The 72089-nt window shown below is 40.4% G+C and overlaps 1 protein-coding gene and 1 long non-coding RNA gene across 3 annotated transcripts; one reads left to right on the forward strand and one right to left on the reverse strand.

Annotated features, from left to right (window-relative positions):
- Positions 1-12077: 12077 nt before the first annotated feature.
- On the forward strand, positions 12078-30897 carry LOC122893686. Of its 2 annotated transcripts, none has more exons than XR_006381672.1 (3): positions 12078-12365; positions 13483-13621; positions 30522-30897. It is a non-coding gene; the product is annotated as an uncharacterized LOC122893686 (long non-coding RNA). The 2 variants fall into 2 exon arrangements; XR_006381671.1 differs by lacking the exon at positions 30522-30897 and adding an exon at positions 20141-20241.
- A 3119-nt stretch (positions 30898-34016) lies between these two features.
- Positions 34017-48564, reverse strand: PTGER2 (prostaglandin E receptor 2). The gene is made up of 2 exons (XM_044230883.1): positions 47707-48564; positions 34017-36139 (listed from the first exon to the last, which is right to left on the reverse strand). Exons 1-2 carry the CDS (start codon positions 48547-48549, stop codon positions 35918-35920), a joined length of 1065 nt encoding a protein of 354 aa, XP_044086818.1. The 5' UTR covers positions 48550-48564; the 3' UTR covers positions 34017-35917.
- Positions 48565-72089: the final 23525 nt, after the last annotated feature.

The following is a 72089-nucleotide window of genomic DNA, read 5'->3' on the forward strand; positions in this document are numbered from 1 at the left end:
GTGGGTCCCTAGGGAGACTGGGCCTTTGGCCACTGTTCACACCTGACTCAACTCTGGACCCATCTGGAAGCTGACTCCAGCCCCTAATCTTTAAGTCCTTTCTTGCTGCCAATAATTTAGCCAGTGCTGTTCATGAATTCTTAAGATTCTATTACACTTGGGAAAAATACATTTGTCTTGTATTTGGCTTAACTACCACTTCCTCAGATGAGGCCAGATCTCCTGATGTTAGATGCTCTGCTCATAGCCTGGACTTGTTTGAGGTCTCATCCCAGCTTCAGTTAAGTAATTAATTTCATAATTAGTTTAATGTTTGCTTCCTTTGCTGTAATATCAGCTCCATGAAAGCTTGGATTATGTTCCCATTGAGATAAGCAGTACCAGTCACAGAATAAATATATTGATTAATGAAAGCATGAGTGGAAGTAAACTTTCCCATATACAGAAAATTGTATATATATATTTTAAGAATAAAAATGGAATGTATAAAAATTTTAGTTCTTACATGTTGTTCCTTTTTAATTTTTTGAAAAATTTCAAACATATATTCAGAAGAAAAATTATTTTAATGAACTCTTTTTTAAAAGATTGATTTATTTATTTGAGACAGAGAGTATGTGCTAGGAAGGGGCAGAGGGAGAGGGAGAGAGAGAATCTTCAACAGTCTTTCGGGGGAGTGTGGAACCCAATGTGGGGCTCGATCGATCCCATAACCCTGAGATCACGATCTGAGCTGAAATCAAGAGTTGGACACTTAACCAACTAAGCTACCTGGACATCCCAATTATAAACTCTTAATGTGAGTACCTCTTTAGGAGGATTAACAGTGATTAACAATTTGTCATATTTCATCTTTTTTAATCTATTTTTTATCTTTGCTGAAGTATTCAAACCAAATTCTAAATGCCAGGACATTTCACTTCTAAATACTCCACTATACAGTTCTACACACACACACACACACACACACACACACAGAGCTCATTTTCCTAATGGCACCTAAAAATTTACAATAATGCGTCCTCTTGACATACAATCTATTTGTAGTTTTCCTGATTGCCTCTTTATAATTGCAAAAAAAAAAAAAATCTTTCCGCAGTTGATTACTTTCAGGATCAACATTTTTGGTGAGACTACATTGTAAGTGACACCATGTCCTCCAGACTGCATCACCCAAGGAGTGTCGTAGCTAGTTATCTCACTGTTAGTATCGACATGATTCATTAGCGTGGTCAAGGCAACAGCTTGTTCTCTCCAATAGAAGGTTTTTTATATAATAGAAGGTTGTTTATAACCAACAAGTAATCAGTGCTTGACACCCTGTAAATATGTATTTCCCATTGGCCTTTCTTCTAGAATTTTGTCATCTCTTGATGGCCATAGCCCAAATCAATTATTTCATTAAGGATCACAAAACAGGTGTTTTTGGAGTCTATCACTTTTTCTACACGTATCAGCTGGAAGTATTCTATAAAGCAGTACTTTTTGACATTACTTAGAACTACTTGGATACTTCTAAATATAAAATATTCTTGTCTGGGACGCCTGGGTGGCTCAGTGGGTTAAGCCTCTGCCTTCGGCTCAGGTCATGGTCTCAGGGTCCTGGGATCGAGCCCCGCATCGGGCTCTCTGCTCGGCAGTGAGCCTGCTCCTCCTTCTCTCTGCCTGCCTCTCTGCTTACTTGTGATCTCTCTCTCTCTGTGTCAAATAAATAAATAAAAATTCTTAAAAAAAAATTCTTCTCCAGGACAGGCACAATAAATGTTTATCTTCTCCCTTTAATTACCATCGTAGAAATAGTTTATGCACAAGCTATTTGCAGTGGGCACAGATTATTTTTTGAGGAGTTTCTCTTTATTTATTTGTGTCCTTTTGATGGGCATTGTGTTTGCTGTTATAATTATGTTGTGCTGAAAATTCCTAGACATACATATGCAAACATTTCTGCAGAGTAAGTTCCTAAAAGAAGAATTTCTGGGCCAAAGTGTGTGCACACACTCAAAGTTTTGATAGATCCTGCCAAATTGTCTTCAAGGAATTATATCATTTCCACCTGCAACAAAGCTTCAATGAGAATGCCAGTTTTCTCATACACTCCCCAGTACTGTATGGAATCAATGTTTATAATCTTTATTATCTGATACTATAATGACATTGGCACCAGCCTTCCTTGGCTTGCTTCTCTGGGCCCCCACTGAGCCTTTTTGCAAAATGATTGCACAGAAGCACACTGGAATTGCTCTGCCTACAGGTATGTTTGATAGTATTACATGCATTTGTCATGGCACCTAGGGACCAAACAGAAGTGAGGAAATTAGAATATTTTTCTACCAGTTCCCATCTATCTTCCCATCTTTCTACCAGTATCCATCTATCGATGGATTGAGCACTTCCTTCAAGGTCTCTGAGACTTCTAGCTCAGCCTGTGAGCTTGCTCCCTGTCCAGGAAGAAAGCCTCATGTGGAGAGTGATGAGTGTTCTCAGTCATCAGTGAGGTGAAAGCTGAGAGAATATGGATGGGGCACCAACTATGTTGGCTATAGATCTCTGTCAGGGAACCACACTTCATGCCCAAAGAAGCAAAATACAATATTTTTGACATTGCCACAGAAGGCAAAACATAGTTGAGAAACAGATGGAAGACAGAGAGCTCTTGAGAGCTCAGAGATATAAAGTTTTACAGGATTGGCAAACACTGTATGGGAGGGGATGAGAGGGGCCGAAAGAAAGAAACCATTTACTAAGTTTATCTTTGGTAGGCACTTTGCAAACCTTGTTGTAACCCATGATAATGTTTTGGTACATAAAGTCAACTTTGGACAATTCCAAATCATTTTGGGCCAAGGAGACCATGAGGTAAGGGAATTTGGGAGAGAGAACAGGGAGAGGGACTTTTGGAGTGGACAAGAAGAAAAATGATTCTCTTAACCCCCCCTGGAGAAGGTTTTCATCAACTTCTTAGAGAGGAGAAACTGGAAGTTTATGTAAGAAACTCACTTTATAAAAACTCACTATATAAAAACTATACATTTTTATATAGCTTATGGGATATTTTAAGTTAACTCCAGTCATTCTCAACTAATTCTCCTATGATGCTCATATAAAGTCCCGAGTTAAAGAATGCTTGTAGGCACAGTTAACATTTATTCATATGCTTAATTAATTAATTATATTCTCTCATTCCAATAGGTAAATACTACTGCTCAAAAGACAGTGAAGGGATCTGGAGTCACACCACTTGCATTTGAACCCCATCTCTACTAGCCACTAGACTGTGTGAACTTGAGCACTTTTCTCAACTTCTCTGAGCTTCTGTTTCTCATCTGTGAGATTAGGAACCTACCCCCCAGTAATGTGGTGAAGATTAATTGAGCCTCTCTAAACGCCGGGCATAGTATGAGTACACCATAAATGTCAGGTATTTTGTAAGAATAGCAATTCTCAGAAGCCACAGTTTTAGAAGTCAAGGTTCAGGGGCTCTGAATAACTGGCCGAACAGCTGTCCTCACAGAAGCTCACTTCATCCCGCCTTCCTGCCATCTGCGCATGCCCACACCCGAAAGGGAGTCCATGCTATGGGGTCCCGGCCCTGGCTTCCAGGCCTATGGACAAGCTCAAAGTCACTCATTTTGAAAGAAAAGAATCGAGGGCTGTGAGTCTTTATTGGTATAATAAAGAGAAGAGACTTGTGCTGAGGAAAGTGCCCCTAGAGAGGCCCAGAGGAAGCACACCTTGTGGGAATTGGCTGACGTTGTTCTTGACTCTGGTAATAACAGCTACGGCCACTTTGTCCCAGGCTGGGAGGTCATGTCCCATGCACGCAAGAATGACCGTGGTGAAGAGAACAGGGCTGCCTCGTCGCATCAGAGCACAGCACTATCTGGCGTATTTAAGACCTTTCAAAAACAAAACAAAAACCAACCAACCAACCCCAAAGAATCGAGAATATACTTCTTTGGCATTACTAGTGTCTGAGTTCAGATCAGAAGGAATGAGATCGGTTTTCCTGAATGTATCATGCTATCTATGAGACAGGCTAACCAAGAATGTGGGCTCCTCGGAGGTGGAAGCCAGTGTGGAGTGGAGGATTTCATGTCCTTTCATGATAAAGAAATTTGATGAAAGCTTTGGGACACAGATCCATTTCTTCTTGCGCCAACTTCTGTTCAATGCAATCTTCTCTCCCTTATTTCATCCCTGAGTAACATGACTCTTAGGGCCAAGAGAAGTTATGAAAGTATCATAATTTAGTGGAAATATATTGAAGGCTCTTGCTGAGATAATAAAAGTCGTATCAATGTCAGGCTCTTTTCTATTCCCCTCCCGTTAAGAGACACTTCAGTAAATGCATAGAAAATTCTCTAATGGAAAATAGTTAAAAATGTTAATGTCAGGGATGCCTGCCTGGCTCAGATGGTTAAGTGTCTACTTTTGGCTCAGGTCATGATCCCAGGATCCTGCGATTGAGCCCCTCATAGAGCCAATCATAGGGCTCTCAGGTCAGCAGGGAAGTCTGCATCTCCCTCTCCATCTGCCTCTCCTTCAGCTCAGGCTCTCTCTCTTGTGCGTGCTCTCTCTCAAATAAATAAATAAATAAATCCTTAAAAAATGTTAATGTCACAAACCATTGAAGAAAAAAAAAAATCTTATTCAAAAATACCGTGTTTGGGGGACCTGGCTCATTCAGTTCATGAAGCTTGCAGCTCTTGATTCCAGATTTATGAGTCCAAGCCCCATTTTGGGTGTAGAGATTACTTAAAAAAAAATACTGTGTTTAAACACTGACAATATTATTTTTTTAAAATAATATTTTATTTATTTATTTGACAGACAGAGATCATAAGTAGGCAGAGAGAGAGAGGGAAGCAGGCTCCCTGCTGAGCAGAGAGCCTGATGCAGGGCTTGATTCCAGGACCCTGAGATCATGACCTCAGTCGAAGGCAGAGGGTTAACCCACTAAGCCACCCAGGTGCCCTGACAATCTTACTCTTTATTCATACACACTTTGTGGATGATAATTCTGAAGATCAGATGATGTGAATACCTGGTTGGAGTTGCCCATCAGAATTTAAGGGCAGGGGTGGAATGCTTAAGGAGAGAGACAGTCAGCATGGGGAAATCTTGGTCTTGGGAAGGGATTAGGTTTGGAGCAAGTCTGAGGATCAGGACTTTGTAATTTTGTAGAAAGACCATCCTCCTTGAAGTGCCTGCGTGGCTCAGTCTGTTAGTTGTCTGACTCTGTGTTTCAATTCAGGTCATGAGCTCAGGGTCATGAGATGGAGCCCCACCTCAATCTTCATGCTCAGGTTGGAGTCTGCTTGAGATTCTCTCTCTCCTTCTTTCTCTGCCCCTCCCCCTCCTCTCTCTCTCTCTCTCTCAATAAATAAATAATTTTTTTAAAAAAAGACCATTCACCTTAAGACTTTATGCTCAATGGAAAGACACATCATATTATCTCACTGGTATGAGGAATTTGAGAAACAAAACAGAAGATCATAGGGGAAGGGAGGGAAAAATGAAACAAGATGTAACCAGAGAGGGAGACAAACCGTAAGAGACTCTTAATTTCAGGAAACAAACTGAAGGTTGCTGGAGGGGTGGGAGGGATGGGGTGGCTGGGAGATGGACATTGGGGAGGGTATGTGCTATGGTCAGTGCTGTAAAATATGTAAGACTGATGAATCACAGACCTGTACCCCTGAAACAAATAATACATTATATGGTTAACAAAAAAGATAAAAGAAAAAAGAAAAAGATTACACTCAATACATGTCTCTCTTTGGAAGTATGACAGCAAGGAGAAGAAAATGGAATAAAGAACCTATCTGAAAAAATGAAAACTCATCAATCTTTGTTTTCTGCTATGTTCACTGGAATATTAAGAGTTAATTAGTTTATAAGAAACTATCACTCTTAAAAAAAAAAAAAAGAAAGAAAGGAACTACCACTCTTGAACTATAGTTTTTCTACAAAAAGCAGAGATATAGAACCTGTTCTAGTTACTGAGTTTGTTGCTATTTTTTTTGTTTGTTTGTTTGGAATCTTTTCCCCAGTTTATGTTTCAGATATGAATAAAAGTCCACAAATGGAATTTGGTAGCATTCCACATTGAGACATAAACAACATGTAGTCAAATCCCAGTTCTCCCTGAGCTGTTAGCCTGGAGTTTCATTTCCTAATGCCCCCATTCTCCCCCCTTCGCTGCTGAAATGGTCAGTCCTCTGGCTCTTTTCTTTTCAAGTGTCTCCTGTCATGTCATTTGTTCCTGAAGTTTTGAGGGGCTTTGCCCTTCACATACTCAGCTGATGTGAATGCCTTAATTCATAAGACATGGGCACCCTGAGCTTTCCTGACTTCCATGCCTTCCAAGGCCAGGGGTCTGAAGCTAGCCATGGTATTGTGGGCATGCAACGGCCATTGTCCAGTCCAGAGAGAACACACAGCTGGTTTTTTGTTTGGTGAAATGTCAGAATCATTGCCTCCTACAAAAGTGGGCAGGGACAGTAAATTGGGCTAGAAAGAGATGGACAATTCATTATTCTAATCATCATGTCTTTATAAATCATTTGTGTCCCTCAGATGGGAAACCAGGTATAAGTGGAAAATCTGGGGGGGTCAAAGAAATTTAAAGAAAGGAAATAAAAGGAAAAGGTCATATTCGGTGTCTAAGGTAAGTCATTTTAGATTAGTTCTCATAGGAAGAAAGAAAGAAACAAAAGGAAAGAGGGAGGGAGGGAAAGAAAGAAAAGGAAAGGAAAGGAAAGAGAAGAAAAGAAAGAAATGAACAAACAAGGATAGTTGCATGGATGCCACACAACGATAGTTTCAAACGAAGACAGAACTAACACAAGACGGGGGGCGTGGGTGGCTCAGCTGGTAAAGCAGCTGCCTTCAGCTCAGGTCATGATCCTGGAGTCCTGGGATTGAGTCCCGAATTGGGCTCCCTGCTCAGTGGGGAGTCTGCTTCTCTCTCTGACCCTCTCCCCTTTCATGTTCTCTCTCTCACTCTTTCTCTCTCTCTCAAGTAAATAAATAAAATCTTAAAAAAAATTTTTAAAAAGGACTAATACAAGAGCTGTGTTAGGTTATAAGAAATCAAAGGGGTGCAATAACCACATAGAATGTACAGTCCTGCCTTAGGTCAAACAACTGAGTGAATAAGAATATGGACCGCATATGAGATGAAGTTATGGAATTTCTACTACTTTTGTTAAGTGTGGCCATGTCATGTTCGACCGTGTATGAAGAGTGTGTTAATATTAGAACACAAGATGAAATGTAGGATGTATGATGTTTGTAATTCACATTAAATATTCATCAGCATTTAAAAATAAATACCAAGAATATGATAGCAGATAGTCTATAGGATGAGAATGGAAAGTAAAACCTTAACTTTATCTGTTGGGAATTCATTCAGTCAAGATGATCTGCGGATGATTTCTTACTTTTCTGAAAGTTCTTCTGATTTTAAATAAAAGGAAGGGTTTGGGGGCCTCTGGGAGTAATCATATTATAGGGAGCCCAAAGGGAGTATCAGAGATGATTGAAAAGTTCCCATAAGCCACATAAATTCCCTCTACTCATTACCCCAAGCAGATGTGTAGAGTAGTTTGAGCAGTTAATATCTCTGTTTGCTGGGACTATATTGGTCTTAGCACTGAAAATCCCACACCTCAAGAAACCCCTCAGGTAGCCAATAAACTCCAAGAGGCAGGGGAAAAAAGAAAAAAAAAAAGATTATTTCTTATAGGTACAGTTTCCGAGACTTCTTTGCAATTGTGGGACATGCAGGGAACTAGAGGTGGAAGCTGGACAAGGTGTCTACAAAGTTCTACTGGTGCTTCAGGGCTAAAGGCAGGTTATTTTAGGATCAGAAATATGTACTTTGGAAATGTGCCTATTTTCTGCATTGGATTTTCCATAATTATTTCTCATGTTCTCCCTTATTTAGTCAAGTATTTTTTTTAATATCAGTGATAAACTGCAACAAAATTGAGAGTAACACGAGTACACATTTACAAGTACAGAAAAAATACTAAATCAGTTTCAACTGGGTCAAAGGGAACTAAAGAATGGGGGTGCAGCTATCGAGTCAGAGCTTCAGTTGGCAATAAACATGTGGAAAACCTAAAGGGACTCCCATTCTGGAGTGACTTCCTGGGACTTTTGTTTTCTGCTAGAATCTTGGAAGATTCGTGTTTTACTCGGAAGGGAGGCTGTTTCCCATTACACACTTCGTTTAACTTCACACATGCGATACTAAATTATGTTTACAAACTGCTTAATAGAAAAATCGGATACTTAAGGAAATTTTACTTCATCTTTTCAAAGAAGAAGTGTATGTTAGGTTACTGTTTGTACAAATCCAAGTTTTGGTGTAGTTCATTTGCTAAAGGATGGTGGAAGATAGGTACTCTTATGTGGTTTATCATCTGGAAATCTTAATGGTAGATTTCAACTTGTTCCTGTTTTGTTTTTCTTTTTCCTGGAATAAACTTGACTTTGTTTTGTATCACTATAACTACTGGTCAAGACCATAAAACGGGCAGAACCATGATATTTCATACCCTTTTATTTGTACTTTTGCGGGAAAAGCTCTCAGGAATAATATTATTAGCAGACTAAAAATGTTTCCCCAGGATGTTTGACTTTTTAAGACTAATTTATAATCTAAAAACTACAATGTACAACTTTTATTTAAAATGTGATCTACACTGTCACAGTTGTGCCAAATGGCCTTCCTCTGTCATTCCCTTAAAAGAAAACTTCTTCCTTCTTTCTCTTTCTACTCCACTGCCTAGTCCAAAGAATTCCAAGTAGTAGCCTTCCTGTATATTATTATGATTTATAAGAATGATTAATAATGTACATTACTCTTTTTTTTTTTTTAAAGATTTTATTTATTTATCGGGGTGGGGGAGAGCAAGCACAGGCAGACAGAATGGCAGGCAGAGGCAGAGGGAGAAGCAGGCTCCCTGCTGAGCAAGGAGCCCGATGTGGGACTCGATCCCAGGACGCTGGGATCATGACCTGAGCCGAAGGCAGCTGCTTAACCAACTGAGCCACCCAGGCGTCCCTGTACATTACTCTTTTTAAAAAATGATCGGGGATGACTGCTTTTTTTGTAGAAGCTTTTGTCAAAAGCTAAGTAATGAATAATAAGAAATGTTCATGTTTTTGTAGGGGAAGCAGTGAGTGGACAGAGAAATAAAGAGGTCATTGATGAAGATAGTGCTTTTGTGTAGGGATCCCTCTCCTGCATGAAGGACAGAGACTGTGTGTGGCTTTCTGGTAACAATGCCCTGAGGGGCCTCCCCTCTAGGAACTCATCGTTCAGAGGAAAAGTGAGGTAAGTACACCAACAACTATAGTTCTAAACAAATGAGTAATTTATTAAGTTTTATAGGTTATTTAAAAAATAAATACAGCTGTAGGATTGTCAAATACAAAGAGTAAAGTGAATTAACTGCCAAGGAATAGTATCAAATTTTAGTTACAGATGATGACTCAAGATTTTGCCGAAATGTTAGACTTTTTTCACCTTGTAATCAATTGGATACGTTCTAACCAGTTTAAAAAGAACCAGACTTGAATGTGGGTGTATGAAAAAATTGTTTCCCAATATCTGGTTGCTTAGGGTACATGTCACAGTAAAAGGAAGAACAAAGAGGTTTTGCTTGGAATCAGGCTGTTGTGGTTGTTTTTCTCCCAGGGTGATAGTTTTTGGGGACAGATGCAAGAGTTAAGGAAGAAATCTTAAAAGCACTAGAATGTTCTTATTGGCAGTCCCTGAGTTGCTTCACTGAGTGTAAAGCTAAGAAATCTCCTATTATCTGATTATTGGTCCAAGTGTTGACAACCCATTTAGCTTACTGACAATTATATAAAGAGAATATATATATTCTCTTTATGGAGGGGGGAGAGAATTGAGTCAGAATTTAAAGCTGTGAAAAGGTGACATAGTTAAAACATAAATGTCTTCCTTAGGAGTCTATCATTATTGGGGCACCTGGATGGCTCAGTGGGTTAAGCCTCTGCCTTCGGCTCAGGTCATGATCTCAGGGTCCTGTGATAGAGCCCCACATCAGGCTCTCTGCTAAGTGGGGAGCCTGCTTTCCCCTCTCTCTCTGCCTGCATTTCTGCCTACTTGTGATCTCTCTCTCTGTCAAATAAATAAATAAAATCTTTTAAAAAGAAAAAAAGAATCGATCATTATTGAAAGGGAAGATAGCAGATTGCGGAGAGCTGAAATGTCTCAGGTCAACAATCAAGCCTCTGCGGGTCTGTAGCATCTGGAGCTGCATAAAGATGTAATTATGGGGCTCAGAGCATCCCCCTTCAAAGCTTGTCTCATGGGCCTTCCTGAGCCAGAGGATAGACGATTATCTCCCAGAGCCAGACAGTATGAGGGGAGAAAATCCACCCCAGGGGAAGACAAATGTTTTGTAATAAGTGTGAGCAATTGGCTGAGGGGAACAATTACTTTTATCTCTGCTACTGAGCCTCTGGATTCTGCCAAGTATATTTATGCTCCTTGGCAAACACTGGATTTGAATTTCTTGGCAAAACATATGCACAGAAATCTCTTTTACAATATCTAGTAAAAGATTCTACTTTGTAAACACTCATTCTACAGAGTTTAAAAGTTCCGGGGGTGGGGTGGGGGTGGGATTAAATCACATAGACCTCCTTAAATCTTCAGAGAGCAAAAAATTCTTCATGAAAAGGGAACATCCGGGTAGCTAACAGGAAGGAGTCTCTTTGTTTGGAGGGTATTTGGCCTGTCTCCTCTCCTATTAAGTGTTCTTACTGATTCTGGGAGAGTTTGAATTCTTGATGCCACTTCAAAAGAGCCATTATGGTTTGTTTTCCTCCCGAACCCATCTTGTTTCATAAGAGACTCTTAATCTCATGAAACAAACTGAAGGTTGCCTGGGGGAGGGGCGGTAGGGAGAAGGTGGTTGGGTTATGGACATTGGGGAGGGTATGTGTTATGGTGAGTGCCGTGAAATGTGTAAGCCTGATGATTACAGACCTGTACCCCTGGGGCAAATAATACATTATACGTGAATTAAAAAAAAAAAAAAAAAAAAGCCATACCCTCCAGCCCACACTTTGGTTGCTCCTCAGTCCTTGGGCACAATAGACTGTTCTTAACTTTCTTCCCTTCTGGTGTGAATGTGACTGCATAATTCTAGCCCCATCAAGTCCCTGAGAACACTGGAGTGTGTGATCAGTGAAGTTATTAAGTATCACTCGGCAGAATTCCCTATAAAAGCCAAACCAACGATCTGGGCATAATGAGATCCTGGGACACAGCACTAAACAAACGGACTGAAACAAAACTTGGAGCTCCTGAAACCAACAACCTTCTCTTGTGAGAAAGTGCTCTGACAAGGAAAAATGTTTTGAGTGGTGACACAGACTGCCTCTGGGCTGTGGCCACACCGAGGAGCAAGTTTTCTATGGGGTTTGTGATTGGGGCCCTAGCTGTTTTGTTCAAAGGGAAAGGTATTAGGGGGGCACCTGGGTGTCTCAGTGGGTTAAGTCTCTGCCTTCTGCTCAGGTCATCCTCTCAGGGTCCTGGGATCAAGCCCTGCATTGGGCTCTCTTCTCAGCTGGGAGCCTGCTTTCCCCTCTCTTTCTGCCTGCCTCTCTGCCTACTTGTGATCTCTCTCTCTCTGTCAAATAAATAAATAAAATCTTTTAAAAAGGGGGGGTATTGGGCAGAAAAATCACCAAGCTGAATTTTTCCTTTTCTTTGTTCTTTTTTTGGTCTTCTAAGATCTGGTACCTGGTAAAAGGCAGTGTTCCTGTATCCCCCAAGGGATATATTGCTACATCCTCAGGGCTATCCCTTAATTCAGGTTCAGTTATCATTGACCTAGATTTAAATTTTCATAGTTTAAGCCCCATTTTGATAAGAAAAATTATTCTTCCCACTCAGCCATGCTAACGCTACCCTTTCTAATCTACAGCAGGGGTGGTGAATTTGTGGCACAGGCATATCAGACATTGTTAATGATCATTCAGTCCAATAAGCCTTCAGAACTTTTCTCAACAGAGCACTCTGAGCATCTGTCCCACAAAAGACTTCTTATAAGGATATGAGAAGGTGTCATGGAAACCAAGGACAAGAACAGAGGAATGCCCTGACCACATCAAGAAGCGTAAGACTCTTGAAGCCTTTTCTTTTCCTTTCTTCTCTGTTCCTCATGAGCATTTGTGGTTGGCAGGATAATGGCCTTCTCAGATGTCCTAATCCCTGAAACCTGTGAAAATGCTACTTTATGTGGCAGGAGGGACTCTGCAGATGGGATGAAGTGAAAGATCTTGAGATGGGGAGATCATCATGGATCACTGAGGTGAGCCCTATATAATCACAAGGGACCTTAAAAAGAGGGAGATCAGAGAATAGTTCAGAAGAGGACAAGTAACAGTGGGAGAAGAGGCTGTGGTGATGCAACCAGAAGCTAAGGTGTGCAGGCAGTCTTTAGAAGATGGAAAAGGCAAGGAAGGGAGGTTTCCCCTAGAGCCTCCAGAAAGAACGCAGACCTGGCAACACATTTTAGACTTCTGACCTCCAGAATTGTAAAATAATAAATTGGCCACAGTTTGGCAATTGTGGCCATTGCTACTATGAACATTGGGGAACATATGTCCCTTCCTTTTACTACATCTGTATCTGTGGGGTAAATACCCAGTAGTGCAATTGCAGGGTCATAGGGTAGCTCTATTTTTAACTTTTTGAGGAATCTTGGAACACTGAAAAAACTAAAATTAAATTTAAAAGAAGAATAAAATTAAAATTAAAAAAAGAAAAAATAAAGTGGGTTTCCTGCAAAAAAAAAAAATTGGTTTGTTTTAAGTGCTAAAGTTGTAGTAATTTGTTACTGCATCAGTGGGAAACCAATACAGCATTGACTTCATTTGGCTTTCTTTATTGGCCAAGAGACTGGCCTTTTTTTTTTTTTTTCTTTTTGCTCCTCAGTTCATGTGGCAAAACACCATCTCCCCAGGGTGCCCAAGGTTACATGTTGCTGGTGCCTCACAAACAGATTCTGACTCAACTTTCTCGGTTCTATTCCCAAATTCCAAAGAGAGAAAGTGATTAGATCAGCTTGGGTCAGGGGCTCCCCCCGTAGCTGGCCAGCCAAAACCAGGTTGTAGGATCACCAGCATTTAAGTGAGGCTGGGCAGCTCCCAGGGGTGAAGGGCAGGGTAGGCCTCTCAACAAGTGTCTACTACATTGTTCATGCCTTCATTTATCAATTTCTTAAATTTAAAATTTTACTCTACAAATTCCATGTATTGGGGCATTGTAGATTGATCACAATAATGGTCCTGTTGTTTCATTCCTCTATATATTATGCCTTTTGGTAGTGTCTTTCTGACGTGATCTGACTGTAGCCACATGCCTTGCTTTAGCCAATAGGACAATGGTTTACGAAAACACTTGCATATTTCTGCTTCTTCTCTCAGTCCCTTATGCTTGTCTTAAGAGCTGGCCTATGACAGCTTATTGGAGGATGAGAGACCAGGTAACAGAACAAAGTCATCCCTGCTGAGGTCATCCTAGACCAGCTATCCTCCAGCCAACCTGAGAGCTGACCACAGAAGTGTAAGTGAGCCCAACTAGTTCAGCCCATATCAGCACAGTCTCTGAGCCAACCTCCAGACTTATGAACAAGAATAGATGCTAATGTTGAATGCCCCTGAGAGTTCACAACTGTCTATTCTACAGCATTATCGTGATGAAAGATAATAGATATGGGGGAATATGATGTTTAAGTATCATTTTATTTCTTTAATTCAATCACCCTTAAGGCTAATTCTAATTATCTAGACAAAAATGGCTTTCAGCATCTCAGCCAGAGATCATACCTGAAGCACCAGATGGGATGGAAGGCAGACTAATGGTTTTTTGTTTGTGTTTTTGTTTTTTGTGTTTTTTTCCCCCAAATCTATTTATCCATTCCTCTGTCACTATTCTAAGTGCTCTCCCAAAGCCCACCTTATAGAGCTCCATAGACACTCAGTGAGGTAGGTTTGTTTGCAGATGAGGAAATTTGAATTCAGTGAGAATTAAGTAATTTGTTCAGAGTTGTTTCCATTACATCCATGAATTCAGATTTGATCCCAGATCTGTCTGTTGCAAAGCCTCTTTCTGATGGCAGGCCCAGCATCCTTTAGTACCCAGAATGCAGATGTAGCAAATAAAATATATAGGACATTCAGTTAAATTTGAATTTCAAATTAAAAAATGACTGACTTATTTGAATTTCAAATTAATTGGTGTCTTATAATTTATCTGGCAACCCTACCAACATGAAACTTACTTGTTGGTGGGGAGGGATATGGAGGAAATATGTAGAGTTCGTTCTACCCTAGTAATAATATATTTGAAAGTAACTTGATTGTTATACCTGCAGAAGAGGTCATATGTTCTCTGAGGGTTTACAAGGGAAGGATGCTGAGGCTCTGCTCTCACACTTCCAAGTAAGTTCTGTGACCTGAAATGCCTCTGGTCATGTGCTGTTGACCACATATTCTCCTAGTCACAGGGTGGGAACATCCATGCCCCTTTGCTAATTCTTTCCTAGGCTGCTTTAAAGAAGAATGGCAAGTATGTAAATCATTTGGTGTATGTTGCTGGCTATGAATGTATTAAGTCTGAAGATACAGGATTTTTTTCTGTGTATGCATAAGAAATTAAGGGCAGATCAAAGCAAGTGAATAAAGGCTAAATTGTATTGTCTTGATTATTCCAGGAATTTCTCTAAACACTTAAAATAGGTTAACTCATTTAGTCAAAATTAAAACTCTATGGTGGGCAGAGAGCAGGGGGTGCTTAGGTGGTTTAGTTGTTCAGGTGTCTGCCTTTGGCTTGGGTCATGATCCCAGGGTCCTGACATGAAGTCCCACTTTGGGCCCTCTTCTCAGTGGGGAGCCTGCTTCTGCCTCTCCCTCTGCCTTTAATTCCCTCTGCTTGTACTTTCTCTCTGTCAAATAAATAAATAAATAAAATCTTGATGGGGGGGAACCTCTATGAGGCAAATGCTCTTTTCATCATCTTGTTTTATAGAAGAGGAAGCAGAGAGATTAAGTTAGCAACTTAAGGTTGCACAGCTAGTAAATGGCTAGTACTGTCAGAGTTCACATGTTTAACCAACTGTGCTATATTGCCTCTCACCTAGTGTCTACTGAGTATGTACTGAGTGCCAGGCATTGTCTTGAGATGTGGTAGTGAACAATACAGTTTCTCCTCTATGAATCATACATTCTGATGAGGGAAAGTAGAAAATGGAGGTGAAAAAAACTTTCCATAGTGAAAAGTGCTATGAAGATAGTAAGTTAGGCTCATATGATGAAGCGCTTCTAGTGAAAGTATGGCTGCATTAGAATAGGGAACAATTTTTGGAGGAAGTATCATTTGGGCTGAGATCTTATTTAAAAAAGGAGCTAGCCATGCAAAAATCTGGAGGAAGAACATTCCAGGAAAAGGAGTTGCTCTTGTGGCCAAGGCATTTGAGAAACAGAAGTCACGCAGTACTGCTGAGATAAAAGGGGAACAGGAGAGACGGGTAAGACGTGGCCCAAAGGGTGGGTCAAGTCACATCTGTGGGCCATGGTGAAGGAAGACTGTATTCTCAGTAGGATGGACCAATATTGGAGAGTTTTGAGCATGGGAGGGAAATGATATGATCTTGAGTTTAAAGTGTCACTATAGTTGCCAAATAAAGAAATGACCGTGAGTCAGTGCCGGGAGGGTGTGGTTGGGTAAAAGCAAAAGTAAGGGGATCATTTAGGAGGCTGTTGCTGTCACTCCTGACAGATGTGGGATTTTGGACAAGGGTGGCCGAGTGGATGGATTTGGGGTATGTTTGGAGTTGGCAGGACTTGCTGATGGATTAGAGGTAGGGAGCAAGTGAAGGTGAGGAAGTAAAGCATATATGTACGTTTTTGGCTTGAGAAGCTTGGTGGTTCTGGTGCCATTTAATAACATGAGGAAGTCCGGGGAAGGAGCAGAATAGAATTCTGTTTTGACCATGTTAAGTTTGAGATTCTTAAGAGACATCCAAGAGGGACTGTCAGGGCATTGTCGTCCTCTACTACCTTGGTCCCTATGTCCCTACGTCCCTTCTCTTTTTTGCTCCAGAACTCAGCATATCTCTTTGATCCTTAAATGGCCTTTGCTCATATAGTAACATAAACTGAGGATTTTGTTCAGGAGATGGTAGAGGAATTTTACATCATAAATCTCATAGCAAACAGCTTGAACATTAATTAGACAATTTTTTCCCAAAGGCCCCTCCTGGTCCTTGGCCATGTCTTCACAGGGTTTTTCTCTTTGATCTTCCTTCTTCACAGCACACTGGTATCTCATGCTCTTCTCTTTTTCAAATGTATTGCCACTGTGCCCTGAATTCCAAAATCCTTCAGGTTGCATAGTCCTCTCTCTGCTATTGCACAGAACCATTCAGCTCTGCCATCTTGCTTATGGACAAATTTACATGTCCAGATGCATCAGGCTGCTTAGCAAAGAGTCTCCCTTAGGTACCAAGGCCCAAGCACTTAGAGTCTGCAAGCTTTAGGGTTATAGATGAGAGTAAATGATTCCTGTTTTGTAGGTGTGCATATGCACACACATAAAAATTAGCATCTTGGTCTTGTCTTTCAATATAGAGAATTGTTCTTCAGAGATTAATGGGTAATTGGTCATGAGCTATTTATTGCTACAGATTCTAGTATGAGATTGTCTTTTCTTCAAAGTACAATCATTGTACTTACGATTTCTTCATAGGTAAAAAGATGGTGTTCTTGGTTGAGGATGATTTGAATCCCAATATTTTTAGTTCTTTTTGTTGTTATTGTTCAATCATCTAAGACTAGAGGGGAGAACATGCTCCTTCTATCTTGGTTAGATAAGGCAATCCATGACCCATGTGATCTTCTGATGTTGGCACTATTCTCAAATGCTACCGACCAGGCACCAGGCCCTGTGCTAGCTGGGTAGAACCATGTTCCAGACCCCAAGTTTATATTCCAACAGGAAAGGTTGTGTTCTAGAAAATTTTGAATAATGAGATGTAGGAAATGGCGATGAATTTTATCATTGACTCAGCTTCAAGAGTAAGTGCTCTCTTCTTATTTCAGAAAGGCTACTGTGCAAATAATAGTCTGACCAATCTGACCACACAGAAATCCCATCTTAATGTAGCTTTTACTGATATGCAATATTTATACATTTGTGATGATTCTTAGGAACAGAATTCTCTGTTTTATCTCCCGTGGTAAGGTTCAAAAACCCTAAGAACACTAAGTCAGGGCTTCTGCCAGCTAGCTCTGCATTAGGAAGGAGTGTTTATTAGTTTGCAAAAGTAGCCTGTAAGTGAAGCATTCCTGCAGGCTGAGCAGGCAGGCAATCTGGACACATCACACCAAGGAGAGCTCTGAACTGTGGCACTGCTGAAATCTCGCGGCTCCTTTGTCAATAAGCATTCATTTGCGAATGGCCGTTTGAATGTTAACTCAGAATGTGCAGCCCAGAAAATCAACAGCAAGTTACATGAGTGGTGAGAACATTTTCCGCTTGTTATCATTCAGAAAACATGAGCTGGTGTCTGGAAGGTAAATGGTTTGGAGATCACTTTTTCCCAGTTGGATTTATAATAGTTAAAGTAATCTAAAAAAAGTTTGATTCAATCCATAACATGATGTCTTATGTCCGATCTAAGTCAATAAGGAAATCAATGAATCCAGGGAATGAAAAATACTGAGTTAGCCTGGGGCAGGTGATAATTTTTGTTCTGGGTCTGTTATTTTTTTTGGCTGCCTTCTCTGGAAAAGCAACAGGAAGTGCCCTCAATTGACTGCAGCACACATTGTCCTAGGCAGACATGCAAGTGTTGAGACACGGTGCTGTCTGGGGCTCTCTGATGGGGGTGTGTCCCCCAAGTTGTCTTTATGAGATCTCTCTTCAAAGAAACACAACTTGGCTGTTTCTATCGCATGGAATGTTCTCTCTCTCTCTCTCTCTCTCTCACACACACACACACACACACACAACTTATTTAGTTAATTTTGTCACCTTAGCAAAATATACACATTTTTGTACTTAGTCTTCCCAACATTAACAGACTACTGGTTATTTTATTCTGAAAAATGTTAGACTCACAGAAAGCATGGAAAGTAATAGAACAAAAACGTGCTCACTCTTCAGAATTAACACATATTAACAATGCGTTTTATTTGCTTCAGATTTTTTAAGACATAAAAATTAGAGACAGTTTTGTGCCAACTTATTCCTTTCCTTCTGTCCCTAGATACAACACCATCGGGAAGTTGCTGGGTACCCTTTCTTTCTAAGATTTTATATTTTTGCTACAGATGTCTGTATTGATGACAACATTTGGTTCATGTTTGTATTTTAAGACTTCATGCAAGTTCACCCTCTAAAGGATAAACATGCAAGTTCATGCAAGTTTATCCTATAAGTCAGTCTGAAACTTGTGTTTTTTTAATACTCAGCATTTTTGAAATCTTTCCATAAGGAATAGTTTAGTTTAGCCATTCATTCTAACTGGTGTAGGACTATTCCACAATTTATTTATTTAAAGCTCTTTCCTCCCCCATCCCTTTCAGCAATAACAAACAATGTTATTGTGGGCATATATGTATACATTTCCTTATACTAAAATACTATTCTCTAGAGTTTATTTCTAAAAGTGGAATTGCAGATCAGTACAATATATGGATTTTCAACTTTATCAGCTATTGCCATATTGGTCTCCAAAGTTGTTCCAATGTACATACTACTGGTCACATATTAGAATCGAATTCTATTTCTATTCAATTTTTAATCTATCTATTCTATTCTGCTCTATAATTCCATTTCTTTACAACCTCACTAATACCAGGTATTATCCTTACTGGACTTTCAAATATTACTTGTCTTATGGGTACAAAATAAATTTTCATTTGTATTTTCCTGATTACCAATGAGGCTGAACACTTTGTCATACTTTTGGGGGCCATTTAGGTTCTGTCTAAAATTGCTTAATGGTGTCTTTTTGGTCAAAGACATTTTTCTTATTTTACTTTCTCATAGAGTTATCAAAATACTTTTTTATGTTTCTGATATTATACTTTTTGGCTGCATGAGTGGTCACAGAGTTTGTGGATTATCCTTACGCATTATTTATTGTATCTTTTACCAGATAGGAGTATAGCATTTTAATGTATATAATGCATCATTGGTGCTTTTTTATTTTTATTGTGGTGAAATATACCTAGCACAAAATTGACCATCAGTGACGTTTAGTACACTTAACAATGATGTGTAACCATCAACACCATCTAGTTTCAGAATGTTTTCACCCTTCCAAAAGCAGTCACTTCCTATTCTTCACTTATATAACATGTGGCCTTTGTGACTGGGTTCTTTTACTTAGCATGTTTCCAATCCTCATTCATGTTGTAGCAGGTATTAGTACTTCATTCCTTTTTATGGCCAGGTAATATTGATTTGTATGTACCATGTACAAATAGTGTGGATAATCCACATTACGTTTATCCATTCAAAAGTTAATGGACATTTGGATTATTTTCACCCTTTGGCTATTGTCATTGTGCTGCTATGAACACTGACATACAAGTATCTCTTTGAGTCTGTGTTTTCAAATTTTTGGGTATATTTCTAGGAATGGAATTGCTGAGTCATAATGCGAATTCTATGTTTAGCTTTCTGAGGAACACCCAAGACTGCATTCCACAATAGCTACACGATTTTACATTCCTACCATCAGTGTATGACGGTTCCGATTTCCCCACATCCTTATTAACGCTTGTTATTTTCCATTTTAAAAGTTACTATTATTACAGCTATTTTAGTGGGTGTGAGCTTTATTTTATGGTGGTTTTGACTTGCATTTCCCAAATGGCTGATGACTGTTAAGCATCTTTTCATGTTTTCTTGTTAGCTATTTTTATATCTTCTTTGGTGAAATGTCTATTCAAGCCCTTTAACCATTTTTAATGAGTTCTCTTTTTGTTATTGAGTTGTCATAGCTCTTTATATATTCTGGATACTAGATGTTTATCAACTATATGATGTGCAAATATTTCTTCCATTCTGTAGGTTCTTCTCACTTCCTTCATAGTGTCCTTTGATGTGCAAAAGTTTTCATTTTGATGAAGCCCAATTTTTCTGCATTTTTCTTCTGTTGGTTGTGCTTTTGATGTAATAGGTAAGAAACCATTGCTAAATCCAAGGCCATGAACATTTACGCCTATTTTCTTTTCCTAAGATTTTTATGGTTTTAGCTATTATAGTTAAGTCTTTAATTAATTTTAAGTTAATTTTTATATAATTGAACTTTCTTATGACTTATATTCTTCATATATTCTCAGTGTTAATGTTTTGTTACATGGATAGCAATGACCTTTTAGAATTTATGATTTGTCTTTTTAATTTATTCATAGGGTCTTTTATTGTGTGGAAGTATTATATTTTTTTAAAAGATTTATTTATTTTAGAAGGAGAGTGGGAGAGACAAAACACCAGATGGAGGAAGGGCAGAGGAAGTGGGAGGGAATCTCAGGCAGACTTCTTGCTGAGCATGGAGCCCAACACTGGGCTTAATCCCAGGACCCTGTGATTACATCATGAGCCAAAATCAAGAGTTGGAGGGTTAAACAACTGAGTCAACTAGGCACCCTGTAGGAGTATTACATTTTAATGTATACAATTTATTTTTGGGGGGGGGAAGGATTCTGTTTAAGAAATCTTTCTCTTTCTAAGGTCATAAAATTCCTTGCCCATATTTTAATATTTTCCTTACCTTTAGGTCCACACAAATCATATAGAATTTATTTTTACATATATCATGAGGTAAGGAATCTCATCTTTTTTTCCCACATGGATAACTAATCATATTAACAATATTTATTGACTTTCCTTCCTAATTTGTAATACTACTTCTGTTGAATACCAAGTTCTGGCTTCTGTTTTGTCTGTATCTCTTTGTCACCCAATTTTTATTATTACAGCTTTGTTAGAAGTCTCAGTATCTAATATGTCAAATTCCCTCTCCTGGTTGTTCTTCAAAATTGTCTTGGTGTAGTAGATAAAATAATGTCCCCATGGCTCCCCATGTAAATGTCTCTTTCTAGTCTTCATCCTTCTTGTGTCTGTTTGTTGTCTAACTGCATTGATTAGGCTTCCAGGTTGGCAGAATAAAACCATGATAGTATTTCCTTCTTGTTCTAGTTGACTAGCTTTGTAATTATGTATATTTTTTCCATATTTTGAATAATGAAACAACTTGCACTGTTCTGGGCATAGCCTGTCCAAACGATGGAGACTAGTTACCTCTTTTATGCTGTCAGTTCTACAAAAATCTTTCTAGAATGAGTCTCCATCTTTGTCCCATTTGTTTTCCTTGGCCCAAAAGACAGCCTTCTTGGGAAAGTTGGTAGGTCACTCTTAACAAACACTGTTTATGGTATAAAGTTAAAAATATCCCCAAAGGGAGCAATAAGCCAAGCAAATCTTAATAACAATATTATCTTTTTCTAGGAGTTCTTTGATCAGTCAAGGATATTCAGGATAAATATCTAGAATACTCTTTATCAGGCTCCCACCACTTTCTCAGTGATATGACTTAACCTGTAGAAGATGATCTGGTGTACTCTTAGAGCAACAAAGGAGTCTGGTCCCAAATTGGAACAAACTGAAGGAGATAAACCCAGCCCCGGCTGGATGTACAGTGAGCTCAGCTGCTGTCCTAAAGAGCTCTGGGAGGAGGTAGGAAACTGAGGGCCCAGCCTTCCCAGGCCAACACAATGAGTCAGCAAACCCACAGCAGTGTGTATGAGCTGCAGTGGTGCCTGACCTAACGCCAACATCCTAAGCTTAACTATGGCTGTGGCTCCACTTCCGCTTTCCAAATCTAGAAAAAGTTTCTGTTGTGGCCAACCTAAACCAGAACTGTGCAGAGAGGGAAACTCTAGGAAACATGGTTTTAGCTTAACTACATTAACAATAAAAATCCACCATAATTGTTGTCTTGCTAGGTAGTAAGTATGTTATGTGTATCACATCATGTTGACTGCATACAGAATTTCTTCACTGGACAAAATTTTAAAATTTTTGCTAAAAGTCTATGAAGGCTTCACTTGAAAAATAATTCTTATCTTCCAACATTGGACATTGTCCACTATATTTTTCCACAGTCCTTCATAGTTGACAGTTGACTTTTTCTCTTTCTTTATTAGATTAGATAAGAAATGATTTACCATTGTAACTTTCCTCAAATCCTTTCTGGAAGCCATGGGATACAAAATCCAGAATATTTTCTCGAGAATATTTGACTTTCACAGAACTTTCCAAAGAAAAGTTCAAAGAAAAATCCTCTTAACACTTGCATTTCTGAAGAAGAATCCTCTCAGCAATCACTTTTTATTTAATGATGTTTGGAAACAAGATATATGGTCATAATGATCTCTTTACAATTAAAGTGCAGCGTCTTTTTTTACGTGTGTATTTGCTAATTTTATTTGTGTGTTTCTTCCTCAGCCAAAGCTACATGCCCTTTTTGCTCCTGTGTCTTGGGTAAAAATTCTTGACTCAAAATAAATAGTCTGAATACAGGACAAAACTCTTGTGGAAGTCTACTAAAATGTTTTTGGTATACGGTATCTGGCCTACTTCATTATTTATGTCACTTTTGAGATCTTATCTTTCGTTCCTTAGAATACTCAAACTACAGCTTCTAGTTTTAACCCCTGGGGGACTGTTGTTTGGCATAAAAAATAAAGATGCTTATCAGAAACCAGTTTTATTTTATGTTTTGCCTTGAGAAAGTTTCATGCAAAATAATGTATCTAAGTATAACACCATTATTTCTGTGTTATAATTTATACTCGGGAACTTTCTTTGAAAATGACACTTTGTGACTGGACAAACTGGATTTCCTTATTCCAAGTTCTTGTTGAATGAAGAAGATAGTTTCACAGAGATACATCTGACTAAACCAGTGTTAGGTGTTTTTTATATTTTTCTTAAAAATTGAGTATATTTTGTAAGGTTATTTATAGGGGGATAAACAACTAGCCTCAAGTATGTTTTTCTACCCATATTCAGTTTCTTTTATAGATATAGATGATAGTATGATTCCACAGGTATTGGTGTGGTGTGTATTATATTAACATAATTAGGATCTTAGAAGCTATAGTCTGTATAGAATAGGATGAAATTTTTTGTAAATTAAAAGAAAACATTTTAAAGATATGTATTCAGAGGAACATATAGTATATATATGTATACTATACATAGTATATGTATACAGTATATATGTGTATACATATATTATGTAGATTACTATATAGTACAGTGTGTACATATATATAATATGTACATATGCTATATCTACATATACTATATATACTATGTGTAGATATACTATATAGTATACTATATATATGTAGAGAAATAACAGGGACTGGATTAATTTTAGTTGCTCAAACCTGTTTTAGCAAAGAGTTACAAACATACTATTGACCATAATGTTGAATTAATTTGATTTTCATTGATGTCATGGTAGGACTAAAAGGTCAGGAATAGCTCCCTCTGAGACATAAAGATGGGTGGGTGTGGACCAGGACAGAGGAGCAGAGGTATTGCAGACTGACAGGCAACATGAGCCAACGGTGGGTGAAACTGCCAAGTATGTCAGCACTGAGACCAGACATCACAGGTGTCTCAGGTGAGAGGAGGGAGTGAGCATCCCCAGCGCAACCTGGCTTGCCTGCTAAGGAGCTTGGCTCTTACCCTGGGGATGACAGGGTGCCAGTGATGCCTTAGAAGTGAATTGGTTCTGGATAAGAGCTACAGGTTAGACTCCTGGGTCCTAGAGGTGCAATGTATGAGAGTGGCGTCCTATTTTTAGAACTTATTCTATAAAAAGAAAAACCTCATCATGACAACAAACAGAAAAGAAATAACAAAAATATATGCTTCTACAAAAGTGTCTTAAGAACTATGTGGTGAAGGCTATGTTGGGTTTTTTTTTTGTTTGTTTGCTTGCTCTGTTTTGTTTCACATGAATTGTACCGAAGCTGTCTTCTTTCCTTATAAATCTCCCTGGAGCAAATATGGGAATTTTTTTCCCCAAAGACCCTTGTCTCCAAACTATGAGCTGACAATTCGATTCATCCATTCATTTATTTAATGAATATTTATTGAACACCTATCCTATGAGATACTGTTCTGATGGAAGACAAAAAAGACAAAACCCTGCCATTATGGAGATTTTTTTTTCCACTCGGAGAGAAAGATAATAAGCTCCTGTGCAAGGGCACTCACACATGCCCTCCCTTCTCCCCCAACTATAATGCCAGGTAGTGAGAAGGGTAATTACCGTTATAAAGAAACATGAACAGACTGAGAGGAAAAGGAAAGAGAATGATGGGGACATTTTATATTAGTCAAGGAAGTTTTCTCTGTGAAGTGACATTTGAGCAGAACCATGAAGGAAATGAAAGAGCAAGTAATGAGGCCATCTGGGGAGAAGACATGTGGGGATGCCTCCCACTGTCTGCGTGACACGGAGATAGGTGGGGCATCGGCTCAACTCACTGCTTGAGTGATTCTGCTGCAAAGTTACTGCTTTGGTGATTCCTTGCTGTGAACACAGTTGTAGATTTGGTGAGCTGCTTCATCTCTGACTTCACCGGGCTCCTCAGCGTCCCCAGTGAACCTCAGATTTGTTGGTAACGTGTCATTAGATAGACACCAGTGTGATGATGTTTGTGTTGGTGGTCTAGTTGTGTGTGGCTGTATGATAAGGCAGTTGTGAACATCAGAGGGCTGGAAGTCAATACACTAGCAATATGGGATCTTAATAATATGAACACATTTTCATTAAAAAAATCAATCATGATAACAGCAACCATCATTTTTTTAAAGCGCTTGAGGAGGGCAAGTACTGTCCTCATAATAGGGGTTGATAGAGGGGCTTAGAAATTCTGAGTTGGGGCTCCTGGGTGGCTCAGTGTGTTAAGCCTCTGCTTTTGGCTCAGATCATGATATCAGGGACCTGGGATTGAGCCCTGCAGGGAGCCTGCTTCATCCCCAGCTCCCCACCTGCCTCTCTGCCTACTTGTGATCTCTCTCCCTCTGTCAAATAAATAAATAAAATCTTAAAAAAAAAGAAAGAAAGAAAGTTTGAGTTAACTTGCTCAAGATTATACAGCAAATGCCAACAGTTAGGTTTGAAATGAAGTCTGTCCAGCTTCAGAGTCCAAACTTTATACAACCATGGTGCTGGTCTGCCTCCAAGGGTAATGCCATTGAGAGCACTATGGAGGGTGGGCTGGGGAGGTATGTGAGCACTAAACAGAATGACGTAGTACTTTTGAATAATTTCCTGACAACCTGCTCCCTTGCCTGGCTTTCCTGTTCACAACTTTTCTATGCTTTTAAGCATAGACTTATGATTAAAGAGACAGATTTCCTATGAGGACAAGGTCTTACAGAAATTCAAATAATCTTCATTTGTAAGATTCAAAACCTTATTGTATTTGTGCAGGTCAAACTGAGAAATCAAAAGGTTGAAGTAGTGCTATTTTATAGTTAAGAATGAACTGATGATTCTGTGGAAGGTGCAGAAGTCCACAAACTCAAATAATCATAGCATGGGGCTGGACCTCTGGTGCATAGATCGTGTTTTCTTTTGGGCAGAATCATTTTCTCTTATGAGATCTAAAATTAAGTGGATGTTAAGACAGCTGCATTTCTCCCCAAAATAACTCTTGTAAATTCAAACGACAGCTCATAGTTGTAAATGTGTTTGGTTTCCTTTTCCCTAATGGGAATGTGATGATAGGAGTATAAATTCTTGGGGTGCCTGGGTGGCTCAATGGGTTAAAGCCTCTGCCTTCAGCTCAGGTCATGATCCCAGGGTCCTGGGATCAAGCCCCGCATCAGGCTCTCTGCTCCTTGTGAGTCTGCTTTCTCTCTCTGCCTGCCTCTCTGCCTACTTCTGATCTCTGTCTGTCAAATAAATAAATAAAATCTTAAAATAAAAAAAAGAGTATAAACTCTTAAAGCCAAACCATTAGCATCACAATGAAGCTTAGCCTGACTTGGTGATAAATGGTTGGAAAGATTAAGATAATAGCTCTTTTCCTGCTGGTAAGATACCCATCATTAATATTTGGTTTTGGTTTTCGTTTCACAGATACTCATTCACATCTCAAAAACAAAACTTGTGAGGAAAACGGAATCAGAGTGATAGAAATTAGATTCTGATTTTAGTTCACCTTGTTAATTTCTCCTATGTACAAAAAACGTGGTATTTGGTTTTGTTTTGTTTTGTTTTCTTTCTTTTACAGGGACTGTACCTCCTGTTTCAATAGAATTTTTTTTTTAATGTTGAAATAATCATAGACTCACAGGAACATGGTAACTTTTTTCCTTGAATTATTTGAGATTAGGTTTCAGACGTGATGCATCCTTACCCAGGAATGCGTTGGAGTGTCTCCAAAGACATTCTGCTGCATAACACAATATAATAACCCAAATCGAGAAGTTAACACTGCTGCCTCCTCCCATCTGTTCTTCAAAATCCATGGAAATTGGGCTACTTGCCCCAGGGCCCTCCATAGTGATGGGGTCTACTTCAGAACTATGCCCTGTCATTAGATGCCATTCCAGAACCATCTGGAATGGCTCCTCACTCCCCTCTTGATTTTCACGACCTTGACTCTTTTAAAGATTAACAGGCCAGGATTTTGAAGAAAATTCTTCAGTTTGGGTTACTCTGGTGGTTCCTCATGATTAGATTCAGGTTACAAATTTTGACAGGGAGAAATACCGCAGAAGTGACACCGTGTTCTTACTGCGTCTCATCTTGTGGCTCACAGTACAAATGGGTTCCATTACTGAGGATGTTTACTTGGATCGCCTGGTTAAATTAGGGTCTGTCAGCATTTCTCACGGTAAAGTTACTCTTTCCTTTTTGTAATTAATAGCTATTTTGTCAGGAGTACTCTGAAACCATATAAATATCCTGTTTATGGCTCCTCTTCGCCTTGAACACTAATTTTCTTGCACAATCAGATATTCCTGGTTTGTCTTACACTTTTTCTGCCCTTGACCTAGGGTCATATATTTCTCCAAGGAGCCCTGGTTCCTTTTAGAGGAAAACGGCATTTAGAGATCAGGATCTGTATGGTAGATGTGCTTATTGCTATTGGTTGGGGAAGACAATTGTTAATCTCAGTCTCAGCAGACAGAACCAGAAAACACACGCACATACTCACATATGTATTTATTTATATATTTATCTGTGTAAATTGAAAAATTGGAGTTAATACCAATATCCCAATTCCAATCCGATACTACAGCATTCATATATCTGACAGTGACAGACCTGATTTCCATTATCCTTAATATATTTGCTCGTTGGATAAATCCATTTGTAACCAGTCTCCCAGCCCCATCATCACACTTTTCCTCACATCGCCATGTTTCTGCTCAATCTGTCCCAGTCTGACCCCCCCACAATGGCCCCACCTGATACCTATCCTCACTCTACTTGGGTTCTGACAGCCCATGTCAGGTGGCCTCCCCAGTGTGTGGCCCTCTCAACCTGCTCAGGCTCCTAAACCCTGTTGCCAGGCTGTCCCCTTGCAAAGATGCCCTACTCTCCCACTCTGGTTCGGAGCCCCTACACCAGTTCACCCCCTGTGTGGATAGCCTCCTCATGCCCCTTGGGCTCTGATAATCCCTGCCAGGCTGCTCCTCTGAATGGACTGGAAAATACTAAAACATTGGGCATCAAAACAAAAGCCACAGCAGTCTCTCCCTCCTGGAACTCACAATCTAGTACAAGGAGTCAGACCATGAAAGTTAGAAATATGTCAACCTTGAGGTAGGTTTAAGGTCACTCATATTAGAAAAAGACAAACGAGGGTAAAGGGAATGAGGAGTGGGGGATGGTGTAATTTGAGGAAGGGTCTTTGGTGAAGGCCTCACTGAGAAGCTGCCACTGGAGTAAAACTTTAAAGATGAGGAAGTGAAGAAGGGAGCAGTGGTTATCTGGGAGAAGAGCATTTATTTCAGGAAGAGACAACAGCCAGGGAAGTGACCTGAGATGGGAGCTTGCTAGTCTGCACCAGGCATAGCACAATGGCCTGGGGGCCAGAGTCAGGAGTTGGGGATAGGGGTGGGAGAGGGTGCTAGGGAATGGGGACACATCATGTCACCAGTCTGATGTCTGCACTCCAATACCAGCTTTACCACTCTGACTGCTGGTTTACAGATAAAGCTATCAAGTTGTTGTTGTTGTTGTTGTTGTTTTTCCCCACGTGATTTGTCTCTTAATCCCAAATTCCTATTACAAAGGATTCCAAATATTATTTGAACATGGTCAAGTAGGTCAACTAAAGGCAAGGCATTTAAAAAAACTATTAATACTGATAACACAGGATAATTGTATTTCCTCGTTTAGTATATCTTTGCAACAACCATTGTGGTTCATATAACTTAATTGAGAACACAGAAGAAATTTGTAGAAGGAGGACAGGACTCTGACACTCTATCTTCCTTAGTTTTCCAAACTGGCATTTCATGGACAGATGTGAACATCTGAGCTAGTGTTTTGTCTTAGAAGTGGGCGTCTGACTCCCCAGTCACCATAATAGGTAATAAAGAGAATAAAGATCCATAGTTTAGGTTAAGCATGCCCTTCTTTTATTGGAATGTGTACTTACACTGAAGGATTTATTTTTACAGGTCAAAGACATGTGTAGCCTACTGTGATGTGGTTATTGTGTCTTTCATTTTACAAGTAACCAAGGTCATGTATTTTTAAAAACATGAAAAGTTAACATTGGATTTTTAAAAGCTTGAGGTTTTTGGCTTGTTCCTCTGGGATCTTCACAATGTGGATATGTTAAGAAGCTTTCTACAAGCTGAAAGGTAGTCTCAACCGTGTCTTCAAAGGTTTAATTGTGCAGCTGTTGAGTTTTGAAGCATTTAACTTATGATGTCTCATGCATACTCTTAAAACTGAAATGAATATTGGTTAGTTAATTCTGGCAAAAAATATCATTGGATGACTCAAAGTAGTGAGTTCCATTTCCAAGGAAAGAGATTATTCTCTGTGCATGGGCATCCAATTCCACATCATGTCAAGGACCAGGTTCTTAACACAAAAGACAAGTTTCAGCAGATAAGATCAAAGCTCATTATTCCTAGTCTACAGAACCAATCCAAGAATTTATAGACAAATGACTAATGAGAAACCAAATGACTGTGTGATGTAATGTGACAAGATCAGCACCATAATCATAAGAGGGATCTTAAAAGAATGCCCTTAGTGAGCAAATCTCTTCACCCCCGTGCTTAGTTTTCCTCTATGTAAAGTGGAACACTGTGCTTCTTTCATTTGTTGAAGGTTGTAAAGGTATGACCTGGGTGTTAATAAGGCTTGTAATATTCAGGTTCGTTAATGTGAATATAATGTTCAGATCAAGTCAGCAACTGATGGGTCAGCGCTCGGTACTGATAAGACTAGTTTAGAATTATGTGTTTGTGTTTGGTTCTGGCAGCATATTAAGGTGGACGTTGATAACTCGGATAAGATCTGGGGGAGGCCCCCAAATGGTGAGATGTCCCATAAGCGACAGCTGCAGTAATCAGAAATATTTGCCTAGAGAGGTCCTGGGTACTGTTTTCAGGAATATGAAAGGTTGTCTGTGGCACATAGGTTGGACTTATTCTGGGTATCTTTAGGAGATGATGTGTAAGTGAAATCTTTCTTTCTTTCTTTCTTTCTTTTTTTAAGATTGTATTTAGGGTGCCTCGGTGGCTCAGTCAGTTAAGCAGCTGGCTTCGGCTCAGGTCGTGATCCCAGGGTCCTGTGATCGAGTCCCATGTCAGGCTCCCTGCACTGTAGGGAGTCTGCTTCTCCCTCTGCCTCTCCCCCTCACTCATTCTCTCAATCTCTTTCTCTCTCAAATAAGTAAATGAAATCATATTTATTTGAGAGAGTGTGTGTGTGTATGTGTGTTTGTGTGTGAGCAGGGGGAAGGGTAAGGGAGAGGGAGAGAGAGCATCTCAAGCAGACTCCCTGCTGAGCTCAGACCATTATGCAGGGCTCGATCTCACAACTCTGAGACCATGACCTGACCTGAAATCAAGAGTTGGACCCTTAACTGACTGAGCCACCCAGTGGCCCCTCAGTTCCAGCTTTGTAACAGAGTGTTGCCCAACACATAACATGTTCTGTTCAAGTAATATTTCAGGTACTGTCTCCTCTAAGCTCCCCTACTTGGCTCTGTTGAGTGGACAGGGGCCATGTTATGTGTCCTGTTGTCCTTCTGTGTCTCTTGCTCTCCTATCTTTAATGCTTACACATTCCTCTACACTGTCCCGTGTGTGCCAATCCACGCTGCATTCTCTGAAATACAAACTTACCTGACATGCTTATTATCATCATTATTCTTGACAGTTACCCAGAGTCAACAAATAGATGCCATGACCCCAACCACCACCACCCCCGCCAGGAATGAGCGCTCTGAGCCAGAGGTGTGTGAAGAGGTCAGAGGTGCTGAACTGGGCTTCTGAGATGATACTAATCCCTAACCTTATTCGCATTTACCATGTCCGGGAACCATGCTGAAGGTCCCGCATGTATTCACTCCTTTGAGCTTCAGAATAATTGAAGAGGTAGATAATTTCATTATCCTTCTATTACAGACGAGGAAAGTAAGAAGAAGAGAGGTTAAATAACTTGTCTGAAAAGGTCTCAGCAGTCTGGAAAATCTTTAATAACCCCTGAATAAATCTAGAGTTTGCTGAAAGGACAAAGGTTGAGTGTGTGCATCGAAAATGACACGGGGGGCACCGGGGTGGCTCAGCAGGTTAAAGCCTCTGCCTTCGGCTCAGGTCATGATCCCCAGGTCCTGGGATCGAGCCCCACATCGGGCTCTCTGCTCAGCATGGAGCCTGCTCCCTCCTCTCTTTCTGCCTGCCTCTTTGCCTACTTGTGATCTCTGTCAAATAAATAAATAAAATCTTAAAAAAAAAAAAAAGAAAGAAAATGACGGGGGACCCAGTGGTGGGCAGTGAGGAGATGGTCTATGCTAGGAAAGGTGTGCTCTGGAAAGGCGTGAAAGGATGGGAGTAAAGGAAGAATATAGACAGATCCTCCGGTAGCAGAAAGGGTAACTTTGACAGATGGCTTGGGAATCAAACTTTGCCTATTCTTTTACCATTTTGCTAAAATTTGCTTTTTCCTTGTACTTTTGTCAGCATTTAAAATTATGCAGAATTGCTACATATACTCTTTCTTTATCATAGCTGTGTAGACCCATCCCTGCTATATTAAATTTGGGAATGACCAGCCTGCATTGTTGTGAGGTTTTTATTTTTATTTTTTTAAAGATTTATTTATTTATGAGAGAGATAAAGCGTGAGTGGGTAGAGGGGCAGAGGGAGAGAGTCCTCAAGCAGATACCCCACTGATCGTGGAGCCTGACATGGGGCTTGACCCCACAACCTATGAGATCATGACAGCCAAAACCAAGGGTTGGACGCCTAATGGACTGAGCCACCCAGGTGCCCCTAAGTGAGGTTTTTTTTTTCTCGCTCTAGTGGTCCTCCTTAAAAATGAGGCTCCAGTTCATTTCTAGACCAGAGTACATGGTTCCCTCTCTTTGTTCTCTCTAGAGATAGCGATGCTGCTATGGGCAGGGGAAACACAAAGATGCTTTGGTCTGATCCCCCTTCTCTTTCCCCAATTATGTAAAAGTTAGATAAGTGTAAATGCTGAGCCACAGGAGAGCAGGGCTTAGGACCAATATTTTGATGAAGGAATCTATAGTATTTTACCCCCTTTCATACATATGGGACTGATTCCTATACCCCAAGCCTGTTAGGGGATATGTGGAGTAGGAGGCAGGAAGAGAGGGTCTTCACTCTGTGGTCATAATTTTTGTGTTGGTGCAATTAAAAAAGAAAGGAGAACGTATTTTTAATTTGCTTATGCTGGATATTCTCCACTTCCCCTCTAAATCTACTCACGCCATGTAGTAAGGCCTTCATGGTCTACTTTACCCAGGCTTCCCTGACTCTGTGGATTACAGTTGGGTTTTGCCAATGGGAGAAACAGGCAGAAGAGTAGAAAGTAAGAGGAGAGATCTTCCAGGAACGTAGTCCCCTTGTTCCCTCCCTGTGGTTTGGCAACGGTTGTGCTTACTTCCTTACATAAGGCTACAGTTCCAGTTGCATGATCCCACCTCCCTTGTCCCTTCAAGCTGAGGAGTGGTAAAGCTTGTGAGGGACGTCTCACCCTCCCTTGTTCATTCCTTTAACTTTGCCCACCCCTCTGTAAATACTCCTTTCATTCAGTAGTCCTCAGTCACTCCTTTGGAGCATGCTGCTTCTTTTTTTGCTGGAAACTTCACACTGATTTGACTCATGGCAGATTTTAGAAATGAAGCAGCTGGATCACAGAATTAAACCACCTGAACTGGATTTGAATAGTACATTGATTTTATAGGGAATAAAAAATATATATAATCCAAGAAAATTTACTTGACAATTAAAAGAATGGTAAAAGCTCCCCCCTCAAAAAAAGTAACTTTCTGAATTAAAAATTAATGCCCAGTCCATGTCCTTGGTCCCCTGTATAGGCTAAAGCTGTTGTGACTTGCTAAAATAATATTTATTTCCATAGTGTGCATGTACGGTAATAAAAATGTTTTGTGAATTAAAAAAAATCAATTCTAATGCTGTTAGATGATTGGAGTTATGTTATAAATGTGTCCTCAGGGAGGACATCCAATGAAGTTAAGTGTGTGATGGGGCAGAAGACCCGTCATCAAAGACTTAAGTTGCAACACCACCTACATGAGTAGGCACTGTCTGCCCACACATAGAAACTTCTCAGTTGCCGAGGAGACTGCTTCACCATCAGGTCGGGGGTTCTTCCTGAATTCAGAAAACCATGAGTTTGGGCTAAATGAAAGAAACAAACCTTTACATGAGTGCAAGCTAATTGTCTCCCCCTGCCTTTCAATGTCATCAAATTTTAAACCTGAATATATTGGGTTTTTCTCAATTCCAATCAGAGCTGACATCACATGAACATTAGAACAACCCTTTCAAAGTGCGCTGGCATGAGCAGACAGGGATGCCACAAATTTAACTGAAGTACGTCCCAGTGATGCAGACTGGATTTTCCCTGCCTGCCACACAGGGCTTATAGTCTCTGCCAACATGGTGGTTTGGGGTTGGCGCTGTTTCTAGAGCTTTGCTCTGGCTCTAGGTTGTCATGCGTCCAAACCGCTTTGAAATTCAGGTCTTTTGGAGGCTTTCTATAGCGTCTATCAGATCTTTGGAGATTCAAGCCACACTTCAGAACCGGAATTTCCCTGGACCTGGGCCACGGGGAACTGGAAACAATTCAGCTCAGGGCTGACTACTCTGGCCCATCTAGTTCCTGGACACCCAACGTGAGGGCTGGCATTCTGAAGTGAAAATCCACTGTAGTTTCTCCCTTTTCATCCCACTGACTGTCGGGGACAACGAATAAAATTGGTGTCTTTTTTAAATCACAGTTTAGTTCTCTAATATACCAGCCCAAGCTCTGTGTTTTTTATTTAATTTGAAAATGAGTCAGCAAGTGTAAACAGATATATCTGATGGGATGGGATTTTTTAGAAAAGAAATATTTACATATCTATTCTAAGTAATTTTTTTCATTACCTTTAAATCGCCATTAGTAATACAAGATTGACTATTACATAGAATTTTTACGTTCAGTTCCTACTATGTATATGCAGACAAAACAACAGGATTTAGCCATTTAACACAGTGCAAGGAACAGAAGTACATGAGGAAACAAAGCACTAGAAATCTACCAGTTCTTAAATAAATGGCTTAAATTCTTACATATTGGGCCCCCAGAGTGAATCATTGTGTTCCTACCAGTGATAGTATGTCCAAGTGTGCTTTTTCTTTTATTTTAAGTTCTCAGGCATTATTCCAGAATTTTGGGGCAGTGGTAAGGTAGAGTGAAGGATTGTAGTTAACATTCTTTCATTTGGAGGAAAAAATAGTCATTTGATAAAAGAAATCAATCTTCCAGATTCAAAGTAACTTCAGAATTTTATGTTTAGGAATTACCCATGAGCATAATTAATCCTATTTAGAACAATCTCTTAACTTTAGAATACTTGTGTCCAGGGAAGATTTATTTATATGTCCAGATTTCAGTTAAGTTAAATTGTGCCTGGTTTGTTTAAATTAGTATTAAAAAAACCCATTTATTTATTCTTTTAAAAATAAGAGCTGATTTGACATAGACTGTGTCTGATGCTAGATTGGTTTGGAATCACTTTAAGTGATTAGATAATTTGATAACTACTTATACGAAATGGTTTTGCGTAAGCAATTCAATGAGACCTTGGAAAAAACTAGCATCTCTCTCTCTCTTTTTTAATAATAGCTATCCTGTAATAACATGCACTGCAAAATAAATAAATAAATAAATAAGGTGGTTCTACTGTTTGGAAGATCATGCTGTACGGAAAGAAAAAAATGCTCTAATACCAAGTACTATACTGAATATTTTGACATCTAAATTACAATACAACCACACTTTACAAACTTGTCTGCCAAAATAAATATATTTTTTCCACTTTTCTCTTATTAAAAATATTATAGCTACTCTAGGAACTGTTATTTGGGGGAATTCATCAAATACTACCCCATTTTCCATTTTTGTTTCATAGTTTATTTTCCTGACATTTCAGATGAGTTTACACAGTAACTAAGATGATTAAAGAGCGCAAATTCACTGAAATATTTTGATGCCGGGTTTACACCATGCTAAACGTTTAGATTTAGAAACGTATTAAAATATGACTCACTATTGCATGATTTCCTATATAGTATGAGTCAAACTGTGTTTCCTGGATAAAAATGTAGATGCATGAGTTTTGCTACAAGACAGTCATATTATCAAGTAGATATTAGTCACAGCCTCAACATGAGCAATAGAAGAGTTTTTTTAATTCTAGTATTTGGCCACATTTCCCCTCCCTGAAAAGAGAATGAAAAGTATTAATCAGAATTAAAACTCTTTTAATAGCCTATTATTTCTTGTTGAGAGGAAAATTCCAGAAGTGTTCTTGATTACCCTTAGCACAATGGACGTTATAAAATAAATACCTAATACTTTGACACACAGCTTCTAGAGGACTAGTGAAACGGTGACGTTAACCAGCTGAGCCCACTGTTCCACGCGTAATACCGTGGTGACCAGAGAGACCTCCCATATACACAAATAGGATGGTACAAAGTGCCTGTGATTTCCAAATTCATTGGCCAAACAAAGGGTTTGTTAAGCAACACAAGACACCAGTCTCAGCTGCTTCCACACATGGCCTTTCTAGAGGAGACACACAAAGTTTCATTTGGTCTGACTGCACGCTGCGTGTTTATAACGGCAGTAGCTAGAAGATTAAAATAGAAAACACTGTAACTATTTAGAGTTTTAAACAAATTTCAAAACCACATGCTTTCTCACTCAAGGGGGAAGTTTAAATCAAAAGGCAACTGGATCCTGAACGCGGTTGGTTTTTCCTCCAAAGACCAACCTCCTTGACTTGCTCATTGAGGGCAGGTTTTACAGATCCTTCTGACAACTTCCATGAAGTGCCTTGTCAGCACCTCTGTAGCCCCAGCCGCTGCTGAAAGGTTTGTTCACTCTGTTTTATTAGGAGAGTGTCGTTGGGTTTGCAAACTTACTTTTTTCATTTCTCCATGCAGCCATTTCAAAATGATCTTCCAGATGCTGGCTAACGAAGCACTTCTTAACTACTGGTGGCGAAGGTCAATCTACTTATTGGCATTTGGCTGTATAGAACAGGAAGTCTGTGCTGCGTCTCGTGTTCTTAATGAAACCCGACAACAGAGGACTGAACGCATTAGTCTCAGAACAGGAGGCCTAAGGATGGCAAAGACCCAAGGGTCAATTATTGAATTGATGGATAAAAATCTAAGAGCTTGGAGGTCCCACTTGTTTTTTCGGGAAGAGGTTTGATCCATATATGCAAAAATCTGTAAGAAGCAAAGAGGAAAAATGATATTAGTTTTATACTGCATCCATAGACAGGCTTAGAGTGTGTGCAATTTCTTAGGATTTCAGAGCAAAATGGTTTTTTTGTGGGCCAGGGGTGGTGACAGATGGGTAGTGAAATCTCTGTAGATTTCCATGCTTATTCCTGACAAAACCTGTGAAATGTAGGTATTGTCTCCTTTTGACAGATGAGAAAGTGAACTTCAGGAGAGGTAATAACAATATGTTACATTTACGTCCAAATATTTAATCTGATTTAATTATCACAGTCCAGTGAAAAAAGGTACCTAGAGCATGGGTTCTGGACATGGGCCTGCCTGGGTTTCAATCCTGGATGCCTATATAGCTCTGGAACCACAGGAAAAAAAACTAAACTCTTTGTGCCTCAGTTTCTACATCTTTAAAATGGGTGATAATGAGAGCAGAACCTACTTAGGTTTGTTGGGAGGATGACAGGAAGTAGTATGTGTATGTAAATTAAAACAGTGCTTGCTCAGTAAGTATCTCACAACATTGTCCAAACCTCCAGATTATCAGTGAGGACACCAACATGCAGAGAAGCTAGGTGACTTGCCCAAGTTCCCAGAGCTGCTTAGTTGGCAGAGTCAGGACATGAATTCCAACTTCCTTGAACTAGTAAAGGGCTCAACCATGGGCCATGTTCAGATAGCCTGTATTAGAACAAAGGCCTTTGAACAATGTCCCAAATACTGGAACCCTGACATATCTTTGCACGCTGACTGCTGTTTTCAAATGGGTATACCAGCTATTTTGTGATTCCTTATATATTTTGGGATCAATGCAGCTTTTTGGTCAGATTGAAAGGAAGAGAAAAGTACATGCTCGATAAAGATCAAACATTACACAGCTTACAGAAAGAGGAAAATAAATGGAAATAACTTCCAGTCTTTTTTTTTTTTTTTTTTTTAAGATTTGAGATACACAGAGAAAGAGAGAGAGAGAGCATAGGAGTAGGGGTTGGGGGGAGAGAGAGGAGAAGCAGACTCCCCACTGAGCAGGGAGCTGGACTCAGGGCTCCATCCCAGGGCCCTGGTATCGTGACCTGAGCTGAAGGCAGATGCTTAACCAACTGAGCCACCAGGTGCCCCTCATACACAATCTTTGAAACCAATTTCTTTGTAATGCTCTAGGGACTTTCTTACTCGTGGGAACCTGTGCCTTAGAGAGCTACGACTTCATTCCTCCACACTCCTTTGCCAGAAAAAGGAATGGTTTGTTTCCTTTCCCCCTGGTACTTATTCTGCAGACATCTGGCAACTGGATATACAAAGCGCATTGCAGGGAAGGAGAAGAGTAGTCATCTTCGGGTTGCTTATGTTAGGACAAGAGCGGGAAGGTTTGGCAGCCATAGGTGTTTATGCCAGAGAATCTTGGAATAGGGAATGGAGGAAAGGCTTGGCACATGAGCAAGGAAAAAGAAGAAGGGATGGCGAATTTCCCTGATTATGCAGAAAAGAGGAAAGTTAGGGGGGAACATGCAAGGAAGCAATCATTTTCTTGTCAGCCAAACTATTTTGGCTGAGAAATATACAATACTTACTTATATGGTATATCTAAGAAGTGATCTGGGAGTTTAGCTATTCAGGATGAGAGCATACAGAAGTCTGATAGATTCAAGTATATTCGTTACCACACACACGTACAACTGCCACTCTGTTGGAGAAAAAGTCTGCAGGGGAATTTATGGTCGAGCTTCGCCACAGCGTACGATGACAGTGAACTGGCCAGCCATACTGGGCAATAAGGAGAAGGTTCAGCACTCCGGTGTCACACGTGGAGATGAGTCAGGTTTTCATTGGTAAATGACCTCTATGGTATCATAGTTCCTGATCTCGTTAGAGGGTGACAGAGCAATGAGAAGTGAAAAATGGTTTTAGAGGATGAAGCAATTCTGTGCTATTTGTTTCTTTTCTTTTTCAACCACTGTGCTGGGTAATTTTTAGAAATGCTTAAAATTTGCATTTCAGGAGGTGATCAAGATTTTGTAGAAGACCATTTCTTCTTTGACATTGGGAAATTGACCCTTGAAGTTCCTCATGTAAGTTTTGTCTTCTCCTACCTCCCCATGTTTTCCCTTTGGTTCTTGTCTCTTGCCTAGAGTCCACCATTTTTGATACTGTGGATCCTGAGTTTGTTTTTATTTTTTTATTTATTCATTTTTAGATATTTTATTTATTTGTTTGACAGAGAGAGGAGCACAAACAGAAGGAGAAGCAGAATTCCTGCTGAGCCCAGGCTCCTGGGATCATGACCTTAGCTGAAGGCAGACCCTTCACCAACTGAGCCAGCCAGGCACCCCCTGGGATTGTTTTTAATTGTAAAATATACCTAGCATAAAATCTTCCATTTTAACCATTTTCAAGTGTATCATCAGTGGCATTAAGTACATTTATATTGTTGTGCAACTATATTGTCTATGTTTTTTATTTTTTGTGTATAAAGTTGTTTTGACATCTTAAAAGTTTTCTGGCTGTGAAGAGATTGCCCCTCCCCAGGGCTACATTCTTTATGTGTGTGTGTGTGTGTGTGTGTGTGTGTGTGTGTGTGTAAAATGTATTATCAGGGCTACATTCGTAGGAGACAGGGAAGTGCTTGCCTAAAGCAGTCCTTTGATATGCAAAATAACCAAGCCAAACCCACCCCCACTTCATCGGGTCCTGTATCCCAGGAGGCAATATTCTTTGGTAGAGACCCAAGCTGTCCTTCTGCTCCTCCTCCTTCTGCCTCCTGACCTACGCTACTATTTTCCTTTGTGGCCCTGGTGTTTGCAGTGCTTCCTGCTCCTAGGACCTGTGAGTAGGATAAACTTTATTTTCCCGAGCCTCTCCTGTGCTCCTTTTGTAGCTGCCCCTCACCGGCTCACCACCATCCACCTCCAGAACCTGTTTTCATCACCCCAAACTGAAACCTTATACCCATTAAGCCATAACTCCACATTTCCCTCTCCCTCCAGCTGATCCTAGGTTTTAAGTAAAGGCTGACACAACTGAGAGGTCAATTAATTAGCAACATTTCAGTGATATTCTGGAAATCAGCCTCAGAGGCTGATAGAATTTATACATGTTCTTGCATACACTAATTTGCTATAAGAAAAAGCTACACAAGTCAAGTGAGCCTAACGGATAAGGCATTGGCCTCCTAATTTCTTAGGACAGCCTTGCTCTGTAGGGCTTTGCTAAGAACAGAGAGTTTGTTTTGATACCTACAGAGTGATCTGGATGAAACTCAGTGTCCTTTAGATTCATTTTCTATAGAAAGAATTCTTTCAGACTCCCGTGGAAAGCCATTGTGGTACTGTGTCCTCCTCCTCAGAAGGACTTTAGTTCTTCTGAGCTACTTCCCTACTGTTAGTGCAATTCCATCTATATGTTAGAACAAATGAGAACCCTGTTTGTTTGTTCATTGAAATCATCCGAGGATTGTTAAGACTACTCTGATGACTTGCTCCCACCCCCAGAGACTCTGATTTAATTAATCTGGACTGGAACATGGGTAGCAAAGGTTTTAAATCAACCTGGGTGATTCCAACGTGCAGCTAAGGCTGAAAACTTCTGTTTTAGAACCTTCACCCAACACCAGAAACAGTTTAAATTATTCACTTATCACACTTAAAATCAAAAGACCCGCTTAGGCCTGGTCAAACAAATGACTTTGAGCTTGCAGAATCCAGTTTCTGGTTATTAATATGCCATATGATTTTCCTTTGGAAATGGAACCCTATGAAGATAGCAGTGAAAATTTACTGAAGGCCTACGTGAGCCGGGCACGGAGCTAAGCAGTTTGTAGGTCTTATTGTTTAATTCTTACACCAACTTGCAAAATATTGTTATTCCTGTTTTAGAAAGGAGGAAATCAGGGCCTAGAATATTAGTTACCATGCCCCGAATCACACTCCAGGTAAGTAGGGAAGTCACAGAACCACACTCAAGAAGTGGGACCAGAACTTTCCTTTTAAGCACTACACTCTCTGCCACCATCTACATAAAAAGCCTGCAATGTGGGGCGCCTGGGTGGCTCAGTCGGTTAAGCGTATGCCTTCAGCTCAGGTCATGATCCTGGAGTCTTGGGATCAAGCTGTCCTACAATCACGGCCCTTGTCTGGGGGCTCGCTGCTTAGTGGGGAGCCTGCTTCTTTCTCTCCCTCTGTTGCTCCCATTGCTTGTGCTGTCTCTCAAATAAATTAATTAAATTAAAAAAAAAAAAAAAGCCTGTGATGTAAAGTCTCACATGAAGTTCACCACGAACTGATTATGGTTTAGTAAGAGCCCTTTTTGCAAAGGTGTCACAAAGGTTTGTGGGTATGACTGTTCCTGTTTATCGATTTAAAAACCATGGCTATATCTACTTGTCTTTCTTTGGGGCTCTTCTTTCCTTCACACATTTTTTGTAATCTACATAATACATGTCTGCATGGTGCTTCACATGTATAATTTATATGTGTGTGTAAATACATTGGATGTTTACTAAGACTTTTTTTTTAATTTTTCACTTGCATTTTTAATTTAAATTCAATTAATTAACATGTAATATATTATTAGTTTCAGAGGTAGAGGTCAGCGATTTATCAGTCTTTTTTTTTTTTTTTAAAGATTTTATTTATTTATTTAACAGAAAGAGATCGCAAGAAGGCAGAGAGGCAGGCAGAGAGAGAGGAGGAAGCAGGCTCCCTGCGGAGCAGAGATCCCGATGCAGGACTCGATCCCAGGATCCTGGGATCATAATCTGAGCCAAAGTCAGAGACTTTAACCCACTGAGCCACCCAGGCGCCCAGCGATTTATCAGTCTTAATGAAGATTTGGATGCTCAATCGACTGAGCCACCCTGGCACCCCCTCTCTCCTTCACACTTTGCACAGTTAAATTGCAGGCACAGATTATCATATGTTTACCTGCCTTGTGAAAGACATTCAGGTGACCTGGCTATGGCTTTATAGAATCCATTCTTTTTTTTTTTTTTCTTAAAGATTTTGTTTATTTATTTGACAGAGATAAAGCACAAACACGGGGAGGAATAGAGAGAGAGGGAGAAGCAGGCTCCCTACTGAGCAGAGAGCCAGATGCAGGGCTCAATCCCAGGACCCTGGGATCATGACCTGAGTGGAAGGCTGACATGTAACCAACTGAGCACCCAGGCGTCCCTATATGATCCATTCTTTAAAAACTTGGGTGTCTACGATAGTTCAAAAAAATTTTTTTTTTAACATAAAACTTGTGGGGACAGTATTTTCCAGGTATATGAGGTTTTAAAGACATCCCTTCCCTCAAATCCCAGGTGCTTTGTGGTGGAGGGAACAGGAACCTCTGTCCTTTTGGAAAAAAAGACTGGGGCATGGATATGGCTCTGGTACTTAAGAGCGTTCCCTGCCTTGTGCTTCAGGTGATCCCAGGGCTGGACATAAGAGAGTTAATGCTAAAGTTTAGAGTTCTGGGCTTGTATATTCCAGGGTGATGGCTCTTAATTCTTTGAAAAAAATGATGAGCACGAAGGACCCTCCCCAGAAGGCAAGATTTTACAAATGATTTCAAAGTGATCCAAGTGCTGTCTGTGGAGTATAGGAGGAAGCTTTGTCCATGGGAAGTTTTGGCCTTCTGCAAATGCACTTTCCCTATTCCTGGCCCTTCCCATCCCCCATGTGTCCTAACTGCAGACGACTTCAGTCTAGCATTCTGTTAGAGGGGGCCAATTTTAGGCAGCAAATTATTCTGAGAAAAATGAAGCTTGTTATATCTTGGTCATATAAACTGAGGCACAGTGGATGTAAGCTCAAGATAAGGATGGGGTTTTGTGGTCAGAAAGTACCAAATAGAGGACAGGAGATGCCAATGGAAACTGAGCAGACAAAGTTGCAGATTAACTGGGTCTTAAACCTTTAGGCGGAAAGAAACTTGTCTTCCTAAGCACCGTATCTCTGGAGATCAGTCCCTTACCATTTCTATCCTATCCTATCCTATTCCATTCCATTCTTTAAAAAATATATTTTTTTTATTTATTTATGAGAGAGAGAGAGAACACAAGTGGGGAGGCACACTGAGCAGGGAACCTGATGTGGGATTGGATTCCCAGGACCCCAAGATCATGGCCTGAGCCAAAGGTAAACACTAACTGACTGAGCCAACCAGGCACCCCCTTTATTTTTAACTTAATACTGTGATGGGTTCTTGACATGCCAAAAAAAGAAATACACCATCCCTAAAAGCTGTTTTTCTTTAAGCTGAGGACCTGGCCTTAATCATCTGAAACAGCAGTGATGAACGACTTGACCAATGGTGTAGACATAATGCACAGCTTTTTTGGGGGAAAAGGACTATGGTTCTTGCTGTCTAAATTTTAAAAACTGAGTGTAACTGGGTCTTTACTCACAACCCCCATTTTACAAAGGCAAAGGAAAAGGTGTCGAATGAAAGCACTCAGAGAGGAATGTTCTCTTAAAAGTCACTTGCTTTAAAATCATTTCACCAATGCCCAAGCATATCACTGGTGATGCAGAAATGATAAAGGGGTTTCCAGTAGTTCATGGATATAACTTAAAATATTACCAGCAAATTCACTGTGGTTATACATGAAGAGTTCTGAATTCCTCTTTTATCCCTACTAGAACTGTGGTATTTTGCATGTACGTAATCAACAAATTTATATGTTTTACAATTCCCATTCACATTACATTTTATATGAAAAGTTCCAGGAATGAACAGGAAACTCCAGAACTATTTACTTGAGTTTGTTCTGTATTTTGAAGATCATATTTCAACTAATCAGATTTACCTAGAAATTATAGCCCTAAAGAATTTCTAAAGAGGAAGACAATTTTAGAATGAGCCAATAGTTCACTTTTGAAATTTTAGAACTGAATAAAATATTCTAATATCAAGGAGAAAGCAGTTTAAAATGACCAGCAGCTGTCCACAGCTCTTGGCAAAGTAGGAACCAAGCAATTTGACATGCGTTGAAAATTCAAACACAAATAGTATCTGAGGCAAGAATAGAGGTCTGATATATTTTCTGTGTTCTGTTCCATTTCAGGAAGAAAGTTTCTATTTATCCCTGTGAAATGATGGCAACAGCTGATCAACTTAAGGAGGAATTCATTAATTTATACACTATCTTATTAGTACATAAACAGTTTGGAGTATGTTGTTGGTTCCATGCATGATTTCATATTGGGCAGCCAAAATAATGCCATTTCCTAACCACAACATACTTTTTTTTAATAGCATAAGAAATGTTTTATGTGTACCAACAGAAGATTTTATGTGAGGGGTAATCTGATTATTTCTTAATTTAGACCAGCATTTATATTAGCCAATCTCCTTCAATCTCGGTCTCAGCCTTTCAATTCATAGGACTGTGGAGAAGAAAAAAGGAACCGCACACTTGGCCCCAGCTCAGGTCCCTTGATCGGGATGGAAAAACGGTCTTTGCCATTTTATTTTTAAACTGAATAAGGTGAGGGGGCCCGTGGGTGGCTCAGTTAGTTGAGCATTGACTCTTGGTTTTGGCTCAGGTCATGATCTCGGGTTGTGGGATAGAGCTCCTTGGGCTCCCCACCCTTCAGCCCGGAGTCTGCTTGGGATACTTTCCACTTCTGCTCCTCCCCCACCCCATTGGGGTGTGCGTACGCATTCTCTCTCTCTCTCTCTCTCTCTCAAAAAAAAAAAAAAGCTAACAAGTTGGAATCAAGACAAAGTGATCCAGATATTTATAACATCCTCACCATTCCTTTGTGAAATCTTGGGTTACTATTACACATTTCCCCTGAAAGAAGTACTTTTCCCTCTGATAGTACTGTGGTTAAGAGGAGAAGCTCTGCATTTTTAAACTGTCTGGCTTTGAGCCCTCCAGCTCCAGTGATCAGTAGCTGGGGGACCCAGGGCATTATTGGTCTCATCTGTAAAAAAGAAACAGCAGTACCATCTATTTTGCAGGTTGTTGTGGAGATAATGGGTTAGTGTATATAAAAATTAGCACTCAAAATATTAGCCATTTTGATGTTGATAATAATGATATTTGAAGGTTGAATTTGACTTAATCCCAGGGTGCTGGTATTTTCCATTTTGATAGTTTTTACTGCCAAACATTGGAAGTCCTAGACTGGTGTTCTTGGAGGAAGCAGTCATTCTAACCTGCCCTTCCCTTGGAATAACACTGACACGATTATATCCAGGTGTCTTAAGTTCCCCACTCTCCTCCTTCCCTCACTACTGGAGTGCTGGAAAAGGCTGGTGCCCCACTGGGTACACAGCTGTGAAATCTCCTCTTTCCTGGGCCAGTGATGTGGCCTACTTTTGAGGGACATAGAAAGCAGTTCTGTAATCCTGAGGAAGAAACAGACAGAGATAGAGTAGATTGCTAGCACTTTCTGGGAACAAGGAAGTCAATTAGTTGTAATAGCTCATTAATAATCACTTTATAGTGATTACATTTTGAAGTGATAATGTTTTGGATATACTGGCTTAATATAAGATATTGATTAATTTTTACCGTTTCTTTTTGAAGAAGATTATGTTTCTTTTTATTTTTTGTTGTTTGGCTAATAGAATATTTAAAATCCCATATGTGGCTCAACTGTACTTCTGTTGGACTGCATATGTTCTGTTGGAGAAACAGGAGAATTTCTGAAGACAACCACAAGTCTTTGCCTTGTCTAACAGCATCCCAGTTAGGATGTATGAAAATTATTCCTGCCTTGTGTGGGAGATGGGTATGGGCCATTTCTACACAATTTTCATGTAGACCAAATAGATGAAAAGGACATGAGGGGAAAGTGCCCCTCCCTGAGCGCCCATGGCAAGCATTCTGAAATAGCAGAATGAATGCACCAAATGGTAGCTATGACTTTGGAATCATCTGATAAGATCTCCAGGAGATAGTAAAAATCAGGATACTATAGCATTTTATAAGGTTTAAAGTGCCATGTAAATGAAATTTTCTAACAAGGGCCAGTAATTTATTGACAAAGTAAAATTAGTCAATGGTCGGTGTAAATTTCCTTACTAAAAGACAACTTCAAGGTACAGTTCAAATATCTATTTGGTACCTGGTGAGTTACCCATTCTGCGTCTAGATAATATGTCATGTTAGCCCCAAGGCAAGGATGAGCATGTCTGGCTTTCCGATTATGTTCACTCCAGGCTTTTCCTTTACTTTTTGAGAATCTTTGCAATGCATACATTCAGAAGCAAATCCGGATAATATTTGCTGATAGTGTCAATGCCACTATCGTAAGGGGCCCTCATAATCTTCATCTGGTGTCCTCAAGCCATAAACAGACAATCTAAATAAAAATACAGCTTCAAAGCAAACCTCCTATTACCCTACTCCTTCTAACCAGACTTCTAGCTCTAAGCCCCTTCCACTTGGCAACTCTGGAGCTTCCCTTAATAGTAAATAAAGGAGAATAAATATTCATGTCAGTGTGTGTGTGTGTGTGTGTGTGTGTATGTGTGTGTTTACACAGGGAGACTTGAAAATCAACATATAGCAATGACTGAGTTCCCATGATAAAAGGCAAATTTACTTGAAAACAGGGGAACCTGTTGAAAATCACTGCCTTTACGTTTGATAATATATTTATGCAACGGGTTAGTCATGATCAAAGGAAAGATCTTTTTCTCCTCTTCTCTTCTTCTAAAGAGCTTAGGGAATAATAACCCTGTTCACAAGTCTGTGGTCCCCTCGGAACCCATTCCTAAGCTATTTAAGTGGCTGGGGGTATGGGGTATTTTTAAATACACACTCAGAAATCACAGATGAGACTCCAATAACTTATTTCCCGATTCTCATCAGGCTAAGACCATCACTGCCCAACTCAGAAGGGGTTTATGGCCTCTAAGTTGGATTCTAAGTTGTTTAGTGGAACTGGAAATGCTTATTCTCTCATAGATACAGGTTCTGTGTCTTTGTCCTGACCCAAAAAAGTTGATTTAATTCCTAACATGACATCAAAATTTTCTACTAGTAAAATAAATGCATAGAAGTCATGCTGGTTTCTACATCACAGCCCTTCTGCTGTACAAATGCCCCAGTTCAGGGTGGAATGGAAGAGGTGGGGTCCCATAGTGCTACCTCCTTTCATAAGGGGGTACCTTCCTGTCCTTATGGATTCAGACCAGCTTCTGCCCTGACAGAGAATGGGGTAGGAGTGTGAGGACAAGGGGGACCAGGGAGAAGAGAACATGGTTATGAATCAGTTCATTTAGGAGGACAAGTGTCCTTCCCCCCAACCCCGGGAGGAGGAGCATATGAAGATAATCAACAGTGATGGAGGCCAAAAGTGAGGTAAAGTTACTTCTTTAGTTTCTACGGTCAGACCTGGTAACGTAGGCACTGACTATCTCTTTCTTTCCTCCAAGACTGTGGCAGGAGGGAATCACTGCCAACTGCTTACTCCCTGTTAGTCAGTCTTTTTCTTTTGAAGAGCAGGAAGCGGGACTACCAAGACTCCTCCTCCCCAGCTTCTGGAAAGGGGCCATGCTCAGACACATCTGGGGCTCTGTTACCTGCGTTACACCTGGGGAGGCTCCAGTTCATAGCATCACAGAACTAACAGCTAAGCTTGCCCCAGACTAAGACAGCAGCCATTACCAAACCTGGGCTCCTGTCTTCAGTTCCCTGGGGCAGCCTCTCGCTTGCTGGGTCACGGAACAAGCTGGATGTGCTTAACTCTCCCATCCCTAAGATGGACCAGCCATTCCTGTATCTGGCTTTGTGCTCAACAAATGCATGTCTATAAGGTGAAGAACACCTATAGATATATCTGATAGTGATATGAAGAGGATATTTCATAAGGAAGTACAAATGTGTCCTTTAGAGGAATTGCAAGAGTTCGGCAAGGGGTTTCTCCAAGCAACCATCTTTCCCTTTAATTATCATTATGGACATAATATAATGTCCACATGGCCCCAAAGGATTATGCTCCTAATATGTAAATTGGGAAACTCCTAAAGTCTGTGATTGTTGAACTTTTAGGACAAGTAACGAATGCTCTAAACTTACCAACAGGGATGTTTCTCACCTAGGGCGAGAATGGCAGTTGGAAGGTTGGGTGTTGGGTACCACCTTTTGTGTTGGGAGAAGGCGAAAGCACGGAGAGTTCGCACCAGTGGGTGGAGAACACCTAGGGGTGAACTGCAGCCCAGGGAAGTCAAGCTGTAGCTGATACCCATCCACAGGTGGAAGGGCCGGCCTCTCCTCAGGCAGAAGCCAGGCTGGCAGAGGCTGACAAGGACCTATCCCTCTCCCCCTTTTAACTCTAGGCGGGGAGTCTGGGCCGGCTTAGCGGAGGGTCAAGGATCCATCTCAGGGGGACTATACTAGGTGTGAGAAACACTAGCACAGATCCACCAAAGGTTAGGGGAGGAAGGAAGTGGGACAAAGGTGAGAAGCGAGAGGAGAAGGCTCTAGACCTCAAGAATCAGAACGTGGTTTTACAAATTGCAAAGGTAAGACGGTGGAAAGTGTGGGAGGCAGAGGGTAGAGAGTGAAAAGGCTGCTCCGAGCGGGGCTGCGGAAAGGAAGCGAGTTAACTTACCGTGAAAGGTAAGGAGCAGACCGCAAAGGTGATGGTCATAATAGCCAGGAGGATGAGGTGGTCCGTCTCCTCCGCCATGGACACCCTTTCCCCTCTCCTGCGGGCCCCAGGGCCGTCCCGGCAGCTGCCCAAGGAGGGTCCGCAGCGACTTCTCCTGCTCCGACGGTGCATGCGGATGAGGTTGAGGATGACACTGAAGTTGCAGGCGAGCACCGCGACGATGAGGAGCAGCAGCACGGTGGCGTAGAGCCGCAGGTACGTGGTCTGGCTGTGCTGGATGAAGCACCACGTCCCAGGGCAGTACTGGACGTACTTCTCGGGATCCAGCAGCGGCAGGGAGCAAAAGAGCAGAGAGACCGTGTAGATGGTGGGCAGCACCGCCAGGCCGCCTCGGCGCGTGACCCAGCGCTGGTAGAAGTAGGGGTGCCCGATGGATAGGTAGCGCTCCAGGGCCATGGCGAAGAGCATGAGCATAGTGGCCAAGCTGAAGAAGGTCATGGCGAAGGCGAAGTAGATGCATACGCGGCGCTCAGGCGCCAGGGCCACCAAGGTCTGGTTCCGAGCGTAGGAAGCCAGCACCACCGGGCTGATGAGGCAGGTCCCAAGCAGGTCGGTGAACACCAGCTCTGTCACCAACACGTGGAACAGGGAGATAGAGTTCCCGCGCCCCGCGCTGCGTCCCGCGTCCCCCCGCCAGCGGCGCGCCAGCAGCGCCAGCGCGATGAGGTTCCCCAGCACCCCGGCCGAGAACATCACCGAGCTGATGGCCGGGCTTTCGCCGGAGGGGAGCGACTGCAGAGACTTGCAGTCCTCCCGCGAGGAGTCTTCGGAGGTATTGCCCATGGTGGAGTGCCGGGAGGAGAGATGCGCCCTCCTCTCGCGGCTCGTACCTGGGAGGAGCAGGGTCTGAGAGCAGAAGCGCTCCGAGAAGCTGAGGGAAAGGAGGAGGGACCCAAGTCCACAGCCCCCTTCCGGCCCCCTGAGCGCCCAGGGCGGACTCGGCCCCAGGGCTCGCGGTGCTCTCGGAGAGGCCACCACTAGGCTGCAGCATCCGGGCGGCGCCCCGGCCTCCGCAGCTGATCCGCACCCACCTCTGCCGGGAGCCCGCACCGCGGGGGCAGCCGTCACCGCTTCCGCACCCTCCCGGGGTTGGACCCAGACGTCGGGTCACAGCGCCAGGGGCTAGCGCCCTCCAGCTACCCAAGTGGACCGCGCGCACTCCCGTTGGGAGCACCGCGAGTCCCTCACCCGGGAGTGAGAGAAGAAAGGGCGGGAGCGCGGACCCCGGGGTGTCCCCCTCCTCTCCCCGATCCGTTCCCTCGGGATTGGGTGCTGGAAGCCGCGCGGCCGCCGACCTTGGCTAGGACGCGTTTAGCCCCAGCAAAGGGCCGGGAGGGAGTGCGGGGCACTTGTGGGGTGTGCGCAGAATTCACCGAAGGCAACAACAGGATAGCAAAGTGACTCACCAAACGATAGAGAAGTTAGAAGGACCCTGTCCTGGGAGATGAGTATAAGTATTTGGAGCAACAAGCACCAAAGACCGCGTGCAGTTGGACCAATATGTTCTTTTCTCTTTCTTTAGACATTCTCAGGAAGATCAACTTAGAGGGCGGGACCCAAATTAGGAGGAAGTGAAAAGCTCGCCTGGTTGTCCAAGGAACCAAACTTTGCCGCCGCTGAGCTGTCTGTTGCCCTGCTGCTTTGATTCGGTTGCCAGCATTTCGCCTTTTCCTATGTCAACATCATAACGGATAACCACTTGTTTAAGCAAGCCAGAAAAGAAAGAAAGAAAAAGAAATGTTCCTTATGTGTAGAATTGTTTGTGAACACAGCTTGAAATCATTGCTCATTGTACTCTCGTCAAGCACAGTCTTGAAAAAAGCTCTTGTTCAGGATTAATTCTTTCAGGTTAACGGTGCAGAGCACATCTGGAAAGACGGATTCCTCCTAAAGCTTATTAGTAAGTGGCCAGTTTTAGAAACTAGAGCTGACAAAAGTGGTTGTCCGCCACCCCCATTGTCACAATTGCAGACTCCTGAAAATGGGCTGGTGTTTAAAACTGTTTGAACAAACAAAATCCAGTGTGACAGACAAGGGGGGGGTAATTGCATTCTGTAAGGAAAGTCATATTCACGTGGGGAAGGAGGAAGAACTGGGAGATGGAAGGATCTGCATAGGGAATAAGCAAGGGGTAAAAGTCCTCATGGTGGAATAACGAAAACATCAGGTGCTGAAGAACACATCTTACCACAGCCCGCTTGCTCTCCATGAATATTTTAGCTCACCTTGATAACTCTAGCCTGGGGACTGGAATGGAGATGAGGCTCCCAACAGGGCAAGTTCAAAGGGAGTCTACTTTTCTCATATAAGAAGTTCAACAGTCACAGGTGGCTGAGCCTCCCAGAGAACCAGTCTCTTTCTGATCTCTAGCCTTTCATACCTAGCATGCTGTCTACATGTCCTTCCTTGTGTAGTCACCAGTCACTGCTCAGATCGGTCAGGATGCAACCAGAGAAACAGAACCACTGTAAGTGATGAAGAATGAGAGATTTATTATTAGGCACTAGACCTGTGCTCTTCAATATGGTAGCCACCAGCCACAGGTGGCAGTTTAAATTTAGATGAGTCAAAATTAACAGTGTAGTTTCTCAGTTGCACTAGATACACTTCAAGTGCTCAGTAGCCATATGCATGTGATTAGTGGCTATCATATTGGGCAGCTTATATACAAAACACTTCGGTCATCACAGAAGCTCTATTGGAGAGTGATGCATTAGACACTACATGATTGTGGGAGCTCCTGGAGAAGGCCATGCAAAGCTGTTTGCTGTTTTTGGTTCTAGCCCTGACCGAACCGGAAGTTACCATAGGTCAGACCGAATGGTGGTCAGGGTAGAAAGCTGGTTGTGGATGAAAGCACGTACAGGCTTGGGACCTACAGTGCTAAATTAGAATTCAGAAACAACTAGAATCTTCAAAGACAGAGCAGATTTGTGTGTGTCTCTTACTACCTCTGACCTTGATAATGCAAGTGTATTGTGGGAGAAGCTGGCACCCTTCATGGGGCTACACTTGCACTTGGCTTAGGATGCAGAGATGCTGAAGGAGATCTGATGGCAGCTGGAGCCCACGTGCTGCCTCATACCAGCAAGGTGAGCTGGCAGATCAGTGACAATGTACCAGAGTTATCACCGTGTCTGGAGCCCTGCATTGTCCTTCAGAGCATGAAAACCGTGGCTGCTGCTTCCTTGATGCCTTCTCAGTCTCATACAACACTTCTCTTGTGGCTAATGTTAGCTTTGAATTTGGCCAGTATTCTGAAGCACAGATCCTGTTCAGCTGAGTCCACTTGGTATAAAGCTACTGCATGCCCCACAGGTCCAGGCATCAAGTCTGCACGGAAAGCAGAGCGTGAGAAAGACACAGCCACTGTGAGCTTGCTCTCTCTTGTGCCTGTTTCTTTCATCAGAAAAGCTGCTTTTCCAGAAGTACCCTCATAGCCTTCCCTTCGTGTCTCATTAGCCAGAATTTGGTAAAATGTCCACTTCTTAGCTCCAAAGGAGGCTATTGAACATTTCCGGCTTCTTCCAGAGTAGAGGCAGGCCGGGGAGAAGGGGCTGGGAGTGGCATTGGGTTAGTCAGCCAGCAGTGTCTGCTGCAGATCTTGCAGTGAACTCGCATCTATCCCCCCCGCCCCCCCTCGTTACAGCCAGAGAGGAAGTGCAAGAACACCCATTCTGAGTCTTTCATTTGCAGCTCAAGAAACTGACGCTCAGGAAAGTTGAGTATCTTACCCAAGGATACATAAAGGTAGTGCAAAGCTAGGAGTATGGAGGCCAGACCATCTCATTTACATTACAGATCTCTGCATATTGCACGCACTGTCCATCTAAGGCCAGAAAGGAGCACTTAGCACAATACCCATCCTCGGTGAGCATTAGTGCTCATTGGCAAGTCACTCAACACAATTTAGATGTTACTGTTTGCCTGACGTATTGATAAATTTTGAAAGGATTACACATATCCAGTATGACCAAAGAGAGAGAAAGGGGCTCGCTGTTGATGGAAGTGTGAGTGTGGGTACAACCTTTCTGGTAAGAATGGTTTATTAATTATCACAAACTTAGAATATGCTTTGGCCCAGAAATAATGTTATAGAAATGTACTGCCTGAAGGAGACATAATCTGGAAAATACACAAAGTTGTCTCATACACACACAGACACAGAGCAGGAAAAATGTTCATTATTGCAAGAATCTAGGACTAAATGCCCTTCCATAGAGGACTGGTTTAATAAATTTTGGTACAACCCATGCAAGGGAATATATAGTCATTAAAAAGGATGATGTGTCTCTGTATTTCTTGATAATAATCTTTACCACATATTGAGTTAAAATCATGTTTATTATTTCATTCATTTAAAATTATATGCATAAATATTTGCACAGAGCAGCATCTCAAAGGATGTTCAGCAAAATGTTAGTAGTAATTTCATCTTTATGCCTGCCTGTTTTGGCTGATTTTTCTATAAATATGTGTTACCTTTATGTTAGGAAATTCAAGAAAGCTGCTTTTTATTTAGAAAAAATTAATCATTGGAGGAAACTGTCTTTCTTGGCAGAAGGCAGGGAATTAGATCCTAATGTTTTAAATCCTCTTCCAGTTCTACTGTCTAACAAGTGGGCAGGTCTTGCCAGTTGTCTGAGACTGGAGAAGATTGGAGATATATTTTTATATTTCCATAAGGGTTTTGTAACTATCCTTCTTATTTGAAGATTGGAGATCATCACATATTTTGCACCATTTCTAACGAGATGATGCCCTGCCCTACTTCAAGTGACTGCTTTGACATTAGATTTTTGTCATCCCTTAACCCAATTCTGATACTACCATTGTCAGGAAGTCCCTCTCTCATAAAGGTGGAAATAAAAAAGTAAAAATTTTAAAAAAAATTTTAAAAAACTCAACCCAAAATGCAGTCAATAAAAGCCAATTTTGAGACTAGGTTAAAAAAAATTAAGGGCTATTATGAGTGGGTAGGTACAGAATCTTAGTAGAGAAACAGAAACTATAAAAAAGAACTGAATGGAAATTCTAGAACTAAAATTTACAGCAGCTTGGAGTTGGCAGAAGAAAGAGTGAACTTAAGGACTAATCACATCTGGTCACCTTTCTTTCCTTGTCATCATTATATTTGTGCTCATTGGAAATATTCTCACTCTTCCCATACCATATGAGGCTTGTTCTGTTTTTACCCATGAAGCAAAGCATGGGTTTTCTCTTCCCTCAGAAGAGATCCCTCAAACTTTTCTGGGATCTGGGGTGCAGAGCCACACTATCCAGGAAACTCCTTTGTTAACATTTGAAGCTCTCTTTGGCTTGAACTTCACCTTCCCACCTTCACAGCCTGCCACCTGTGGCTGGTGGCTACCCAGATGGGGAAGAAGTGGGACTACTTTGCTCTTTCTTGTCTCTGTGCTCTTTCGAGGTCTCCTTTATGCCTAGTCTTTCAAAAGTCTTATGCCAAACACTGACACCTGTGTTCTGCTACACTGTCCTTTCCCTGTTGCTAAAACTAGGGAAAGGGCTGGACTATCAGCAAGTACTGGGCAATAAAATACATAGATTAATATGTCAAATTATAACATTTGCCTTCACGTAGGTGTGTGTATATCCAAGGCTTTGTGGGACTTATTACAACATCATAGGATTGTTTGAGAAACAATTTGATAAAGTCTTTGCAAAACCAGTCAATAAAAAGTGCTTTGCAAACGGATGTAGGAGTACAATAGTTCTTTTGTCCTTAGATGGGAACTATCAGAAATGCTTATTAGCACCAGGGGTTAGATCAAATGAATTTTTCCAATAATGTCAGGAAGGCAAATTGCCTATGATTCTAATTTCCTTTTTAAGATTGATAGAGAACAAAGAACCCAATATAGGCATGAAAATTCTCTTTACTTAGAAAGGTTTGCTTTCAAAACCAACTATAGGCAGAAAAGCACATATAACAGAAAAATCAAGCTATATTTATTCAATGTGTTTGTATAAAGTAAAAACGCATTACAGAAATTTTGGAAAAATTAGAAGCAAGAAAAAAGTCACCCATGAATGTGTACCCATTAAATATGACCACTCTTAACATCTTGATGTGTTTCTTTCAATTTTTCTTCTATGCACCTTTGTTTTCACAGCTGTGATATGATATGTAAAATTTTCCATACTGTCTTTTTAAAAAACTTAAAAGCATATCGAATATCTTATACTGCAATATGCATTAAAGGCCAAAAATATGTTCATGCTCTGAGATCCATAAATTGCACTTCTAGAAATCTATACTCCATTTATTTACTCACTCAACAACAATTTATTAAGGCATATATTTACTGAGACAGCAGAGTATAGTTTGAAGAGCAAGGGTTCTAGAGTCAGATTGCTTTGTTGTTGTTGTTGTTTTTAAGTTTTTATTTAAATTCCAGGTAGTTAACATACAGTGTTATATTAGTTTCTGGTGCAATATAATGATTCAACACTCTACCATATACCACCCGGTTCTCATCACAAGTACACTTCTTAAGGCCCATCACTTCTGTTCTCTAATTGCTGAGGGAAGACTTCCAGTATTATGTTAAATAGTAATAATGACAGTGGACATCCAGTCTTATTCCTGACCACAAAGGAAAAGCTCTTAGTTTTTCCCCATTGAGAACAATATTAGCTGTAAGTCTTTTGTATATAGCCTTTACGATGTTGCAACATGTTCTATCTATCCCAACTCTGTTGAGGTTTTGGGGTTTTTTTTGTTTTTTGTTTTTTTAGCAAGAAGTGATGCTGTATTTTGTCAAACGATTTTTCTGCATCTATTGAATGGATCATAAAGTTCTTATCCTTTCTTTTATTATAGTGATGTATCACATTGATTGATTTGTGAGTGTTGAGCCATCCATGAAGCCCAGGAATAAACCCCACTTGGTCATGGTGAATAATTCTTTTAATGTACTGCCAGATTCAATTTGCTAGTATCTTTTTGAGAATTTTTACATTCATGTTCATCAGAAATATTGGCCTATAATTCTCCTTTTTGGTGGGGTCTTTGTCTGGTTTTAGAATCAAGGTAATGCTAGCCTTAAAGAAGAAATTTGGAAATTTTCCTCCCATTTCTATTTTTTGGAACAATTTGATAAGGATACAAGCTCTTCTTTAAATGTCTGATAGAATTCCCCGGGGAAGCCATCTGGTCCTGGACTTTTGTTTGTTGGGAGATTTTTTATTACTGACTTAATTTCTTTGCTGGTTATAAGTCTTCTCCAATTTTCTATTTCTTCCTGTTTCAGTTTTGGCAGTTTGTATGTTTCTATGAATTTGTCCATTTCTTCCAGATTGCCCAACTTGTTGTCATATATTTTTTCATAATATTCTCTTGTGATTTTTTGGTAATTTTCTGTGGTGTTGGTTATGATCTCTCCTCTTTCATTCACAATTTTATTTATTTTTGTCCTTTCACTTTTCTTTGTGATAAGTCTGGCTAGGGGTTTATCAATGTTATAAATTCTTTCAAAGAACCATCTCTTCATTTCCTTAATCTGTTGGAGTTTTTTCATTTATTTGTTCCCAAATTGTTTATATCTGCTCTAATCTTTATAATTTTCCTTCTTCTGCTGGCTTCAGGCTTCATTTGCTATTCCTCTTCTAGCTCCTTTAGGTGTAAGTTTAGGTTTTTGTATTTGAGACATTTCTTGCTTCTTGAGGTAGGCCTGTTTTGCAATATATTTCCCTTTTAAGAATGCCTTTTCTGTATCCCAAAGGTTTTAGACCATTGTGTTTTCATTTTATTTGCTTCCACATACTTCTTTAATCCTTCTTTAATTTCCTGATTAACCTATTCATTCTTTAGTAGATGTTTTTTAACCTCCATGTATTTGAGGTCTTTCCACATTTTTTCTTGTGGTTGACTTCAAGTTTCATAGTCTTGTGGTCTGAAAATATGCATGGTATGATCTCAATCTTTTTGTTCTTGTTGAAGCCTGATTTGTGACCTAGTATGTGATCTATTCTAGAGAGTGTTCCATGTGCACTGGAAAAGAATGTGTATTCTGCTACTTTTGGATGACATGTTCTGAATATATCTGTTAAGTCCATCTGGTCAGTGTATCATTCAAAGGCATTGCTTCCTTGTTGATTTTCTGCTTAGATGATCTGTCCATTACTGCAAGTAGGGTGTTAAAGTCCCCTACTATGACTGTATTATCAATGAGTTTCTTTATGTTTGTTATTGTTTTATATATTTGGGTGCTCCCAAGTTGGGGGCATAAATATTTACAATTGTTAGATCTTCTTGGTGGATAGACCCCTTTATTATGATATAATGCCCTTTCTCATCTCTTCTTGCAGTCTTGTTTTAAAATCGAGTTTGTCTGATATAAGTGTGGCTACTCTAGATTTCTTTTGATGTCCATTAGCATGATAGATGGTTCTCCATCCCTTCATTCACAGGTGTCTTTAGGTCTAAAATGAATCTCTCATAAGCAGCACATAGATGGTTTTTTTTTTTTTTAAATCCAATCTTATACTTTTGTCTTTTTTTAAATGAAAATATTCCATTTTTAAGGAAAGTATGCATTTATTTTATTAAATATTTTATTTATTTGTTTATTTAAGAGTGTGTATGAGAGAGAGAGAGCAGGGGGAGGGATAGAGAGGAAGGGATAGAGGGGGAGGGAGAGAGATAAGCAGTTGCTGCACTGAGTGCAGAGCCCAATGGGGGGCTTGATATCATGGCCCTGAGGTCAAAACCTGAGCCAAAATCAAGATTTGGATGCTCAAACAAGTAAGCCATCAGGTGCCCATCCTGTGTTTTTTGATTGGATGATTTAGCCCATTTACATTCAGGGTGATTATTGATAGACATGAATTTAGTACCACTAAATTGTTACCTATAAAGTTGGTGGTTCTGGTGATGTTCTCTGTTCCTTTCTAGTCTCTGTTGTTTTTGGTCTTTTTCCCCCACTCAAAGAGTCTCCTTTAATATTTCTTGCAGGGCTGGTTTAGTTTTTGTTTGGCTGGTAAACTCTTTATCTCTCCTTTTATTCTAAATGACTGCCTTGCTTGATAAAGTATTCTTAGGTGCACATTTTTCCCATTCAGCACTGTGGATATATTGTAACATTACAATATATAATGCAAGGTTCTGTGGACAGATCTTCTGAAAACCTGGTCTGACTTCCTTTGTAGGTTAAGGACTTTTTTTTTTTCCATTGCTGCTCTCAAGAGTCTTCCCTTGTTTGTGTAGTTTGTGAATTTGACTATGATATGTCTTGGTGATCACCAGCTTTTGTTGAATTTAATAGGAGGCCTCTTACTTCTTGGAGTTTGAGGACTGTGTCCTTCCCCAGATTAGGGAAGTTTTCAGCTATGATTTGCTCAAATAAATCTTCTGCCTCCTTCTTTCTCTCTTCATATTCTGGGACTCCTATGATGCCTATGCTATTACATTTTAAGAAGTTGCTGAGTTCCCTAAGTCTACCTTTGTGATCTAATACCTTTCTTTCCCTCCTCTTTTCAGCTTCATTATTCTCCATAATTTTAATTTTCTATATCACTGATTTGTTCTTCTTTATCCATCCTCATTGTTATAGCATCCATTCAGGTTTGCATCTTAGTTATAGCATTTTTAATTCCAGTCTGACTAGACTTTATTTCTTCTTTATCTGTAGTGTGGTATTCTCTAATGTCTTCTATGCTTTTTTCAAACCCAGTCAGTATCCTTATAATTGTTGTTTTAAATTCCAGTTCAGACATCTTACTTATATCTGTATTGATTAAATCCCTGCCTGTAACTTCTACGTCCTGTTCTTTCTTTTTGGGTGAATGTCTCTAACTCATTATTTTGTCCAGGACAAAAAAAAAGAAAAGCTAGATCCTAAGTGTGTTGCTCTGCTTGTTAAAAGAAGCTAGACCCAAAAAATAAAAGTAAAAAATATATATACATTAAAAAAATGAAAATAGGGACACTTGGTTGGCTCAGTGGGTTAAGCTGCTGCCTTTGGCTCAGGTCATGATCCCGGGGTCCTGGAATTGAGTCCCACGTCCTTGCTCAGCAGGGAGCCTGCTTCCTTCTCTGCCTCTGCCTGCTGCTCTGCCTGCTTGTGCATGCTCTCTCTCTCTCTGCCAAATAAATGAATAAATGAAATCTTTTAAAAAGATGAAAATAAAATTTAAAAAGTTAAAAAAGAAAAAGAAAAAAGAAGCTAGATCCTATTTCCTCTAGAGCTGACGCTTTATAGCACTCTATGATCAGTAGACTTGGTCTGAGCAAGGGGCTTGGTGTAAGTAGCTCTGGTCTCCACTTGGTGGTACGGTTTAGCTCAATGAAGTAGTCAGTGCTGGTGGGCAGAGGGCAAAATGGTATGACTCCACCTTCTCAGCCTGGAAAGGAGAGCTCGCACCTGCCACTCTTCAAGAAGCCCTCATAGAAGAGCAAACAATCTCCCCTCTTGTGTCCCTGTCTTCACTGTTTCTGTGTTTGAGCTGTCAGCCTGCCAGGCTGTACAGTACTCCTTGTTTAATCTCAGGTACTTGGCTGGGTTTCTAAACTCAAAAAATTTTAGGGACTCATGTGGCAAGATCATGAGCTGATTATCTTGGGTAGGGTCTGGCCACACTTTTTCCATTTGCCAGTCTGTCCCAGGAAAGTAGTTGCACAACCTCCCAGTGGTTCAGAGTTTACGGCAAAGCAGAGCAGAAAGGTGGCACCAGGATTCTCTGCTCTCAGCCAGCATCCTTGCTTCTATGCCTGGGAACAGTATAGCATGTTGGCACCATCCATTCTTCTGTCTCCAGAGAGGATTTGCTACTGCTCCCAAATGCACTCCAAGCAAGGGAAACTTTTCTCCATGTGGCAACCAGGGGATCCTCAGACCACACTGTCTGCTCCTAGGTTTCTACTCTCCTTCCCCATAGGAACATTGCTAAGCTAGGCACAACACGGCAGTGGTGGACTTCTAAAACTTCAGATTTTATGTTCTGCTGTTTAGGATAACTTATGGTAGTCTCTGAAGCAGGCACCCTCCTCTCTGTATCCCCTGCAGCTCTTATCTCCCCCAAATCAACTGTCCATTGTTCCTGCCTTCCATGATTGTACTTACAGACTTGCAGTTTTAGTCTCTCATTCCTCAGATTGATTTCTTTGGTGTTTAGAATGATTTGATATTTATCTAGCTATGTTCAAAAGATGAAGAATGCTTAGGGTCCCCCTACTCCTCCACCATCTTAACTCCTCCTATTTTCTTTAAGATTAAAACAAAAAGCATTACCTATAGAAAATTCTAGTCCTTGACCATGCTATTATTCTTTGAGTTCTGCCACTGCCAGAAAATAGTGCTACTTGACATAGTTTTAAAAAGAAGTGAAAAATGAGTTAGCTTATGCCCTAGAGGTCTGGTCACTTCTATTTCTGTTACCAGTGCCCAAAACCCAATACTAAGTATCACAAACCATGAAATGCCACCTCTTCACCATCCTTTCTCCTGAGTTTCTACATTTTCTTTCCTGCAGTTTCCTCACATCAAGTCCAAGAGAAACAGGAGGGAGAAAAATATGGACTCAAGTAGGATTGCAGATGAAAATGTGACTCATTTTTATTATACAGGGACATATAGACATATCCTAGGATTTGACATTAAATACTATTGTCACGGCGCACCTGGGTGGCTCAGTCAGCTAAGCATCTGCCTTTGGCTCAGGTCATGAACTCAGGTTCCTGGGATCAAGTCCTGTGTCCAGCTCCCTGCTCAGTGGGGCGTCTGCTTCTCCTTCTATCTCCTCCCCCCTGCTTGTGTTCTCTCTTTTGCTCACTCTCTCTCTTTCTCGGATACATACATACATACATACATATATACATACATATTTTTTAAAAATAAGAAGTGTCACATAGGGTATGTTTTAGTCATATTTGTGTTAAAGGAAAATTCTACAAGATCACTGCTGACTTCTGTTTTCTCTTTTCTACAGCCCTTATTGACTATAATTAACCACACAACTTAGTTATCTACGGGGTTTTGCTTATTAAGTGCCTCCCTCTGATAGAATATCAGTTCCTAGAGGGAAGTGTTCTTTTTCTCTTTACTTCACTGGTGTGTTCCAAAGATTAGAACTGTATCTGGCATATAGTTAACACTTAATAAATATGTGTTGAGTGAATAACGAGGCCCTGGCAGGCTGAACTGCTGCTACTGACAAGTCTAATATGATGCAGAGAAGCAGCTACTGACTTTTATAGGAGATACATCACTGGTGACCTGCTAAGAGCACTGTTAGCAGAGTGGTGGGGGAAAAAACCTGACATGAGAGGAGCTAGGAGAGAGAATGTGGAGAAAACAGAAGATGAGAAAGGAGACAGCAGTGAACATAACTACTTGGATGTGTCTGGAGAGCTTTGAGGGGTGCTGAGAAATTCAGGGGTCTTGGCTGGAGGGGTTGTGGGTCAAGTTTTCTTTTAAACATGGGTGGTAGCATGTAGATGGAAATCACATGGAGAAAGGGAGAAAAAGATGACACAAAAGAGAAAATCAGTACTTGCCAGTGCAAAGAACTTAAGTATTTTAAGAGGAGAAGGATTTAGGGTGCAAATAGAGGCATGTCATAAAGGGAAGCAGGCACATTTCCTCCACTGAAGCTGAATGAATTCAACGTGTGTGGACAAGCAGGTTGGTAGAATCAGCTGGGAGGATGAGGAAGTTGTCCAAAAAGAGAAGGATGAGGAAATGTTGGCAATTTCAAGTAGAAATAGTATGTGACTACCTCCTAGAGTAGGAAAGTGCCTTTGTTGGGAAGGTGGTTGCTTATATTAGAATAAGCTGTTGTGAGGGGCACCTGGGTGGCTCAGGTCATGACTTCTGGGTCCTGGGTCTGGGTCCTGGAATCGAACACCACATCGGGCTCCCTGCTCAGCGGAAAGCCTGCTTCTCCCTGTCCCACTCCCTCTGCTTGTGTTCTTTCTCTTGCTGTCTCTCTCTCTCTCTCTGCCAAATAAATAAATAAATAAAATCTTTTAAAAATATTTCAAAAAAGAGAGTAAGCTGTGGTGAAAGTTGGCATTTGTAAAGGCAACATTCCATCCTCCCCCTCAGGCCAGATTTGCATCCAACATTCTCCATCCCAATGAATACGCATCATTGCTCATGCAGTTGCTCAAGCCAGGAACCTGTGGTCATCCTCGGCTCTTCCCTCTTCCTTGACCTGTGTGTGTGAATAATTACCAAAACCTGTTTGGACACTTTTCTGATCTGTCCACTTCTTTCTACCTGCACTTCCACTTTCTTAGATCTGGTTACCCGGTTATCTGGTGAGGAGGTTTCCTAACTGGTTCTCCGGGCTCTAGTCCTGTTCACCTTTGTTCAGTTCTCTATATTATAGCCTGAATGGTCATTCCAAGAATGAGATCTGATCATTATACTCCCCTTCCCTGGTCAGTGTCTTCCCACTGCCTCAGGTTAAAGGCGAAAATTTTCAACTTGGTATATAAAACCCATCAGGCCTTGGTTCTGCCTACCTCTCCATGAAGACAAAGACAGTAGAAGAAACAATAGCGATACGATTTTCAAAATTATAGAGGTAATGGACTAAAACTACTGATGTGGCAGGCCAGAGGTAAATACTTTTTATGATCATGAATTGTTGAGCTGGCAATCAAAAGGTGGAAAATTGTTTACATGCAACAAAACACAGATATATAATAAAGAGTGTTACCTAAATTAATGACAGAGAAGAACATTGGCAAAAAAAATATTAAGCATACATTGAAGACTAGGATAGAGTCTGGAGGAAGAAATTTTATCTGTAAAACTTATGGTAAAAAAAAAAAAAACCTCAAAATAGGGAGTCCAGCACCGCCCAAAGTTACAATTTGAACATCAAAAAAATAATTATGCAGTGGATTTGATAAAGTCCACATGTCTTTATATAAAGATACAAAAGAGAAAGTCAAAAGACCTCATAGGTCATCATTTTGAGATGACCTGTAAATTGACTTCTTACTTTGATAATGGGTAACTAAAGATAATTAAATATTTATCCAATTTTCCTGTAGTAAATATATCTTAGAGTAATGGTACAGCTCCAACTGATGAGGGAAAATTCTATTTCACAGAGAAAAGCCAGCATCAGAATGTGGAAGGAATGATAAAATCGGAAAATCGTCATTTTGTCCCCTCTATTAAAATTATTGATTTGGTCAAGGATGTTCAATTGTTATGAATACATTTAGGTATATGATTGCTAGGAGCTAGACATGTTAAGGACAAAATAATACCACAAAGCTCATATTATTGTCGCAAGGGGTACAAAGGGTATTAATTACCGGTAAAAGTCTCCAGTTCCTATCCTAACTCAGGGATTAGGGCAGCAATCAGTTAATATATTATAATAATATATCACTTGTCCAATATGGGATATGTTCATATGTACTAATGTATATTAATAATGTATTTCTGTGATAGGTTGAAAATGCAACATGAAGCACAATATCATCTGTTATATATCCTAGCTAAAATAAAAGCTTAAATTCATCAACTCTTTAACTCTCAGGTTTCAATTTCAGGGCTTGAAGAACAAGCTTAATGGCCTGACAAGGTGGCAAGCTGGCAAGCTGAGAGAGACTGGGTCTCTTTAACAAGTAAGAGTCATTAAAAGAAAAAAGAGGGACTGTGTTAGATCCAGACACTTAAGGGACACGAAGGAAAAACATGGCCTTGGATTGGGCTGTCATTTTGGGAACAAATTGTGGAATTTGAATCTGGGATAAGTGTCAGACAAGATGAAAATGTGTTGACATGGAAATCTGGGAAATGTTAAGTAAAATAAGAAGATAATAAAACAGCAAATAACAGTCTCATTTTGGTAACAGACACACACACACAAAAATACTTGGGAGGACATACACTAAAGTGTTAATAATGGTAATTGCTTGGTTGTAGGAATATGGCATTATTTTAGTTTTGCTTCTGTTTGGGGGGGTAGCATTCTATAATGTAAATATTTTATATTTTATAATATTTTATAAACTTTATATAATAGAATTATTATTATTACTATTATGAGGAGAAAGAGGGGGAGGAGGAGAAAAAAATGTCAAAGAAGATGGGTGAAGGAGAGCCTTTGGGCAGGTGGTGAGGCACAGAGCCTCCATTTTGGCAACAGGTCCACAGCTGGGATGGAAGTCCTGGATCCTGGGTTTTTTAAAAAAATTTATTTTATTTTTAATTTAAATTAAGTTAACATGTAGTGTATTATTAGTTTCAAAGGTAGAGTTCAGTGATCCATCAGTCTTACACCCGGTGCTCATCACATCATGTGCCCACCTTTAAAAGTTTTTTTTTATTATGTTCAGTTAGCCAACATATAGTACATCATTAGTTTTTTATGTAGTGTCTGATTCATTAGTTGTATACAGGACCCTGTGCTCATCACGCGTGTCCTCCTTAATAGCCATCCCTTAGTTACCCCATCTCCCCACCCCACCTCCCTTCTGTAACCCTCAGTTTGTTTCTTGGAGTCCAGAGTCTCTCATGGTTAGTCTCCCTCTCTGATTTCTTCCCATTCTGTTTTCCTGCTCTCCCCCTATGGTCCTCTGTGCTATTCCTTACATTCCACATATGAATGAAACCATATGATAATTGTCTTTCTCTGCTTGACTTATTTCACTTAGCATAATCTCCTCCAGTTCCATCCATGTTGATGAAAATGGTAGGCATTCATCTTTTCTGATGGCTGAGTAATATTCCATTGTATATATGAACCATATCTTCTTTATCCATTCATATGTTTAAGGGCATCTTAGCTCTTTCCACAGTTTGGTTATCGTGGACATTGCTGTTATGAACCTTGGGGTGCATGTGCCCCTCTTTTCACTACATCCTTATCTTTGAGGTAAATACCTAGTAGTGCAATTGCTGGGTCCTAGGCTAGTTCTATTTTTAATGTCTAGAGGAACCCCCATACTGTTTTCAAGAGTGGCTATACCAGCTTGCATTCCCACCAACAGTGTAAGAGGGTTCCCCTTAGTCTACATCTCACCAATATTTGTTGTTTCCTGTCTTGTTAATTTTTGCCATTCTAACTGGTGTAAGGTGGCATCTCATTGTGGTTTTCATTTGTATTTGCCTGATTTCTAGTGATGTTGAACATTTTTTTCATGTGTCTGTTAGCCATTTGTATGTCTTCTTTGGAGAAGTGTTCATTCACATCCTCTGCCCATTTCTTAACTGGATTATTTGTTTTTTGGGGTGTTGAGTTTGAGAAGTTCTCTGTAGCTCTTGGATACCAACCTTTTATCTGTAATGTCATTTACAAATATCTTCTCCCATTCCGTGGGTTGCCTGTTAATTTTGTTGACTGTTCCTTTGCTGTGAAGAAGCTTTTTATCTTGATGAAGCCCTAAAAGTTCATTATTGTTTTTGCTTCCCTTGCCTTTAGAGAGTGTCTTGAAATAAGTCACTGTGCCCAATGTTGAAGAAGCTACTGTTTATGTTCTCCTCTAGGATTCTGAGGGATTCCTGTCCCACATTGAGGTCTTTTATCCATTTTGAGTTTCTTCGTGTATGGTGTAAGAGAATGATCCAGTTTCATTCTTCTGCATATGACTGTCCAATTTTTCCAACACCAGTTATTGAAGAGGCTGTCTTTTTTCCATTGGACAGTCTTTCCTGCATTTTCAAAGATTAGATAACCATAGAGTTGAGGGTTCATTTCTGGGTTCTGTATTCTGTTCCACTGATCTATGTGTCTGTTTTCATGCCAATACCATGCTATCTTGATGATCACAGCCTTGTAATCAGCTTGAAGTAAGGCTTTGTGATGACCCCAGCTTTGGTTTTCTTTTTCAACACTCCCCTGGCAATTTAGGGTCTTTTCTGGTTCTATACAAATCTCAGGATTGTTTGTTTTAGCTCTCTGAAAAATGTCAAAGGTATTTTGATAGAAATTACACTGAAAGTCTAGATTGCTCTGGGAAGCATAGACATTTTCACAATGTTTATTCTTTCAATCCATGAGCATGGAATGTTTTTACATTTCTTTGTGTCTTCCTCAATTTCTTTCATAAGCATTCTGTAGTTTCTGAAGTATAGATCCTTTTCTTCCTTGGTTAGGTTTATCCCTAGGTATCTTATGGTTTTTGGTGCGATCGTAAATGGAATTGATTCCTTAATTCCTCTTTCTTCAGTTACATATATAATGCAACTCATTTCGGTGCATTGATTTTATATCCTGCTATATTGCTGAGTTGTTCTATGAATTCTAGTAATTTGAGGGTGGAAACTTTTGGGTTTTCCACACAAAGTATCATGTCATCTGCAAAGATAGAGAGTTTTACTTCTTTGTCAGTTTGAATGCCTTTTACTTCTTTTTGTTGTCTGACTGCTGAGGATAGTTCTTCTAGTACTATGTGGAACAAAAGTGGTGAGAATGGGCATCCCTGTCATGTTCCTCACCCTAAAAAAAAAAAGGTCTCAGTTTTTCCCCATTAAGAATGATATGCACTGTGGACTTTTCATAGATGGCTTTTATGATATTGAGGTATGTTTCCTCTATCCCTATACTTTGAAGAGTTTTAGTCAGGAAAAGATGCTGTATTTTGTCAAATGATTTTTCTGCATCAACTGAGAGGATCATATGTTTCCTGTCTTTTCTTTTATTAGTGTGTTCTATCATGTTGATTGATTTCCAAATGTTGAACCACCCTTGCATCCTGGGAATAAATCCCACCTGGTTGTGGTGGATAATCTTTTAATGTACTGTTGGATCCTCCTGGCTAGGATCTTTTTGAGTATTTTGTGATCCATATTGATCAGGGATATTGGTCTGTAATATTCCTTTTCAAAGGGGTCTTTGTGTGGTTTTGGGATCAGGGTAACACTGGCCTCATAGAATGAATTTGGAAGTTTTCCTTCCATTTCTACTTTTGCAACAGCTTCTGTAGAGTAGGTATTATTGCTTCTTTAAATGTCTGGTACAATTCTCCTGGTCCATCTTGTCCTGGACTCTTGTTTTTTGGGGAGGTTTCTGATTACTGCTTCAATTTCTTTAGTGGTTGTTGGCCTATTTAGATTTTCTATTTCTTCCTTTTTCAGTTTTGGTAGCTTATAAATTTCCAGGAATGCAACCATTTCTTCCAGATTGCCTAGTTTGTTGGCACATATCTGCTGGTAATATGATCTAGCAATTGTCTCTATATCCTTGGCGGTAGTCATGATCTCTCCCTTTTCATTCATAATTTTCTTGATTTAGGTTCTTTCCCTTTACTTTTGGATAAGTCTGGCCAGATGCTTATCAGTCTTATTAATTCTCGAATCAACTTCTAGTTTTGTTGATCTGTTCTACTGTTGTTTTTTTTTGTTCCTATTCACTGATTTCTGCTCTATACTTAATTATTTCTCTTCTCCTGCTTGGTTTAGGTTTTATCTGTTGTTCTTTCTCCAGGTCCTTTAGGTGTAATGTTAGCTTGTGCATTTGGGATTTTTCTCTTTTCTTGAGGGAGGCTTGGATGGGTTTGTATTTCCATGTTGGGACCATCTTTACGGTATCCCATAGATTTTGGACCGGTGTGTTTTCATTCTCATTAGTCTCAATGAATTGTTTGTTATTCTTTAATTTCCTGGTGACCCAAACATTCTTTAGCAGGGTATACTTTAACTTCCAAGTGTTTGAGTTCCTTCCAAACTTCTTCTTGTTGTTGAGTTCCAGTTTCAAAGAATTGTGGTCTGAAAATATGCAGGAAATAATCTCAATCTTTTGGAATTGGTTGAGTCCTAATTTGTGACCCAGTATGTGGTCTACTCTGGAGAAAGTCCATGTGCACTCATGAAGAATAAGTATTCTGTTGTTTCAGGATGGAATGTTCTGTATATATCTATGAAGTCCATCTGGTCCAATACATCATTCAAAGCTCTTGTTTCTTTGTTGATCTGCTTGGATGATCTGTCCATTGCTGTGAGTGGAATATTGAGGTCTCCTACTATTAATATATTATTATCAAAATGTTTCTTTATTTTGGTTACTAATTGGTTTATATATTTGGCTGCTCCCATGTTGGGGTCATAGGTATTTACAATTGTTAGATTTTCTTGTTGGACAGACCATTTAAGTATGATATAGTGTCCCTCTACATTCTTACTATAGTCTTTGATTTAAAATCTAATTCACCTGAAAAGAGGATTGCTACCCTAGCTTTCTTTTGAGGCTCATTAGTAAATGGTTCTCCATCCCCTTGCTTTTAATCTGGAGGCATCTTTAGGTTCAAAATGAGACTTCTGTAGATGGCGTATGAATGGGTCCTTGTTTTTTTTTTTTTTAAAGATTTTATTTATTTATTTGACAGAGAGAAATCACAAGTAGGCAGAGAGGCAGAGAGAGAGAGAGAGGAGAAAGCAGGCTCCCTGCTGAGCAGAGAGCCCGATGCGGGACTCCATCCCAGGACCCCGAGATCATGACCTGAGCCGAAGGCAGCGGCTTAACCCACTGAGCCACCAGGCGCCCCTGGGTCCTTGTTTTTTATCCAATCTGAATCCCTGTGTCTTTTCATGGGAGCATTCAGCCCATTTACATTCAGAGTAATTATTGAAAGATAGAATTTAGGGCCATTGTATTGCCTGTAAAGTTCCTGTTTCTATACATTTTCTTTCTGGTCTATGTGACTCTGGCAGTCTCTCTTTCCTTACAGAATGCCTCTTCATATTTCTTGCAGGGCAGGCTTGGTGGTCATGTATTCTTTCAGTTTCTGCCTGTCCTGAAAGCTCTTTATCTCTCTATCCATTCTGAATGACAGCCTTGCTTGATAAAGTATTCTTGGCTGCATTTTTTTTAAGATTTTTTTAAAAAAATTTATTTATTTGACAGAGAGAGAGATCACAAGTAGGCAGAGAGGCAGGCAGAGAGAGAGGGGGAAGCAGGCTCCCTGTTGAGCAGAGAGCCCAATGCGGGCCTCGATCCCAGGACCCTGGGATCATGACCTGAGCCAAAGGCGGAGGCTTTAACCCACTGAGCGACACAGGCATCCCTGCACATTCTTTTCATTTAGCACCCTGAATATGTCTTGGCAGCCCTTTCTGGCTTGCCAGCTTTCTGTGGACTGGTCTGACATTATTCTAATATTCCTCCCTCCATATGCAAGGAACCTCCTCTGCCTGGGTATTCCCAGGACTACTTCCTTTGTTGTAAAATTTGCAAGTTTCACTATTATACGTTGGGGTATTAATCTATTTTTATTGATTTTGGAAGAGATCCTCTCTATCTCTTGGACTCAAATGCTTGTTTCCTTCTCAGATTAGGGAAGTTCTCAGCTATGATTTGCTGAAATATACCTTCTAACCCCCCCCACCTCCTTGGGGATTCCAGTAATTCTGAGGTTGGAACATTGCATGGTATCATCCAAACCTCTTCTCACTTACTACTAGTAGCCTATCTTTGTTTTCCTCAACTGCCTTCCTTTCCATCAGCTTATCATCTAGATCACTAATTCTCTCTTCTGCCTCATTTACCCTGGCTGTTACAGTATCCAGTTTAGAGTGCATCTCATTCATAGCATTTTTAAATTCAGCCTGATTGATCTCATTTCTGCTCTTAGAATTTCTATATTGTCACTAATGCTTTTTTTTCAAGCCTAGCTAGTGACATTATGATTACTCTTCTGAATTCTATCTCTGACATCTTCCTTATATCCATATCCATATCCATTGTTCTGTGGCAGAGGACATTGTCTCTGCTTATTTTCTTTGTTGAGAGTTCCTGGGGGCTTTTTACTCCTGTTTAGAGGACAAAGCAAAAATGGCCACATCCAAACCTCTGGCTCAGAGCAGAAAAATCATAGTCTGCCCTTTAATAAACCCTCCAGGGCAAACAGTCTCCGCTTCTGCATTCACCACTGAAAACCACAGCCAACCCCTGTGTGTGCCCACAGCAACTCTCTCAGAGGTAGTCCCAGGGGCCCAGGAGTGACACTACCCTTTGTGCCTCCAAAATTGTGAGCAGCCACGGGCTCACGTGAACACCCGAAGCTCCTGGACCATGTCTGTGCACCACTGTAAAACCTTTCTGGGCTGCCACCACTTTGCAAGTTTTTGCCAGGTCCCAGGTGCAGGATGAAGATTTTTTCAGGCTGCCCAAGAGAAGAGCAATTATCGACAGGCCCAGTTCGAGGTTTATGGCGATCTGAGCTGAGTCCCTTCCTGGGCTGGCTGACCATAACCCTTCCCCCTTCCTGGCTCCATGGCATACATACTCTACTGGTTCAGGGACCCCCATTTCGCTCTGCGGCTCCTCGTATCCCAAGTCCACAATGTCATTTCCAGAGCCCCTTTCAGAGAGACGTCTCTGGGTAGATTCCTAAGCGTTCCAATTTTGTGCTGTGATGTTATATCACGTTCCAGGAGCCAGCTTATGGATGCTCCCTCCCCGTTCTGTTTATCTTCTGATATCTCCTGGAAGATTCATTACTCTACACATCCTACACATCCAAAAAGAGGTTGCTTTTCTGCTTCTAGAGATCCAGATATATATATACACAAACACACACACACATACACACACACATACATATACACTTACATTTCAGGCTGATTTCATGGGTGTTTAAGATGATTTGGTAGATATCCAGCTAAATTCAGAGGACAAGCTGAAACAGGATCCCCTACTGGTTTGCCATCTTGCCTCCTCCCTTCTCGGATCCTGGCTTTTTATTTCATCCATTACACTGCACCTAACACAGGAAATAAGTCTCGTGAACAAGCTATCCCCAAATAGAAAAGTTTTACAGACCATTTCTACCTCTGGATTCCATGAGAAGGGGCCCTACCTGCTGCTCCTTTATCTAGGAGCCCAGAGAGCTACTAATAATATTTCTCATGATACCTGAGAAGGTTTTTCTCTGTCAGTCAAAGTGCCAGAAAAAAGTTCTCAGTCTCCTACCATCCCTATCTTCTGATGCCTTTGTTGTGGTCTAGGTATAGAGAGATAGAGGAATAGTTCTGAGGAAGCTGTGGCTCTTCATTTTGTTCTTGGTTCCAAATGGCTTTGTGGCAAAACTGGGTTATAAGAAAGAGATTATGCATCTTAATTATGATCTTGAAATTTAAATCCAACTAACAGTTGAGAACGTTTAGAGTAAACTCAGAGCTAGCAGGCCAGAAGTAACCCAAGGACTGTCCAAAGCCAAACCCCAGCTCTTGTTGCCATTGGCGTCACCAAAGACATATTTCAGGCCCCACAGTGGATCCTTGATCAGATTTGCCTTGGCAGGTGGATCCCCTAGTCAATTAACCACACATCAAAGTAAAAAATTCTCACCTTTTCCTCTGTGGAGCCCAGCCTTACCAGGATACCAAAAACAAAAACAAAAACAAAAAGCAAAACCATTAAATAAGCTGACAGATTTTTTTTTTAACGTTTCAGGGGATAGTTATTAGATTATGATTCTATGTAAGTAATATAAGGGCTTTCAGAAAAGTTTGCATCCTTGATTTTTTCCCCGTTATCATCTTCCTCTCTATTGGGAACTTCCACTCAACAAGACTATATACTTGGTGTGAGAAAGTCTAGGTCATGTAAAAGCAGTGCTAAAAATAAATAGGGGTGCCTGGGTGGCTCAGTGGGTTAAGCCTCTGCCTTCGGCTCAGGTCATGATCTCAGGGTCCTGGGACCGAGTCCCGCATCAGGCTCTCTGCTCAGCAGGGAGCGGGCTTCCCTCTCTCTCTCTGCCTGCCTCTCTGTCTACTTGTGATCTCTCTCTGTCAAATAAATAAACAAAATCCCTTTTTAAAAAAATTAAATAAATAAATAAATGTTTTGTAGCTAGGGAGTGCCTTCTGTATATTCCTAACATTAAAGAAAATACACAAGATTATCTTTAAAGTTGTGAGCTCTAAAATTCTGGACTGCATGTATGGTTATAACATTTTAAGTACTTGTGCTCCATCTAGAGGAGCAATATAGAAAAATCAGTCTGTCAGCTTTTGTCAAGAGTTTTGACATTAAATTCTGGTCTCATTAATTTTTTGTAAAGATTTTATTTATTTATTTGAGGGGAGAGGGGCAGAGAGAGAAGCCGACCCCCCGCTGAGGAGGGAGCCTGACTCAGAGCTCCATCCCTGGACTCCAGGATCATGACCTGAGCCAAAGATAGAGGCTTAACTGACAACCACCTAGGTGCCCCTCTGATGTCATTTATATGAGAAAGAACCCATTTGGAAATAGTCAGGAAAACCTAGTTTCAATTAACTATAAGTTTTAAATTATAAAAGTAATAAATTTCCATAATCATATCACTCTAATGTCTGTTTTCAACTTGAAATATATCCTTCCAGTTTTGACCGCAATACACTGAAAATGTTGGATCCTGTTTTTCTCTCTTACTGTATTTTGTATGTAGTGATATCACTGTAATCATGATTCCTTGGAGGAAATCCCAATCATTCTTCCCATTGCTGGTTGTTTCCATTATTTGACAATAACTACACGTAATATCCTTCTTGCATGTAGCATTTCCACGTTTGGGATTCTGTTCTAGTACTGAATGTTAGACATGAAAGCACTGAATCAAATAATACGATCTTTTTTTGAAATGATAGTACATACTTTCATATCACTTTCTAAGAGGGTTATACCAACTTGTATATTATCATTAATGTATGAAAATACCAATTCCAGGAACCCTCTCAGCCCTGGGTATTAGATGTTTTATTTATTAAATGTTATTAAGATGTTTTCGAATGTTACCTTATGGTTTCAATTTGCATTGCTTTGACTTTTGGTGAGGTTGAGCATTTTTCCCAGGTTAAGAGTTTTATTTCATCTTTGGAGAATTTCCGTTCACATTCTTAAAGATTTGTCTTTTAGGGACTTAACATTTTCTTATTCTGTGAGCTCTCACTGTTAATGACCACTACTACCATCTCTACTAACTAGCTACCATTTGTTTAGCAGCTATAATACGTCAAAGACTGTGCTCACAGCTTTATGTATATTTTTAATCCTTGTCACACTCTGCAAGGAAGAAGGAAATTGAGTCTCAGAAGAGCTACATAGTTTACTTAAGGCCATGTGACCTTCGAGAGGTTATTTTTCTACTATACCTTCTGCCTCATGTAAAAATAGATCTTAATTTTCTAATGAAGATATTAACCCTTTGTTATACTCTCCCTAGGCTTATTTGCACTTTTATTTTAGTTATTGTTTGGATATAACAGAAGTAGCATCTAATACTGTAAACCATAAATTCTTTTCAAAGCCAAAGCTATCAGGGCTTTAATTAGGTAGTACAGAATGGCCATTTAAAGTGATAGAAAGATAGGACATGCTTGTATTTCTCCAAAGATAAATTAGGGCCTCATTTCAAA

This window comes from Neovison vison, chromosome 13 (genome assembly GCF_020171115.1).
Source record: "Neovison vison isolate M4711 chromosome 13, ASM_NN_V1, whole genome shotgun sequence".
Classification (NCBI taxonomy): domain Eukaryota; kingdom Metazoa; phylum Chordata; class Mammalia; order Carnivora; family Mustelidae; genus Neogale; species Neogale vison.

What these genes read in the sequence shown, in the direction of transcription:
- PTGER2 (XM_044230883.1), bottom strand. Translation starts at nt 48,549, where the DNA reads ATGGGCAATACCTCCGAAGACTCCTCGCGGGAGGACTGCAAGTCTCTG. An exon ending in TCTGCTCCTTACCTTTCACG is followed by an intron (nt 36,140 to 47,706) that starts GTAAGTTAACTC and finishes TGCTTCTTACAG; the next exon opens with ATTTTTGCATATATGGATCA.